Raw genomic sequence first — 72,089 nt, forward strand, 5'->3', positions numbered from 1 at the left:
TGAATTCCAGCATTCCACAAACTTCTCATATATTCATGTATTTCATGTTATGTAAAAAAGCCTTTATTGGTATTATATTCTTGTTAAAAAACAGTACATCAAAATGTAGCATTTAATTTGAACTTGAGGTTCCCTCGACAAGCAAGCACTTTGTCTAAATTCTGGATGAGTTCTAGTACGGAGGTGCCTACTACAAATTTACTGACGGATAAATGTCTACGCTGCCGCGGCGGAGCTACTCAGCACAGCAGCCATCTCCTCCACCGAGTTACGTGGCTCCCCTGGTGTTTTCTTTGTATTTACAAGTTTCCGTTTCATTCCAAGTTTTCCTTTTGTTGTTGTCGTGTTTTCAGCATCGTCGGGTTTTTAAAGTTTCTCTCACTGATCAAGAGAGAGACAGAAGAGATCTGTGGAATTAAAACACATCAACCAAAATGTTCAACACTTGTTGATTGATAGTTGAAATGGACTCTGATCTCTTATTATAGCGTTTAAAATGTGAGGATTTCCATGCTTTTCAGTATCCTTGTTGATGTAGGAATGGGGCGGGTGTGTTAATTGGATTGTCAATGAGGATGATGGATGCGTACCAGATGGTGGAGGAGCCGTTTACTGAGTTCTGGGGGGGTTATGGCCTTTGAATGACCTACTGTAATACAGGTGTGTTTGGATGTGTTTTAATGACCCTGGGGGGAGACGATGCACCCAGCAGGGTATGAGGGAGTGGTGTGAGGTCGGGAGGAGGAGGTAAACCGGTTGAATCTGTCCCCCCCGAAGAGCTTGTCAGCGTTGTCTGGTTCCCTCTGCGGAGCTGAAGGGTACCAGCAGTGAAGAGAATCTAACAACCCATGCTGCTCCATAAAGTTAAAAAGAATAAATGAAATGACACGACTGGATTCCAGCCGTCTCTCCGTCCTCTGGTCCTGCTCTGACCTGCCAGGAATAACGCTGCCTCTGTTTCATCCTGGCCTCTTCAGCATCAAACCAGCATCAAACCAGCAGCAGCAGGGATTTCAACCATGATCATATCTGACCCTGGAGGGAAGTCCAGACTTCTGGATATCGGCCATGAACAGTGACCCAACACTAGATGCTGTGTTGTCAGAGACCTGCGAGGTAGATGATGGTCCGACTGAAGGCTTCATCACAGCCGTGGAGCTCACTAGTTTGTAGTTTCCATCTATGGATCAAAGGCCAATGGAAATAACAGGAAGTTGGCAGTTTAAAGAGATTAAGGCCAAAACAGTAAAGATAATGTGCATTTTTCTTTTAAATGATAATGTCAGAGTTTGCGATACAAATTATATTTACCTTTTTTTAAATGTTTTATTCAAATGAAGCCTGTATGGCATGGTGCTGCCCTCAGATAACAAACCATATATCTGGACCTCACGCCACTCTGTTAACATTTTGGAGGGAATTTAAATGTTTAAATATCACTAGACATGTCTAGTTCATGTGCATTCTTAATTAATTTCTCTTCATTTTAGTGGACAGTGCCAGTTTAAGTGTTTTTGTCACTTCACGTTAATTCAACCTACTTTTTACATCACAGCAATTTATTTTTTCACTTTGTTGTATTTTTTATCCCGATTCTCCATTTGCAATTTTATATTTCTATTTTTAACATGACCATTTTCTTATTTTTAATACCTTTGTCTCTATTGCGTGAATGCTGCTGAGTCCCCAAATTTCCTCCAGGATCAATAAAGTACCTGCCTGTCTCGGGTTCAAGTCACTGACCAAATCCATTTTATTTGGGTTGGAGTTTCTGAGGTTAGAAATCCTGTAAATGATCATATTTAATGTGAGCATTTCTTTCCAGAGAACTCAGAACTGAATGTATGTTTGCAACCTGTAATGGTAAAGAGAAAGTGATGTTTTAAATGATCTGAGACATTTATAAAGTCTGAAAGAAAGTAATTTGAGGACTGTCTAAGTGCTTGTTGAAAAATAAAAATGTGAGTTTAAAAACACACAATAATCTGCAATGGAGTGTTGAATGTTTTAAATAACTTGGAGAAAAAATGAGTAAATATTAAAAGTCTCCATCTAGTGGGTCAGAAAATAAGTTGGACGAATAATTAAAATTTTAAATAAATGTCTCCCTCTAGTGGATACATAAATTACTACTTTAATATTTGTCTTGTCTCCCTCTAGGTGAGATATAAAATCACTGCGTTTAAAAATCGAATGTTTGGAAATTGTCGTGGTTTTTTATTAATCCCAAAGTGGGGAAATGTTCTTGGTACTACAGTACAGGACACAGTAGTACTACTACTGCAGTACAGGACATAGCTAGTACTACTACTACAGCCCAGGACAGAGCTAATACTACTACTACAGTACAGGACAGAGCTAGTACTACTACTACAGTACAGGACAGAGCTAGTACTACTACAACAGTACAGGACAGAGCTAGTACTACTATTGCAGTACAGGACAGAGCTAGTACTACTACTACAGTACAGGACAGTACAGGTGCTATGGTGAGATTCTACAGTGAGTTGTGGTTAAAAAACTGTGTTTGCTTCCCAACTAAGGCTCGGACTCCATTGCCCCAAAAACTTTTTCCACTTCACTTTGTTAGCGGGCACCACAGCCACAATTACCATGGGTGTGGCCAAGCTGTCACTCAGTGGCCAGACTGCCAAAACAAATCAATGGACTAGAATCAAAAATATGGGAAGTGGTGAAATCATAAATATTCATTTAATAAAAACATAAATGCTTTTTTGGCTCCTACAGGTACTACAACTGGTACTACTGGTAATAACTGGTCCTATAGCTGGAGAGCTCCATCAGCACCATGGAGAGCTCCATCAGCACCATGGAGAGATCCATCAGCACAATGGAGAGCTCCATCAGAACCATGGAGAGATCCATCAGAACCATAGAGAGATCCATCAGAACCATGGAGAGATCCATCAGAACCATGGAGAGCTCCATCAGAACCATGGAGAGATCCATCAGGTCCTTCCTCCCCGCTGCCGACTGAACAACCAGGCTGATCACCGTAGCAACGGACAATAATAATAACAACAATAACGTGAAATAATGTGCAATATCTTTCTGTCTACCTCACACATCCTACCTACTACAACTGGTACTACTGGTACTATAACTAGTACTATAACTGGTACTATAAGTGGTATTACAACTGGTACTACTGGTACTATAACTAGTACTACAACTAGTACTACTCGTACTATAACTGGTAATAACAGGTACTATAGCTGTTACTACAACTTGTACTACTGGTACTATAAATGGTACTATAACTGGTACTACAGGTACTTTAACTGGTACTAATGGTACTATAACTGGTACTATATCTGGTACTACAACTGGTGCTACTGGTACTAAAACTGGTGCCACTGGTAATTTAACTTGTACTACTAGTACTACAACTGGTACTACTGGTACTATAACTGGTACTATAACTAGTACTACTGGTACTATAACAGGTACTATAGCTGGTACTACAACGTGTACTACTGGCACTATAACGGGTACTACAACTGGTACTATAACTGGTACTACTGGTCATTTAACTTGTACTACTGGTACTATAACTGGTACTTTAACTGGTACTACTAGTACTATAACTGGTACTACTGGTACTTTAACTGGTACTAATGGTACTATAACTGGTAGTATATCTGGTACTATAACTGGTACTACTGGTACTACAAGTGGTAATACTGGTACTAAAACTGGTACTATAACTGGTACAATAACTAGAACTACAACTGGTAATACTTGTACTATAACTGGTACTACTGGTACTATAACTGGTACTACTGTTACTTTAACTAGTACTATAACTGGTACTAAAACTGGTACTACTGGTACTATAACTGGTACTACAACTGGTACTACTGGTACTATAACTGGTACTGTAACTGGTACTACTGGTACTATAACTAGTACTATAACTGGTACTACAACTGGTACTATTGGTACTATAACTGGTACTATAACTGGTACTACTGGTACTATAACGGGTACTACTGATACTATAAATGGTACTACAACTGGTACTATTGGTACTATAACTGGTACAACTGGTACTATAACTGGTACTACTGGTACTACAACTGGTACTACTGGTACTACTGGTACTATAACTAGTACTGTAACTGTTACTACTGGTACTATAACTAGTACTATAAGTGGTACTATAACTGGTAATACAACTGGTACTAATGGTACTATAACTCGTACTACTGGTACTATAACTGGTACTACCGGCACTACAAGTGTGTTGGACTACCGTCCATATGATTATGAATTCATGACATATGTGAGTGGGTGAACATTTCTTTTGGACCAGTAAAGGGCCAAAGCCAACCTAAAGTTTCATGTTCCCTGCCTCATGGTGAGTTTACGACACCTCCAGCGTGGTCTGGAGAACAACGGAAAAACCCCATGGACACCAGGATTTGCATATGTGACCCTCTTGGTGATAAGGCACCACACTTTGATTGGACAAGGAATTCAAGCTGCAGGAAGGAGTCAACTTCCTGTGCGCAGCTATAAAAGAGAAGGCCCCCCTCTCTCCGGCTCTTCTCTCCTTTTCTGCTTCTTCCTTCTCACCCACAGGTCTCTGCTGTAGCACCAGGGAGCCAGCCAAGGGCCGGCTTTCTCCTTCGTGAACATTTTGCAGCGCTGCACGAGCGACCCACGCAGTTCCGAGCCCAGAAAGCCGAACTAGGGACCCTGCATTGCCTCGAGGTGAACGCGACGCCGATCCGAAGTTGAAGGAAGCCAAGTGCTGTGCCCAGCTGCTATCCCATCATCCAGCTGCTATCCCATCATCCAGCCGCTATCCCCTCATCCGCAGCAAGAACACAGGAGGGAGTGATAGCCGCTTTATCAGGATCACCTGCTGAGCGTAAACACCCAGCTGTTCCCTGAGGAACGCTGACTGACCACCCTTTTTTTCTTCAAATGCAAAGATTCACGTAAGAGGCTGTTTTTGGTGTCTGGGCAGGGAAAACTTAGTAATACACTTTAAAAGTTAGTTTACGCTGTGAGCTGGACTGCTGATCCCGTCATAGTTGTGTTTATTAACTTAAGTGTTTTTGTTTATTTTCTCATTTGTCTACTGCTGCATCCACATTGCTGGATCGTTATGACATGCTTCTCGACAACCGAAAACAAGGCCCTTCTAAATTTCCCGGTTGAATGACCAGAGCGCACGTGTGAAGTTTAGTTTCACCGTGGGGCATTTCTGGGTGGGAAAGATCAGAAGGTCTTGGGTTTCTGGTAGTGAGAAGTTATTTAAGAGTGTCTATTATTTTACTTTTCTTTTGTATCTCTCTCTCTTCCTCTCGTACTAACCCCCCCCACACGCACACACACACACACACACACACACACACACACACACACACACACACACACACACACACACACACACACACACACACACACACACACACACACACAGACGCTCCCCTCGGTCATAAATTCCCGAGCCATTCTGAGATCACACACACACACACACACCAACACACACACACCCACATGCAGACACGCACACACACACACACACACACACACACACGCACACGCACACGCACACACACACACACACACACACACACACACACACACTAGTCACACCCCACACAGATGACTGGAACTTTTGCATTGTATAATTTCTGTCCCTGTTTACGTAGTGTGCCATCAGGATTTATTTGGGGTGTTGCGTTTATCATCTTTTGACACCTGTATGTAAATAAATTCTGATTGATTTTTAATGAGTGGTTTGTGTTGTTTCATGCAATTTTGGTTACAATTGATTTGTTTGACAGAGTCAGTGCTCGGATCTCACCCCTTCAAATCATATGATGCGTAAAAACTTTAATTTCTGAGACTGATCTGCTGGAAAGTTATCATTTCCCTGCTTAAGGAACAGGGTGGTGCCCCGAGGATTTTATTTATCATTTTGGTAATTCAATTTGATAAATAGTCGACTTTATTAATTATTAATAAGATTATTAATAACCTTCGATAACTGATCAGCTAAAGCTCCACTGAGTTGCACAACAACTGGTACTACTGGTACTACAACTGGTACTACTGGTACTACAACTGGTACTACAACTGGTACTACTGGTACTATTGGTACTATAACTGGTACTACTGGTACTATAGCTAATACTATAACTGGTACTATAACTGGTACTACAACAGGTACTACAACTGGTACTACTGGTACTACAACTGGTACTACTGGTACTACATCTGGTACTACTGGTACTACATCTGGTACTACTGGTACTATAACTGGTACTACTGGTAATTTCTTATTTTTTTTTACCTTGTCTGCACACATATTAATTGTTAATACCATGCTGGGAAAAACGTAAGGCATGTATATGTGCATTGTTACTATATTTAATATATACACATACGCATACATACTCATACACATACATATATATATACACATACAAACCCAGTTTTTTTTGTTTTTTTTTTGGAGGGGGGAGGGGGCTGAGCCCGGCCGGGTCCCACGGGCAAAGACCCGGCCACCAGGCGCTCGCCAGCGAGCCCCAACCCCACGCCTGGCTCCAGGGCGTGGCCCCCGTGACGCCGATCCGGGCGACGTAGCGGTCCTTGATTTATTCCTCCTCATGGTTGGCGTTTGTGAACCGCTCTTAGTCTGGCCCGTCACCCAGGACCAGTTTGCCATGGGAGTCCCTACCAGGGGCGTAACGCCCCCGGCAACATAGCTCCTAGGATCATTCAGGCACACACTTTAGAGTGCTTAGGTTCAATAATCCTGGCGGGAAGTTGTAGGTCCAATTGTTTAAGTTTATATTTTTTTATTTATTATGGCCTTAAGTTGTATTGTATTGTATATGTAATATTAATGCTTTTGAAACATTTATGATGTTTACTGCTTTGACTAATAAATGGTAACTCTGAGATTTCCAGATCATTGCAAAACACTTGCTCTGAGTCCAGCCATTGACTATCTAAAGAATGATTTTTCGACCATTTTAAAATATACTGTCATTTATTGACTATGAATTAATACTGGAAGTTAGGTAACTCCAAACCTACACCTTCTTTGGATTTTTGCAATGTCTTCGAACTAATACGTGGTGTGTTATTCTTCCACAGAAATGTTGACATATATCAATCCAATGACTTAAACCAAGAAGGAGGGGGTTTTGATGGTATCATTGAGAAAAAATAGTTTACTTTCGGTAAAACCATCCTTTTAATAGTGACTATTCTTCCCATGATTGAAATGGGAAGAGAGTTCCATCTGGAAAGATCATCTTCTATTTTCTTTAAAAGCTGAACATGATTTAATTGTATTAACTCTGACAGCCTAGGGGAAATATTTATGCCTAAATATCTAATGTTCCCTGATTCTAATTTACTACTGGCTATATTCCTAAAATTGCAATTAACACACAAAACTGTGAATTTAGACCAATTAATAGAATAATCAGACAGAGATGAAAATCCCTCTATAAGTGCAATTGTCTGTGATAGTGAGGTTTGTGAATTCTGGAGGAAGAGTAGTACGTCATCCGCATAAAGACTTATTTTGTGCTCTAATGTATTGCATTGTATACCTTTAATGTTTTGTCTAATAGATGCAGCTAAAGGTTCAATAAATATTGCAAATAGTGAGGGAGAAAGAGGGCAACCCTGTCTGGTCCATCTTTGCAAGTTAAAACTTGTAGAGATTTGATCATTTGTCCTTACACCTGCTTTGGGAGAGATCTATAATATCTTTATCCAGTCAATAAAAGATTCGCCAAATCCAAATTTATGTAAAGTTGGCAATAGAAATTTTCAATTTACCCGATCGAATGCTTTTTATGCGTCTAAAGATATAATAGTAGTTTCCTGTTTATTGATACTCGAATGATCTATAATATTAAGTAATCTACAAGTATTAGTGGAAGAATGTCTACCTTTAATGAAACCTGTTTGATCCGGATGTATAATAGAAGGGGTGACTCTTTTCAGATGTTTGGTAAGAGCCTTGCTGATTATTTTAAGATCTACATTTATGATATTGGGCTGTAGCTCGATGGGAGCAAAGGATCCTTATCTGGTTTTAATAAAAGACTAATATTAGCAGAATTCATATTTAAGGGTAAGCTTTTATTCTCCCTAACATTTAGGATCATTTTATAAAATGTTGGTGCTAATATGCTCCAGAATTCCTTATAGAATTCGGCTGGAAAGCCATCTGGGCCCGGAGCTTTATTATTAGGCATTGCTGAAGAGCTTCATGGAGTTCTCCTATTGAGAGCAGTGAATCTAAATTTGTAACCTGTTCCTGATGTAACTTCGGCAGATTAATTTCTCCAAGAAACTGATTGATGGATTGGTCACATGGTTCAATTTGTGATGAATATAGTTTGTAGGAAAAGTCTCTAAAAACTGAGTTTATTAAACAAACTGATTGGTCCTTGATAGATGTTATGGTTGTTTTTTCTTTGTTTATTTTTAATTGATTGGCTAAATATTTCCCTGATCTGTTAGCATGTGCAAAGTTTTCCAGGCGAAGCCTTTGTACTAGAAACTGCGTTTTTGCGTCAATTATTTAATTTAATTCTATTTTGGTTTTCCTTATTCTATTAAGGATATGTTCATCTGCAGAGGTCCGGAAAGCCTCCTCTAGCGTTTTTATTTCGCCTTCTAATTCTTTTGTTATTATCCCCTTTTTTAACACATTTATACAAACCCATGGCTGCTCTTCCCCTTCCGTACCACACCCCCTGGATTAATGCTTCCCCCTTTCCCTGTTTTCTCTCAGAATTTTTCGATAAAATGGATGGAAAATAAATTTTTGCTTGTTTAGTTCATTTTGGGTTCTTCTTCTTCCTGCTTGGGGTTCAAACCCTGGTCATTTGCATGGGAGACGACCGTTCTCCCACTGCACCATCATTTTCTCTTCAGCACAGTATGTGTGTGCACCCTATTTACACTTTTAAAAACCTAACCCCAACCCTAACCCTAACTCTCAGGGGGCTGCAATCACTAACCCTAACCCTTCTAAACCCTAACCCTAACCCCAACCCTGACCCCTAACCCTCCTAAAACCCTAACCCTCCTAACCCTAACCATCCTAACCCTAACCCCAACCCCTAACCCTAACCATGTACTTTAAAATCTCAAATACCTTATAAACTTTGAGTTTACTGTATTAACTTTAAATTCTTAAAAACCTTCTAAACTTCAGTTTTACTTTGTTTACTTTAAAATCTTAATACCTTCTAAACTTCGGTTTTACTTTATTTACTGTAAAATCTTAAAAACCTTGTAAACTTCGGCTTTACTTTATTTACTATAAAAATCTTAAATACCTTCTAAACATCGGTTTTACTTTATTTACTTTAAAATCTTATACACCTTCTATACTTCAGTTTTAATTTATTTACTTTAAAATCTTATACACCTTTCTGAACTTCAGTTTTACTTTACTTACTTTAAAATCTTAAGTCCAAGTCCATAAATTTCTATTAGGTACCATTATTAATATCTCACCCGGGCCTCCAGGAGGGATAATAATTAAGGTTACCCTAAACTAGGAATTAATACACTCAAAACTGACCTCCAAATAAACAGGGTCATCCCCTCAAAACCAAACCAAGAAAATGCCCAAACTACTCAACCACTGGGTTGAGGCTCTCCTCCCTATTTTTCAAAAACATCAAATAGACAACAACTACCAGGCAAACCCTAACATAGCACCAGAAATTTGTACTAAAATTCCTAAAAAACAAGTCAACTCCATCCTGGCCAGTATGACTCAGCAAGCACAAAAAAGAATACCCAAATTAAACAAAAAACCTTACAAACCAGTTGCGAAATTATCATCTACAAACAAACAGGACAAGACCCTAAACTCAACAGAATCACGAGTTCAACCGAAACAAAACGTAAAACATTAAACCAAAATTCAAACACACAACACCCAACACATAAAGCAAACTCAACACATCCACAAGGTGGCACCATGCCCCATCTACATTTAACTGACGCATTTCAAGGGGACACCGTGACCCATCTACACTTAACTGATGCATTTCAAGGGGACACCGTGCCCCAGCTACGCTTAACTGATGCATTTCAAAGGGACACCGTGCCCCATCTACGCTTAACTGACCCATTTCAATGGGACACCGTGCCCCATCTACGCTGTTTAACTGACGCATTTCAAGGGGAAACCGTGCCCCATCTACGCTTAACTGATGCATTTCAAGGGGACACCGTGCCCCATCTACGATTAATTGACGCATCTCAAGGGGACACCGAGCCCCATCTACGCTTAACTGACGCATTTCAAGGGGACACCGTGCCCCATCTACACTTAACTGACGCATCTCAAGGGGACACCGTGCCCCACGTACACTTAACTGACGCATTTCAAGGGGACACCGTGCCCCAGCTACGCTTAACTGATGCATTTCAAAGGGACACCGTGCCCCATCTACGCTTAACTGACCCATTTCAATGGGACACCGTGCCCCATCTACGCTTAACTGATTCATTTCAAGGGGACACCGTGACCCATCTACGCTGCTTAACTGACGCATTTCAAGGGGACACCATGCCCCATCTACGCTTAAGTGACGCATTTCAAGGAGACACCGTGCCCACTTACACTTAACTGACGCTTAACTGACGCATTTCAAGGGGACACCGTGCCCCATCTATGCTTAACTGATGCATTTCAAGGGGACATCGTGCCCCATCTACGCTTAACTGATGTATCTTAAGTGTCTTAAAGCCACCGCACCAAAGAAAAACAAATTACTACTATTGGAAGTATTAAAAACATCGTTAATACCAATAGCAACCAGAAAAAATCCCACTAACCCCAAAAGACACAACCAAACAAAACAAAACAATACACCCACATTTTGGCAACAAAATTAATATTTGGTCACTCCAACCCCAAAAACCAATCATCATAATGGGAGACTCAAACCTTAAAAGACTACCATCAATCACAAACCTGGAGATTCAGATAGATACCCAGGGGCCAAAATAGAAAATGCAATTAATATCCTCAAGAACTACCAGAAACGAAACATAGCGGAAATAAACAAACACATCCAACAAACAGACAAGGAACTCAAAGTCATTCCCAAAATACCAGCGACCCATTTCCAAACCACGAATGATAAAATCCACTGGACACAAAAAACAGCCAAGAAAATCCTACAGAATTGGTTTAAATATTTAAACTAATATCTTAAAACCTAATCCTAACCATAACCCTCACCCTAAATCCTAATCCTAACCCTCACCCTAAACCTAGCCTTAACCTAAACCCCAAATCCTAACCCTCACCCTAAACCTAGCCTTAACCTTAACCCCAAATCCTAACCCTAACCTTCACCCTAAAACCTGATCCTAACCCTAACCCTCACGCTAAACCTAACCTTAACCTATCCCCTCCCCCATCCCCCCATCCTAACCCTGACCCTTACCCTTATCCTAACCCTAACCCTTTACCCCCTTTCCCACTCCCCCGCCCTAACCCCAACCCTCTACTCCTACCTCTCCACCCTAACCCCGACCCTAACCCTAACCCCGACCCTTACCCTGATCCTAACGCTAACTTTCTACCCCCTTCTCCCCCTCTCCCTCCTAACCCTTACCCCCTCCAACTCATCTCATCCTGTTTGTTTCCACCTTCTCTCACCAAGTCACCCAATTACACAGGATTATCAAATGCAACTTTTTTATTACACAATCTCTCCACCCCATCCTCCACCACACCAGACCCATATCTGCATTTAAGAAAAACCGGAACCTTCAAGATATCTTAGTCCGATCACTGTTTTCCAACAATAAACCAAACCCTCCTCTCCCCAACAGTCACTTTTACAAACTAAGGAAATGTATATACAACCCCTACACAAATAAGAAATATCCCATTCTAGGTTCCCCTTCCCATCAGACCACCAACGCAGTTTATGCCATCACCTGCACACTATGCAATAAAATATACATTGGAGAGACAAAACATTCAATTCATACACGACTCACACAACATTTATACAACATTGGGAAGGGCCGTCTGAACACCCATCTGGTACAGCACTTTCAATCTCATCCCACAAACCACCTTTCAATAACCGGTCTGGAACAGAATGACCATTGGACGGACGGACAGAGGAGGAGGGCGGAGAGGATCTGGATCCATAGGCTGGGGACTGCTGCACCGGGGGGCTTAAATGATGAATAATCTACCTAAAAGCTCAACCCTGCCCCCTGGGGCGATTGCCCCCTACTGGTCTTCTGGGTCCGGGTCCCCTCCCCCTCCAATTATTATTATTTCTTTTTTTCCTTTCTTTGTCTTCCCTTGTAAATATACAACCTGGGGATGTCGCCTTTGGCGGAAAATCAACCGATAGTGTGAGTTTGATGTATCTTACTAACATGCCTGTCTTATTTATTGCAGCACTTTTTTACAGCACTTACCTTTTTTAGCATTTATTTCTATTCCCGTATTTTTAATATATTGTACTAATCCTTGGTTTTTTTCCCCTCTTGGTACCACCCCCCCGGTCCTAAAAGGAGCAAACACACGCCCATCCAAGATACAACTCCCTACTTTTTCTTTTTTTCCTTTTCTTTTTCTTTTTCTTTTCCTTTTTCCTTTTTTTCTCTTTTCTCTTCCCTCAACAAAAATTATTTTTCAATAAAAAGATACAATTTTTGCTTGTTTATATTTATTATCCATTTTTTTGGTTGGTTTTTGATCCTTTGCCATGGATCCCCTCTGCCCGTCCTTCTGGTCCTGCTTGGGGTTCGAACCCTCGGTACATGTGTGGAAGACGACCGTGCTCCCACTGCTCTATCCCTTTTCCTCAGTACAGTAGGCTCGTGCACCATAAACCGTAAACCACAAAAACCTAACCCCAACCCCAACCCCAAACCTAACCCCAACCCCAAACCTAACCCCAACCCCAACCCTAACCCCAACCCCCAACCCTAACCCCAACCCCAACCCCAACCCACCACCCTCTAGTGAAGAATCTAATGAAGAAATAAAAAATGTACAACATTTTTTTCAATAAAGAAAAATAATATATCATTTTCTATTTAATGCTTTTTAAACATGTATGGTAGCAGAAATAAAGACGGGACTTATTACAGATCTCAACCATCTGGCAGATGAGGAGTCCAGCTGTTGCACTGATGAAGTCTTGTGAAGCTGAATCACTTTTACACGACTGCTGTGAAATCGACTCACTGCTTCAAAGCATTTGATGCATGGCACACCACCTCTCCAGCTTTGGAGAAGACCAGCTCACTGATGTGGCTGACGTGAGATGCTGCTGTGCCATCCTGAAAAGGTTGCAATACAAGGTGGGACACGTTCCTCAGTATCTGAGCAGGTTTCCTCCTCTGGAGAGGTCGGCTCTGCCAGATATCTTTTCACCTCTACGTGGACATCTGTGCTGGTGCTCTGGGATCTCTGGGTTGCACCTGAAACAAACAAAGACATGACAACCGGCCAACTTTATTATAAATGAGTGCTAAACTGACATTATTACTAACCGACTTGGCTGCCCAGATGGTCCCACAGGTTGTCATGATCCACCGTGATAAGATAGTGGACTTTCTTCAAACCTCGACTGACAGTCCAACTGATCTATCGGTTTTTCGGATGCATGAACTGAAGTGACCAACGCCAATCAATTAGAACACTAGTTAACTGTCCGGCTGATCATGGCCCTCCCCCCAGTATAATTACCTCTGGAGTCTCTCACGGCGGCAACAGCACATCTCAGGTGAGGCTCAATCTGAGTCGCCATGGCAACGGACACACCCATCGCACAAAGTCCACAACTATAAACGAAGGAGAGAAAAAAATCTGTCTGTCAGGAGGGAGAACTTACTGATCAAGCAGGAAATAATCGGAAATACTTTTGTCCAGAATGAACCGTCCAACTGAAGCCGAGAGATGAAGAACATGAACAGAATCATCAGTTTTATGCTTTATGGTCTGTTTTTGTGCTCCTCGGTTTTCTCTAATGATGGTGAGTAAGCAGTTAGCGCCGATATTTTTTAAAGGCCAAACATATAAAAACGTCTAATATCCAACAATTGTCAGTTTGGATATAATATACGGGTAAACATCAGTTAAATCCATAAATGTGTCTACAGTGCAAGTAAGTTGAAACTTTAGTGACGGGATTCTTCAACCGTCGACAGCAGGAGGAAGAAGCGTCTCTGGACCTGAATCAAAGTCTAAAATAACCTACATAAATGACGTAGCAAGATGTTAAAAAGGAATGAAAATCCAAGGCACTCTTCTTCAAATATAAAAAGCCTTTATTTAAATTGGCTATTTCATGTGGAAAGATTAAAAAAGTGGATTACAGCCAGTAGCAAGATGTTGGTTGGTTATTTTAAACAATTTAGCAAAAACATTGGCATAAAACTCAACAATACAAATTACAAAAAAAAATCGTAGTAATAACAAGAATAATACTAAAATGTACATTTTTATGTATTTAACTATTTTTATCAGTGTTTTGATCAGAAGTCCTTCATGTTGTTTTACTGATGTAGTGTTTAGTTTTCACCACGAGGTGGCGGTGAAGACGTCAAAATGGAGCTTGTTTGTCAGGAGGTTTGAATGTAGATTTGTTTCCGTTTGGTCGGAAAAAATGAGTCATTATACCTTTACTGGAAAAATACGAATCCTGCTCATCGATTATTTATTGGCAAGTCCAAATTGGAAAAAAATGGGATGGGATGGAAAATGAAAAGTAATAATAATAAAAATTATAACTGTCAAGATAAACAATTACAGTAAAGTTGTAAAATTGTAGTTATTTCCCTTCAGAATTAATAATTAACTCTAACTGCCAGACTGCTGTCAAAGTCCTCTTCAGAAAACCTATGAGAGCAAAGTGTTGTGTTAATAATTAAAATATGGAAGGATTAAGTCTTTAAAGTCGGACCTCGGCTCATAAAGGTTTTATATGGAAGGAGAAAATGTTTATGATTTAAAAGAAAACCACCAAAGGGAAGATGGTTGATGAAATATGAAGTCTTCTGCTGATCATCACAACTCTGGCTGCAGTAGATCAGCTGGAGGCTGTTCAAAGTTATTTTAGGACAAACATTTATTAAGAACCTTTAAATAACAAATGTGTTTTTCTTTTTTTAAACGTGTCTTCAGTCACAAGAGACGTCTGAACTCACCGGCCTGAAGAGAAGGATCTTAACAGAAATCATTGATATTTTATGTTGAGTTCATGTTTGGTAGTCAGGACGATGTGCTCGGACGTTCTGTTGTCGTTTGAATGTTTTGGTCTCTTCATCTATGTGTGTAATGATGCTATTTTAAGTTCTGGATCACATTTGTTCCTGTGTGGCTCGTTTTTTACGTTACATATCTGGATATTCTGAATTGACAGTGAAAATATTTCACATGGAAGTCGTGTTTGTTCAGATTGGAAATATATTCTTACTGGCTGATGGATAAATTATTTCTCTCAGCGATGGATGGAAACAAACGTAGAAAGAAAAGCAGAATATTTGATTTGATCAGTTGGACAACTAGTTGTTATGTTTATAACTGCATGACAATATTTTATGTAGGTAAAATAAAACCTCCATTAAAGTTCATAATTATGACCGGTCATTTTTATTCTATCAGCTTTTTTATATGCAGATATTTAATGAAGACATAACACAACTGCATGTTCCTCAAAGTGGCTGAGTTTCCTGTTAATGTCTTCTTCTGAATCTTCATCTGATGTTTCTGCAGATACACAGGTCTCCTGTCAGGTCAGCAAGACTTGTATCTTACCCTGCAGTTTCACAGCTCATGATGACGTTGTCATTCACTGGATTCAAGAGACTCCACCAGAGTCCCGGGTTCACTCCTACCATCACAAACAAGACCAACTGGGAGAGCAGCACCAGAGGTTCAGAGGAAGAACATCTCTGTTTGAGGACCAGATCTCCAGAGGAAACGCTTCCCTGCTGCTGAGAGGAGTGAAGGTTCAGGACCAGGGCAGATTTCGGTGTGACATCAGCACCGTTACTGGAAATAAGAAGAACTTCATCAAGCTGAATGTGAACGGTATGTGGAGAATAAAAACCTCAGCAGATTCAGATGTTTGAATCCATTGTTCATGTTGGTATTTTGTAATACACAGAATAAAACAGATATTTACTGTTGCAGGAACAATAAAACACAGTTTAGCAGTTTTTCCTTATTAGCATATTGTAAAGGAACATCATTAACTCACTGAGTTTGTCTCTGACATAAAATAGCTGAGACAATGTTAAAATAGCTGCTAAAGTGCTTGTTAAACTCGTAACGCAGTACTTCCAGTTGTACGTTCTTGACACGTCTGTGACTCACATTCACTTCCTGTGTTTGTAACGTACTGGAAAGACCGGGCAGACCCAAACGGATTGTGAGGGTCTGTTGGGAACGTCTGGCCGAGCCCTCTGTCAGGGACATCTTCAACTCCCACCTCCGGGAGAACTTCTCTCAGATCCAGGGGGAGGCGGGGGACATCGAGTCCAAATGGACCATGTTCTCTGCCTCCATTGTCGACGCGGCGGTTCGAAGTTGTGGACGCAAGGTCTCCGGTGCCTGTCGTGGCGGCAATCCTAGAACCCGGTGGTGGACACCGGAAGTACAGGATGCCGTCAGACTGAAGAAGGAGTCCTACCGGGCTATGTTGGCCGGTGGGACTCCTGACGCAGTAGATAGGTACCGGCAGGCCAAGCGAGCCGCAGCTCGGGCGGTCCTGGAGGCAAAAACTCGGTCTGGGAGGAGTTCGGGGAGGCCATGGAGGAAGACTTTCGGTCGGCCTCGAGGAAATTCTGGAGGACCGTTCGGCGCCTCAGAAGGGGGAAGCAGTACTCTGCCGGCACCGTTTATGGTGCTGGTGGGGAGCTGTTGACCTCAACTGGGGACATTGTCGGACGGTGGAAGGAATACTTCGAGGATCTCCTCAACCCGACTGACATGCCTTCCATTGAGGAAGCAGAGAGTGAGGACTCGGGGATGTGCTCATCCATCACCCAAGCCGAGGTCACTGAGGTAGTTCGTAAGCTCCTCAGTGGCACCGGGGGTGTATGAGATTCGACCTGAGTACCTCAAGTCTCTGGATGTCGTAGGGCTGTCTTGGTTGACACGCCTCTGCGACATCGCATGGAGGAAGGGGACAGTACCGCTGGAGTGGCAAACCGGGGTGGTGGTCCCTCTGTTTAAAAAGGGGGACCGGAGAGTGTGCTCCAACTATAGGGGGATCACACTTCTCAGCGTCCCCGGGAAAGTCTACGCCAGGGTACTGGAGAGGAGAATACGGCCGATAGTTGAACCTCGGATTCAGGAGGAACAATGCGGTTTTCGTCCCGGTAGTGGAACACTGGACCAGCTCTATACCCTCCGCAGGGTGCTCGAGGGTTCATGGGAATTTGCCCAACCAGTCTACATGTGTTTTGTGGATCTGGAGAAGGCATTTGACCGTGTCCCTCGTGCCATTCTGTGGGGGGTCAGTGAGTATGGAGTCCGGGGCCCTCTACTAAGGGCTGTCCGGTCTCTGTATGATCGAAGCAGGAGTCTGGTTCACATTGCCGGCAGTAGATCAGACTTGTTCCCGGTGCATGTTGGACTCCGGCAAGGCTGCCCTTTGTCACCGGTCCTGTTCATAATTTTTATGGACAGGATTTCTAGGCGCAGCCAGGGGCCGGAGGGGATCCGGTTTGGGAACCTCAGGATTTCATCTCTGCTTTTTGCGGATAACGTTGTCCTGGGAGCTCATCGGACCGGGACCTCCAGCATGTGCTGGGGCAGTTTGAGGCCGAGTGCGTCGCGGCAGGGATGAGAATCAGCACCTCCAAAACCGAGGCCATGGTTCTCCACCGGGAAAGGGTGGTGTGCCTTCTCCGGGTGGGTGGAGAAGTCCTGCCTCAGGTGGAGGAGTTCAAGTATCTCAGGGTCTTGTTCACGAGTGAGGGAACGATGGAGCGTGAGATTGACAGACGGATCGGTGCAGCGTCCGCAGTTATGCGGTCGATATACCAGAACATCGTGGTGAAGAGGGAGCTGAGTTGAAAGGCGAAGCTCTCGATTTACCGGTCAATCTACGCACCCACCCTCACTTATGGTCATGAACTTTGGGTAGTGACCGAAAGGACGAGATCGCGGATACAAGCGGCCGAGATGAGTTTTCCTCCGCAGGGTGGCTGGACGCTCCCTTAGAGATAGGGTGAGGAGTTCAGTCACCCGGGAGGAGCTCGGAGTCGAGCCGCTGCTCCTTCACATTGAGAGGAGTCAGCTGAGGTGGTTTGGGCATCTGTACCGGATCCTCCTGGACGCCTCCCTAGGGAGGTGTTCCAGGCATGTCCCTCCTCCCTAGGGAGGTGTTCCAGGCATGTCCCACTGGGAGGAGACCCCAGAAAGTGTCTCTGTGACGGAGGTTTTGGAGAGCAGTGATCTGCAGCTCCTACCAGACGGGGGATGTTTGAAAAGTTTGCGTACCGGGTGTGAGGATCTGCAGAGATGTTCCTAGCTCTTTTCCTGACCCTGGACCGGTACAGGTCCTGGATGGAGGGAAGGTCGGCCCCGATCATTTACTTTGAAACTTGCTTCTTCCAGTTACGACTGTTGGCCAAAGTGAAGCCATATTTATGTTTATAATGATGTTGGAAGAGTCATACATGCTTTTATAGCTACACTTCTGGATAGCTGTAATTCCTGTATGCTGGTTTAGATCAGTTAATCCTTCAACTTCAGTAAATCCAGAATGCTGCAGCTCTAAACTGGAACCAGAAAATGTGAGCATATATCTCCGGTTCTGACATCCCTCCACTGACTTCCTGTCCCTTTTAGAATAGATTTTAAGATTTTATTGCTAGTTTTTAAGGTTTTAAATGCGCTGGTACTATTTTCATCTTTATATCTCAGGGCGCAACATCCATTCAGATAGTCCTTGCAGTTCCCAGACCAAAACTCAGAGGCGACCGGGTCTCTTTAGTAGATGGTCCCATTTCTGGAACAATTTCCCTTTTTGTGAATTAGAACAACTCAAACTGTTGTTGTATTTAAATCTCTTCTATAAAGCTCATTCCTACTCGCTGGCATTAAATTCAAGTTGAGTTTTAGACCTCTTCTCTTTATATATCATCTTTAGTTGTGCTTTAACTGATATAGTTTGAGGTGGATTATTTACAGGATATTGTTTTATTTTAGCTGTAAAAGCAGTTTGGTAAACCTTGGTTGTTTTTCAGTGACATGAACAACATTAACAACTGCATATTTGTCCTCCAGCTCCAGTCCAGCACATCAACATTGAAAAGGTACAAGATAAAATCACCTGCAGCTCAGAGGGGATCTATCCTAAACCTGGACTCACCTGGACCACCAGTCCTCCATCCAGCGTGAACCTGCAGAACCCACCAACAGTCCAGCAGACTCAACAGCAGCTCTACAGCATCAGCAGCTCTCTGATACTTTCAGACGGAGATACTGACCTGGTCTACATCTGCACCGTCAGCACTCCAGCGAACAGCAGGAGATCCACTTTGCTTCGACCAGGTAGAAATATACATTTAAATGTTTATGTGGTGGCTCTCAGTGCCACAAAGACCTTAATGAGATGTTCATGTCGTCTACGAAAGCGTTTGTCCTTTATAACTGATGTTTTGGGTTTCCATCATTCCATGTCATGTTTACTGTCATTTCAGCTGTTATAAGTGGATCAGACACTCAAAGAAAAATCTCCTGCTCAACCGCCAATTATCCAATAAGATATCTCATCTGGACATTTAACCACAAAGAGATCATCCTGACACAGAGCGGAGATGAAGGGGTCTACACACCTTCAGATGGGTGGAAGCAGCACGTGATGACTGTATCAGAGACAGGAAGTCTCACTCTGAAGGATTTATCTTCAGACCAGACAGGAACATACAAATGTGAACTCAGTGATGAAGAGGAAACATACGTGAAATACACCTTTCTTCACATACCAAAAGGTAAGACAGTTAAAAGTGTTAGAGGCAAAATGAAAATAAGTTATTAAGAGTTTAGTTTTGGTCATGTCTAATGTTTAATTTGAATATTTAAAAGGAAAGAGTGCTGCCTGTTTAGTTATGTTCATGTCAAAAGTTGAACTGATGGTACGAACACCTGCATGACATCAGTCTGCTGCAGCAGGAAGTTGTCGGTGACGTAGATCATCAGAGCAACAGTCGTTGACCGTGAATCCCACAACTGCATCAATCTCCTGCTATAGATGGAGACTTTTAATGTTGCTAAATTATTCTGAATTATTTGTTTTAGTAAATAGTGGAAACATTCAAAGAACTCTCGTGTCACTGCTCAAGAACTGGTCATAAATCAATAAAGCAGATTCAAGAAACTGCACCTACAAACAGTAACAGAGAGTTGTGAAGGTTCATGTGTGCTGTGATCTGTTGAGACTCGGGTTCAAATCACTGACATCAAAAACACAGAAACGGTCATTTTAATTCTTGTTGTGTTTTTCTGTTGCAGACTGGACTGGAGTTATTGTAGGAGTGGTGGTGGGTGTGCTGCTGCTGCTGGTGGTGTTCTTGGTTACTGGAGTCGTTGGTGACAAATACATGACAAGGAGGAGGAGGAATAAAAGAGATAAAGGTAAAAATATTGTTTCATGATTTGTGTGTGTAAATACGAAGGATGCAGGATATTGAATATTTGCTAATATCTGATATGCCGGTACATTGAATGAAGTTTTTCCAGACTGTTGATACTAGTGATATATGCAGCTAAACTTCTGGTGCGATACTTGATACTGACATTAAATCTGCGTAGTAGAATTGAGATGCTCTCACCATGTCAGCTGTATTTATTTTTAATCTCAAAGAGCACAAATAGTCCCCATTTCTAATAATTCATTCCAAGTTAGTGGGCTTCCTCTGATTCACACAGTCTTGCAGTAACTTATTGAAAGTGATTATTTCAAAACCCTGGAGTCCATCTATGTTATTACAGATGATAACTTGCAGGTAACGCCACGTCTGGAAACACCAACTGGGAATTGTGTTGTGAGGTTCAATCTAGTTCACAGATCTGTAAAACCCAACATCTGTAACAGCTGTAAAAGGCTGGTTGTCCAGAGCAATAAGTTCCAGATGTTTGTTAGTGATGTCGTTGGTCGCGCTCGTACTTCCTTGCCTTTGTTATAGGAGTGATGTGTAATATGAAGCCAGAATTAAATTCATACTCCAATAAAACGGGGGCAGTACAGCTGCACCAAGTGAGTTGATCTACCCTCACGAAAGAAATGAAGGAACGAATCACTTCTGTTGTCAACTCAACGCCAGATACGTGAATCAAACTCAAAATCTGAAAATAGAAAGCACAGAATTTGTAAATAAGAAATTAAAAATCTCTGACAAGGATACAATAATTTTTCTTAGTTAAACTTTTCTTTTCTCACCATTGTTTCTAAAACCATCTCTGTGTCTGAAGTGTCTTCCTCAGTTGGTCTTTTTTTTTCTGTGGTTCTGGGTCCAAATTTTGTACCAAGCCAAGCCTGGCAAAAAATTTGATATTTAATGGTTTGCATTAATGGCCGTGGCAAATTGGCTCAACAGCGCCCCCTAGAAACTTTGTGCCTCAATACGGTTTGACGTACATGCACGAAAATCTGTACACACCTGTATCATCTCGCAACTTAAAGTAAAGTCTCTTGGCGCCATGGCCGAAACCGAACAGGAAGTCAGCCATTTTGAATTAATCGTGTAATTTTGGCGCAATTTATGCCATTCCTTCGGCAGTTAATACGGCCCGAACCGAAACGTGCACCCAGGTGTGTTATACATCAAAATGTGCGTCTCCATCCTGCGACAACACGCATTACTTTTCTCTTTCAAAAGCGTTACCGTGGCGACGCTAGACGCCAAAAAGCGGACCCCCCCTTCATCTGATTGATCTGATATTTGATAGTTCCCCAAAAGTCACCAAATTTTGCAAAAAAAAAATGTGGGTGGTGTCATCGGACTCGGTATTGAGTCCTTGACCTTCATTGGCCCTAATTAGCCCCGCCCCTTCTTCTGATTGGTTGTCCCTATTTTTTGTTATAACTTTTGAATGGTTTGACATAGAGAGTCGTGGGTGGTGTCATCGGACTCGGTTTTGATTACTTGACCTTCATTGGTGCAAATTAGCCCCGCCTCTTATTCTGATTGGTCAATATTTCATAGTTACTATTTTCGGCCATAACTTTTGAATGGTTTGACATAAAGACTCGTGGGTGGTGTCATCGGACATGGTTTTGAATCCCTTGATCATAATTGGTGTGAATTAGCCCCGCCCCTTCTTCTGATTGGTCGATATTTGATATTTCCTATTTTCTGCCGTAACTTTTGAATGGTTTGATATAAAGAGTCGTGGGTTGTGTCATCTGACTTAATTTTGAGTCCTTGACCTTAATTGGTGCAAATTGCAAGGGCCCGTTCATCGCTGCTTGCAGCCTTAATTAGGGCCCGAGCACCTTCAGTGCGAAGGCCCTATTGTATCTGTAGGAATTTTTTTCTTTCTTTCTTTCTTTTTTCTTTCTTCTGACAAAAGGAGGGCCTTTTTCCCCCCCTCAACGTGCCTAAAAAGTCACCAAATTTTGCACCAAGCCAGGCCTGGCGAAAAATTTGATATTTCATGGTTTGCATTAATGGGCGTGGCCTAACGGCTCAACAGCGCCCCCTTGAAAACGTTGTGCCTCAAGCCCTACGATACGGTTTGACGTACATGCACGAAAATCGGTACACACCTGTATAATGGCGCAACTTAAAGAAAAGTCTCTTGGCGTCATGCCCGAAACCGAACAGGATGTTGGCCATTTTGAATTAATCGTGTCATTTTGGTGAAATTCATGCCATTCCTTCGGCAGTTAATACGGCCCCAACCGTAACGTGCACCCAGGTGTTATACATCAAAATGTGCGTCTCCATCCTCCGACACCACGCATTACTTTTCTCTTTTCAAAAGCGTTACCGTGGCGACGCTAGACGCCAGAAAAGCGCGCCAACCCTTCATCTGATTGGTTCAGACAGAAAAAACTTTGTGCCTCAAGCCCCAAAATACGGTTTGACGTACATGAACGGAAATCGGTACACACCTGTATCATGTCGCAACTTAAAGAAAAGTCTTTTGGCGCCATGGCCGAAATCGAACAGGAAGTCGGCCATTTTGAACATTATGATTTAATCACGTAATTTTGGAGCAATATATGCCATTCCTTCGAGAATTAATACGGCCCGAACCAAATCGTGAACCCAGATGTGTTATACATCAAAATGTGCGTCTCCCTCCTGCGACTACGCGCATTACTTTTCTCTTTCAAAAGTGTTACCGTGGCGACGCTAGACGCCAAAAAGCACTCCCCCCCTTCATCTGATTGGTCCATATTTGATAGTTCCCCAAAAGGCACCAAATTTGGCATGCAAGCCAGGCCTGGCGATAAATTTGATATTTAATGGTTTGCATTAATGGGCGTGGCAAAATGGCTAAACAGCGCCCCCCGGAAAACTTTGTGCCTCAAGCCCCACAATACGGTTTGACGTACATGCACGAAAATCGGTACACACCTGTATCATGGCGCAACTTAAAGAAAAGTCTCTTGGCGCCATGGCCGAAACCGAACAGGAAGTCGGCATGCAAGCCAGGCCTGGTGATAAATTTTATATTTCATGGTTTGCATTAATGGGCGTGGCCTAATGGCTCAACAGCGCCCCCTAGAATACTTTTCTCTGCCATAACTTTTGAATGGTTTGACATAAAGAGTCGTGGGTGGTGTCATGGGACTCGGTATTGAGTTCTTGACCATGATTGGTGAAAATTAGCCCCGCCCCTTCACTTCATTGGTTGTCCCTATTTCCTTCTATAACGTTTGAATGGTTCTACATAGAGAGTCGTGGGTGGTGTCATCAGACTATGTATGGAGTCCTTGACCTTCATTGGCTTGAATTAGCCCCGCCCCTTCTTCTTATTGGTTGTCCCTTTTTTCTGTTATAACTTTTGAATGGTTTGACATAGAGAGTCGTGGGTGGTGTCACCGGAATCGGTATTGAGTCCTTGAGCTTCCTTGGCGTGAATTAGCCCTGCCCCTTCTTCTGATTAGCTAAGTCAACCACATGTATGTTAGACCCCATCCCGACTCGACTATTCAAACATATTTTTTCTCTTATTGGGACGACAATACTGGACCAAATTAACCTATCCCTAAGTTTAGGATATGTACCACAGGTTTTCAAAGTGGCAGTAATTAAACCTTTAATTAAAAAACCTTCTCTTGACCCAGACACCTTAGCTAATTATAGACCAATTTCCAACCTTCCATTTGTATCTAAAATTCTGGAAAAGGCAGTTTCAAGCCAGCTATGTGACTATTTGTATAGAAATGATCTGTTTGAAGTCTTTCAGTCAGGGTTCAGAATGCATCATAGCACAGAGACAGCACTGGTTCGAGTCACGAATGACCTCCTTATGGCCTCAGATAAGGGATTAGTTTCCATATTGGTTCTACTGGACCTCAGTGCTGCTTTTGACACTATAGATCATGGCATTTTACTGCACAGGTTAGAGCATGTTGTTGGGATTAAAGGGACAGCTCTACGTTGGTTTAAATCATATCTATCTGACAGGTTCCAGTTTGTTCATGTACATGAGGTTTCTTCAGAACAGTCAAGGGTCTGTTATGGTGTTCCGCAGGGTTCAGTGCTAGGACCAATCTTGTTCAGTTTATACATGCAGCCATTGGGAAGTATAATCCAGAATCACGGCATACACTTTCATTGTTATGCTGATGATACGCACCTCTACTTGTCTATGAAGCCGGATGAAACAGAACCGTTAGTTAAACTTCAGGCATGTCTTAGGGACATCAAGGACTGGATGTCCAGAAATTTCTTGCTTCTAAATTTAGATAAAACAGAGGTTATCATTCTTGGTCCAGAGCATCTAAGGAAGGGATTAGATGGTGTTGCGATGGCTTCCAGTGCAACTGTGAGAAACCTTGGTGTTATTTTTGATCAGGATTTGTCGTTTAAACCATATGTCAATCAGGTTTGTAAAATAGCATTTTTCCATCTCCGTAATATTGCAAAGATTAGGAAAATCCTCTCGCAGAGTGATGCAGAAAAACTAGTTCATGCGTTTGTATCTTCTAGACTAGATTTCTGTAATGTGTTGTTAGCTGGATGTCCAAGTAATTTGCTGAATAGGCTCCAGCTGATCCAGAATGCAGCAGCACGAGTGCTGACAGGAATCAGCAGGAGAGACCTCGTCTCTCCAGTGTTAGCGTCGCTCCATTGGTTACCTGTAAAATTCAGAATCCAATTTAAAATTTTATTACTTGTGTATAAAGCCCAAAACGGCTTAGCTCCGCATTATTTGCAAGACCTGATAGTGCCTTATGTTCCTGGCAGAGCTCTCCGCTCTCAGAGTGCAGGTTTACTCGTAGTTCCTAGAGTATCCAAATGTAGATTTGGAGGGCGGGCGTTCTGCTATCAGGCACCACTACTATGGAACCAACTTCCAATCTGGGTTAAGGAGGCTGACACCACCTCCACCTTTAAAACTAAACTTAAAACATTTCTGTTTAGTAAAGCCTATAGTTAGTGTTTAGTAAACCTCTATCTGGTGTTGGTAAATCTCTAGGTAGTGTAAACTTTAGTGTGTCAGAGTCATTCCTGTAGTTTCTTGTGCTGGCCCCCCCTTCTCCTCCCTTTTCTCTCTTTTGTCCATGTTGCAGCATCCTTTGCCGGACACCGGAACCTGCAGCGTGGGAGTGAGAGGGGCAGGGTAACGGGCCGGGCAGGCGGGGGAGAGGTTTGTCCGTCGAGACTCCTCTCCCTGGCCCTGCCCCTTCTCAAACCTTTCCCCGACCCTGCACCCCAACCTGGGACTTGATGATTGGGCCGGAGCTTCGGGAGCTGCATGCTGGCCTGCGGTCCCCACCCCTGGTCATCCCGTTGCTGCTTCCACCAGCCTGCTGTGCTGCTGCCGTCCCTGACCCACCAGTCTGGCCCTCGGCAGGAGGGTCCCCCCTTATGAGCCTGGTCCTGCTCAAGGTTTCTTCCCTCCTAAAGGGGAGGTTTTCCTTGCCACTGTTTGGCTTAAGGTTTTTCTCCCACTGGGGGAGTTTTTGCCTGCCATTGTTTATGTAATAACTGCTCGGGGGTCATGTTCTGGGTATGGGTCTCTGGAAAGCGTCTAGAGACAACTTTTGTTGTATTAGACGCTATATAAATAAAATTGAATTGAAATTGAATTGATTGGTTCTCCCTATTTTCTGCTATAACTTTTGAATCGTTTGACATAGAGAGTCGTGGATGGTGTCATCAGACTCGGTATTGAGTCCTTGACCATAATTAGTTAAAATTAGCCCCGCCCCTTCTTCTGATTGGTTGTCCCTATTTTCTGCTATAACTTTTGAATGGTTTGACATAGAGAGTCATGGGTGGTGTCATCAGATTCTTTATAGAGTCCTTGACCTTCATTGGCCTGAATTAGCCCCGCCCCTTCTTCTGATTGGTTGTACCTTTTTTCTGCTATAACTTTTGAATGGTTTGACATAGGAAGTCGTGGGTGGTGTCGTTTCTGATATGCTTATGGGGGGCGGTGGCCATGAGTGCGAGGGCCTGTTCATCGCTGCTTGCAACTTTAATTTTTTTTATTGTTATTGTTGATTTATATTTTCAGAGGAGGTTCTGGATCAGTTGGGCATGGATGAGTACGACTCAACAGAAGGGGTTAAACAGAGAGAGAGAAAGAGACTGATGTCGGCTAGGAAGGAGTGCAGAGTTCGGTGAGTCCCAATGTGATCAATAACACAATCAGTCTGTGTAGATTAACAGTTTAGTTCCTTTAATATTGTTTTTTGTCGTCAAAATGAGAACTTTTATAGCCAGATGTGTTTGTTTATTCTGGGTCACCTCAACTCAACCAGAGGTTCATATTTCAAATACTTGTATAGTAAAGGCCCCAAAGTCATGTGAGGCGTCTCTTTGACAAGTGAGGCACTTAGGTGTGTATGTGTATATATATATATATATATATATATATATATATATATATATATATATATATATATATATATATATATATATATATATATATATATATATATATATACAGGGTGCGATTTGTGAAAAAACCAGAGGGGGGGATAATTTTGAGAAATATTTTTATTCAGAAAAATTACCACACAACAGCGGTCCAACAGTATAGGCTATATGAAAACTTGTTTCTTGTGTAAACCTTACACTTAAGCTACATAACGTACGCGGTAGGCCTATTTTGAACATGAACTGAACTGAACCACTGCATGGGAGCTGCAATCAGCAATGTCAGATCTTGTTTCATCTTCTGTCGCATTTTTTCTCAGAATTTTTGGTTGTGATCCTGTAAAATATGAGGATATGCTGCTCTGGATTCTTTCCATTTTTTCATTCATTTGACTGACTGTATCTTTTATTTTGGCGGACCTGAAGTCGGACTTTTGGAATACAAGAAAATCCGGTTGGTTTTCAAAATAAAACTGCTTTCTGTGGGCGCGATGCCTCTGACTCACTCCCGGTATCAAAACCACACACAAGCAGAATGAACACGGACTCTGTGTATTTTGGTTGTTATTACTTGTTAATAATTACGATGTAATGGTGAAAATACTTTGGGTGGGGGGGTAAATGTTGTCCCCACCGAGGATAAAAATAATTCAGCAGAGGGTAGGACGTGTAAACCAGAGGGGAAATCTCCACCGGCAAATCGCACCCTGTATATATATATATATATATATATATATATATATATATATATATATATATATATACACATAGGGTGATATGAAAAATACATTTTCCAGGCGCCTTTTTTGCAAGCTGCTATCCACTGTTGTCTGCTTTTGACGAGGGGTGCGCTCTCTGCATCGGTCGTGTGTTTGGCTGCTAGTGGTATTTGAGACTTGACGTACTTCAATTGTAATTCATTTCAAATCAACAGTACATGCAAATAACTGTAGTCTTGAACTTGCCGTTCAAAAGTTGCTTTTCATTCTCCATCTTTCCTTGCTTTTCAAAAAGTTCACGCAGTCGTCCACCATACTTTTTCTCAAGGTACGGGAAAGTTTTCTGTGGGGTTGTGGTATTTGTAGCTTCGAACCGTGCAAAGAAGCTGTTGAGGTCATTCAGCAGAGAGATGTCGTCGCAGGTCTGTGATGCAGGCTTGTAGTCCGTTATGGTCTGGATGCCCTGCCACAGGCTGTGCGTGTCTCTGCTGTCCTGGAAGTGGCTGGTGATCTTTTTATTATATTCCAGTTTTGCTTTCTTGATGCCACGGGACAGGTTGGCTCTCGCTGTTCTCAGGCCAGTTTTGTCCCCGGATTTGAAGGCTTGGTCTCTGGCCCTCAGCAGCCGATGGACAGCCCCTGTCAGCCATGGCTTTTTGTTATCCCGGGTGGAGATGGTCTTGGTGTGGGTCACATCGTCTGTGCATTTGCAGATGTAGGAGAGAACAGTGTCTGTAAGCTCCTCATTGTCTATGTGGTTGTTGTCATATGTAGCTGCTTGCTTGAACATGTCCCAGTCTGTTGTTGCAAGACAGTCCTGAAGAGCAGCCCTTGATCCCTCTGGCCACACTGTGATTTATTTCCGGACTGGTTTATCCACTTTCACTCTGGGCCTGTATGCTGGCATTAGCATAACAGTGATGTGGTCGGACAGTCGGATGTGGGGGAGGGGGGAGGCTTTGTATGCTCCTTTGTCTGAAGTGTATACCAAGTCCAAGGTGTTTTTCTCCCTTGTTGGGAAATCGACATGCTGATAGAGTTTTGGTAGGACAGACTTAAGGTCAGCATGATTAAAATCACCAGCGACGATGATAAATCCGTCTGGGTGTGCTGTCTGTTGTTCACTGATGGCCTGATAAAGTTCACAAAGTGCCGCATTTCTGTCACTGTTGCTGGAGGTTGGAGGGATGTATGATTCGACTAGCAAAACCACAGTAAATTCCCTCGGCAGATAGAAAGGACGGCACTTAATAATCATAAACTCCCTCAGTGGTGAACAGTGTCTGCATACTACCACAGCGTCCTGGCACCATGCATCACGTGTGTAAACACAGATCCCTCCTCCCCGTTGTTTACCTCCGTTAGCATGGGCTCTGTCTGCTCGGTAGCATGTTAGCTCCTCGAGTTCCACAGCGGAGTCGGGGATGTTGTCATTGAGCCATGTTTCAGTGAAAACAAGCACACAGCAGTTCCTCACTGTCCGATTCGCTGACCTCAGCAGTCGTATATGGTCCATTTTGTTGTCCGGTGATCGTACGTTGGCCAGAATGATGGATGGTATGGCTGGGCGGGTTGGGCTAGCCGCTAGCCTGGCTCGGATACCTACGCGCTTGCCCCTCTTCTGCTTCCTCGCACACCGTTTCCGACGTCTCTTTCCCGGGGCTGCGGTTGCAGACGGGTCCGGTGTAATCACGGGCTGGCGGAGTAATCCGAGCTCCCTGATGATTGTGGTATTCAGGTCGTAAATCTTGCTCTTGCCAATGTCTAGCAGAGCCTGTCGACTGTACTTGTGTTCCGACGTAGATAGACGGCACGAACACGACAAACTTTCGGACAAACACTTATTAAATAAACAAAACGCCGCATTGTCGGGAGAGCGAGTGGTCGGTGCGTCTGCAAGTAATAAAGCAGTAAATATATTTTAAAAGATCCTTTAGCTGAATACTTGAGGAAGGTTCAGCTCCACACTTGTTCATTTTCATTCAATATTGAAAGTTGAAGAGTTTTTTTTTCCTAAATCAGATGTTTTCATTTTGACTGGGGGATCAGATGACTGACATTATTGGAGCCTGAATGTAACGCTATGTTCCATCCTTCATCTGCAGATGTCCGCAGATGAGACCTCTGTCTGTTTTGTCAACAGTTTGTTTATAACAGATTTTATTAGAACTGACATCATATTTTCTCTCATCACAGATTCGTTGGTTGCAAACTCTCAAAGACTCACTATGAAGTTGTTGCGTCCGCTCTGAAGTCTAAAGACTCCCGTCTGACAGAACTGGACCTGAGTAAGAGCAGCCTGGAGGATTCAGGAGTGAAGCTTCTGTCTGATGGACTGGAGAGTCCAAACTGTAGACTGGAGAATCTCAGGTCAGTTCGTGGAGAAGTTTCTACATTCATCCAGTTGTAATTCTCCAAAGATGTAACTAAATAATTTTAATCACAAACATTAAAAAAAATAACATAAAAAATCTCTCATATTTAGTTTATTTTGTAAATATCCTGGCTGAACATCTGAAGAATTCATTTAAAACCCCTCAGAAAAATCATTTTATTAGGGCCCGAGCACCTTCAGTGCGAAGGCCCTATTGTATCTGTAGGAATTTTTTTTTCTTTCTTTTTCTTTCTTTTTTCTTCTGACGAAAGGAGGGCCTTTTTGCCCCACTAAACGTGCCCAAAAAGTCACCAAATTTTGCATGCAAGTCAGGCCTGGCGAAAAATTTGATATTTAATGGTTTACATTAATGGGCGTGGCAAAACGGCTCAACAGCGCCCCCCGGAAAACGTTGTGCCTCAAGCCCCACAATACGGTTTGACGTACATGCACGAAAATCGCTACACACCTGTATCAGTACACAACTTAAAGAAAAGTCTCTTGGCGACATGGCCGAAACCGAACAGGAAGTCAGCCATTCTGAATTAATCGCGTAATTTTGGAGCAATATGAGCCATTCCTTCGAGAATTAATACGGCCCGAACCGTAACGTGCACCCAGGTGTGTTATACATCAAAATGTGCGTCTCTATCCTGCGACTACGTGTATTACTTTTCTCTTTCAAAAGTGTTTCCGTGGCGACACTAGATGCCAAAAAGCGCACCCCCCTTCATCTGATTGGTCCATATTTGATAGTTCCCCAAAAGGCACCAAATTTGGCATGCAAGGCAGGCCTGGTGATAAATTTGATATTTCATGGTTTGCATTAATGGGCGTGGCAAAATGGCTCAACAGCGCCCCCCGGAAAACTTTGTGCCTCAAGCCCCACAATACGGTTTGACGTACATGCACGAAAATCGGTACACACCTGTATCATGTCGCAACTTAAAGAAAAGTCTCTTGGCGCCATGGCATGGCCCAAACTGAACAGGAAGTCGGCCATTTTGAATTAATTGTGTAATTTTGGCGCAATTTATGCCATTCTTTCTGCAATTAATACGGCCCGAACCGTAACGTGCACCCAGGTGTGTTATACATCAAAATGTGCGTCTTCATCTTGCAACTACGCGTATTACTTTTCTCAGTCAAAAGTGTTACCGTGGCGATGCTAGACGCCAAAAAGCGCACCCCCCCTTCATCTGATTGGTCCATATTTGATAGTTCTCCAAAAGTCACCAAATTTTGCATGCAAGCCAGGCCTGGCGATAAATTTGATATTTCATGGTTTGCATTAATGGGCGTGGCCTAACGGCTCAACAGCGCCCCCTAGAAAACTTATCTCTGCCATAACTTTTGAAAGGTTTGACATAAAGACTTGTGGGTGGTGTCATGGGACTCGGTATTGAGTCCTTGACCATAATTGGTGAAAATTAGCCCCGCCCCTTCTTCTGATTGGTTGTCCCGATTTTCTGCTCTAACTTTTTAATGGTTTGACATAGAGAGTCGTGGGTGGTGTCATCAGATTCTGTATGGAGTCCTTGACCTTCATTGGCCTGAATTAGCCCCGCCCCTTCTTCTAATTGGTTGTCCCTTTTTTCTGCTATAACTTTTGAATGGTTTGACATAGGAAGTCGTGGGTGGTGTCATTTCTGATATGCTTATGGGGGCGGTGGCCGTGAGTGCGAGGGCCCGTTCATCGCTGCTTGCAGCTTTAATTTTATTTGTTATGTTTTTGTTAGTTTTTTATCCAACTCTTCTCAGGTTGTAAACTGGAAGAGAAACCAGTTTAGATCAGACATGAAGATGAATCAGCTCAAATTTGATTTTCTAACATACTTTTCTGGCTTCTGAGAGATCTTCCATCAGTAGTTTCAACAGCTGGATCAGCTGGATCAGCTGCCCCCCTCCCTGCCTGAAACTCCAGAGAACTTCATCCAGAGGTGGAAGCTGCTGTATGTGACATTTACATGTCAGCTTCATGACGGGTCACCTGCTCCCTGATCACACGTATCTTTGCTCCTTTCTGCTCAGTTTTCTTCCCCTGAGTTTCAGACAGGGAGGTGATGAAAACCAACACTTGGAGCTCAGTGTCTTCAGTCATTAATCACCAACATGTTTGACCAGATGAAAACCTGCTTTAGTAAAACTGACTCTGGATGGAAAACGGCAGTGAGCTGCATGTTGAGACGATATCAATGAAATGTTGGGGTTTAAACTGTAAAACTGAAATCAGAATATCCTGCTGATCTGATGAATTTTAACTGATGAAAACATTTATCTGTCATTCATTATTAATCTGAAGCTTTTGACCAGAACTTTTGACCAGAACTCAGTCAGAACGTTTGATGCAAAAGAACAGAAAGTCGAATTGTTGTCTTAATCCGACCTATATCGAATTTTTAGCCGGGCTGTAGACGAACCGAACTGAAGCTCTTGAGATTGAGCTTTTGGTGCCAGATAATGTGTCCAAATCGAGTTCTTTTTCGGCATGTATACACAACCCACGCTTAGCCGAGCTACTGGCTCACCCTTAGGGAAGTGATGAGCCGCAGGAATAATAAGAGTCAGGCATCACAACAACACGGTAACAGAAGAAGAGGGAGGCTTTACTGGATCTTACCTGCAACACGGTCAGGCTTAGTATGTACGACATTTACAGAGCTGCTGCATCGTTAGCGTACATTTTTTTGCATGTTGTCCTCCTTCACGCTTGTTTACTAATTGTACCGGAAGAATGCCAACAAGAAAGTGTATGTAGCGCCACCTAGTGTCCCGGAGTCGAATGCACCTCACTCAATATTCGATTGTCTTCTCGTGCATTTATATTTTTTCTGAACCTCCAGTTTAATCTTTAGCTAGGTTGTTGCCAACAGCTGGATTCAGATGTGCATGTAACGGAACTGACTGTTGGATGAACGACTGAGCTGGTTTCAGCTGAGGGTTCATGTTCAACTGTTCAAGAGTGAAGAGGAAAAGCTGCTTAACACAGGAAGTTTACAAGCACCATCAGGACCTCCAGGAGCTCTGATTCTAGTTCAGCTTTTGTCGGTGCAGCTTCTGAAAGTCTGGCCGTGTTGAACTTGCTCCTAGTCCACTCCTCTGATCGATGGTACAGGTGTGTTTATCGTCTCAACTTCCTGCTGCTTCATCATCATTCAGTCACTTTTCATTTGGACACAAACCTGCTGTGATCCGAGTATCAGTCCGTTCTGTTAGAACATTCACACGGTCCTGACTGTCGGACAGAACCAGACAGATCTGAAAGAAGCTGCTGAGGTCAGACGAGGACGGAGACGTTCACACGAGGACGGAGACGTTCAGTCCAGGACAAAGAAGAGGACCTGGTTCAAGGACAACATGCCTTCATGAACTTTCATCTCTTTTCAGATTCCGATTCAGACTTTTTATTGTCATTATAGAGGGCACAACGAAATTAAAGGCAGGAAGTTTCTAGAACTTTATGTAGTTCACTGGATTTTCAGGAAGGATGGGACAATTTTCATAAACTGCTGACAAAGCATTAAAATTGATCAACATAAGTTCATTGATGACAAAGCAGATGGAATATGAGATGATGAATAAATGAGGTAACATCCAGTCAGCGGCTGGTAAATTAACCTAAATGTTGTAACGTCTCCGTCAGAAACCACATCTTCATGTCAGCTGAACTGATGTAAAGAAAAAAAACACATCTGATTAGATTTTTATTTCCCTGTTTCTTTATTCAGATTGAAGAGCTGCAGGTTGTCAGAGATCAGCTGTTCTTCTCTGGTCTCAGCTCTGAAGTCCAACCCCTCCCATCTGAAACATCTGGACCTGAGCTGGAACAAGAACCTGCAGGATTCAGGAGTGGAACATCTGTGTGGATTTCTGGAGAGTCCAGACTGCAGACTGGAGACTCTGAGGTCAGACACGTTTTAGTTGTGTGTTCAGATGAATCTGATGTGAAAGTTGTGTTGACACTAACCTGCAGACATCAGGCTGATCTTCTACTGATCCACACTGACCATCTGACTGCTCTTCTTATCTGCTTTAGTCCACCAACAATTTGTGTCTTTTTAAAGTTCCTCTTCGGATTTATGACATAAAATGTTTATTTTATTTTATACATATTTTATACGTATCTTTTGTATGTTTTATATATTTTTTATTTCTGACCTTTCAGTCCTTTTACCCCTCCCTTATATGTGTGTGCTGCAACAAATAAATAAGTTTCCCCACTGAGGGAGAAAATAAAGGATATTCTATTCTATTCTATTCTACTGATCCACACTGACCATCTGACTGCTCTGAGTTCTTCTTCTCTGCTTTAGTTTCATCTTAAAGTTCCTCTTCTGATTCATTACATAAAACTAAACATTTGAATGTGTCAGACAGGAACAAATGAAGAACCAGAGATGTGTCTGAACCTGGAATAAAACATCTTCAGAAATATTAATTAACTTAACAGCTAATACATTCAGAAATGTCATCCAGACGCTGTTAATAAACTTAGACAGTCTGACAGACAATAGTGGACATACTATCTATCTATCTAGCTATCTATCTATCTGCACGCAAAATACTAGAAGTACAAATACGTGAAAGTTGAGGCTATTGTGCTCTCTGCAGTTTTCATTAGGGACCAATCTGTGTGCTGAAATACGGAGAACACTGGAAACAGCTCCGCTCACTCAGACAAGTGCAAATTGCACTCAGCCGCAAAACCTTATGGGCGTGTTTGCTCCGGTATATCATTGGAGCAAAATCTTTTGTGAATAGGACCTTAAAGCGGGGCAAATTGCGGGCGCTAATGCAGCGCAATTCACAGCGCTATTTGCGGGCGCAATCTGTTCTTTGTGGATTTACCCCTAAGATTCTAACGTTTGTACTGACTGAGATATTCAAACACAACATGTTCCAGTAACAAGTTGTTCATCTGCTTGGTTAACACTTGAAACTAGTTTTGCTACATTAAATATTAAACATCAGTTCATCATGTTTTTGTGTCTCTGACATTCAAACAAATGCTTCACTTTCTCTTCATACAAATTAATGAGTTGACATTTGTCCCAGAATTCCTCCTGACATGTTTGTTTGTGTGGAAACTTGAATCATTTGGCTGCACAACATGAGTTTGTATGGGTGGATCCACTGGTGGAGCTGCAGAGCTGCAGAGCTGAAGTCACTACGTCTTTATTGGAGCAGCAGCATGATGTCATGAATATTGATGAAGATCTTTTTCACTGGTTCTGTTGGACTGTTGGAACCTGCATCCTGGTGGATCAGCTCATATATTTTATTCTTTATTCAGATTGGAGCGCTGCAGTTTGTCAGAGATCAGCTGTTCTTCTCTGGTCTCAGTTCTGAAGTCCAACCCCTCCCATCTGAAACATCTGGAACTGAGTATCAACAACCTGCAGGATTCAGGAGTGAAACATCTGTGTGGATTTCTGGAGAGTCAAGACTGCAGACTGGAGACTCTGAGGTCAGACATGTTTTAGTTGTGTGTTCAGATGAATCTGATGTGAACGTTGTGTTGACACTAACCTGCAGACATCAGGCTGATCTCCTGCTGATCCACACTGACCATCTTACTGCTCCGATTTCTTCTTCTCTGCTTTAGTTTCATCTTAAACTTCCTCTTCTGATTTATTACATAAAACTAAACATTTGAATGTGTCAGACAGGATGAAGAAGTCCTGCTTGTTATTCTGGTCCAGACCAGGTTAGCTGTACACCAGAAATCTCCATGGTAACGAGTCAAGACCTGCTTCTGTGCAAACACTAAGATTCTAACGTTTGTACTGACTGAGATATCCAAACACAACATGTTCCAGTAACAAGTTGTTCATCTGCTTGGTTAACACTTGAAACTAGTTTTACTACATGAAATATTAAACATCAGTCCATCATGTTTTTGTGTCTCTGATATTCAAACAAATGCTTCATTTTCTCTTCATACCAATGAATGAGTTGACATTTGTCCCAGGATTCCTCCTGACATGTTTGTTTGTGTGGTAACTTGAATCATTTGGCTGCACAACATGTGTTTGTATGGATGGACCCACTGGTGGAGCTGCAGAGCTGCAGAGCTGAAGTCACTACGTCTTTATTGGAGCAGCAGCATGATGTCATGAATATTGATGAAGATCTTTTTCACTGGTTCTGTTGGACTGTTGGAACCTGCATCCTGGTGGCTTCAGTTCACATCTTTTATTCTTTATTCAGGTTGTGGAGCTGCAGTTTGTCAGAGATTGGCTGTTCTTCTCTGGTCTCAGCTCTGAAGTTCAACCCCTTCCATCTCAAACTTCTGGACCTGAGTGGGAACCTCTACCTGGAGGATTCAGGAGTGAAACATCTGTGTGGATTTCTGGAGAGTCCAGACTGCAGACTGGAGACTCTGAGGTCAGACATGTTTTAGTTGTGTGTTCAGATGAATCTGATGTGAAAGTTGTGTTGACACTAACCTGCAGACATCAGGCTGATCTTCTACTGATCCACACTGACCATCTGACTGCTCTTCTTATCTGCTTTAGTCTACCAACAATTTGTGTCTTTTTAAAGTTCCTCTTCGGATTTATGACATAAAATGAAACATTTGAATGTGTCAGACAGGAACAAATGAAGAACCAGAGATGTGTCTGAACCTGGAATAAAACATCTTCAGAAACATTAATTAACTTAACAGCTAATATGTTCAAAAATGTCATCCAGACGCTGTTAATAAACTTAGAGAGTCTGACAGACAATAGTGGACATACTGAATGTGTAGTCGTCCAAAATTTCATTTCATTTCATTTCATTTATTCTTTATTTCATTCAAAAGAAACAAAACAATTCAATACAAATACAAATGTTCTTAAATTGTGAATGAAAAGGGAGCAGAAAGAAGAAGAATCTTATCTGATCTGCCCCTTTTTCCAAGAAATAACTTCACAAATGGTCGTGGCCGGTGGAGCCTCTCGGTGTGGACGGCCACCCATAGGTAGTGTTTTCCTCACCTGGATCGTTAGTGCTAAGCCATGTCACCAGTCCACTTATTGTGTGTGTGTGTGTGGGCGTGTGAGTGTATGCACATGTGTATGAGTGTGAGTGAGGGTGTGTGTATGCGTGGGGGGTGGGGTCGTATGGGATGTTTTAAATTGTACTTTTGATTGTTATTTTATCTCTGTATGTAAAGCACCATGAGTTGCACTTACACTGCATGAGTTGGTGCTATATAAATAAATAAAGTTTAAAGTTTAAAGTTTAAATAACATAATAAAAAAAACAACAACTAAGTGAATAAAAAACTAAAATAAAATAAAATTTCCGCCGTCTTTGGGTATGTCAATCAAACTTAACTAACATATTTCATTATATTTACTTAACATACAGGCTTTAATTGTTCTTTTGAATGCAATGTTTGATTTGGATTCTTTGTTTTCTTTATTCAGATTGTTCCATAAACTGATTCCTTTCACAGAAACGTTCCATCAATTTACTCCTGCATCTTGGTTTTTAAAAATCTCTGTTCCTTTTAAGTTATACTTGCTTTCTATTTCTTCAAATCTTTTCTGAATGTAGATTGGTAAAGTTTTTTTTATGAGCTTTAAACATAATTTGTAGAATACTATAGTCGACTAGTTAATAAAATTTCAACAATTTTAACTGAAGGAATAATGGATTTGTTGGATCTCTATATCGTTTTCTACTGATTATTCTTATGGCTCTTTTTTGCAGAATGAAAATTGATTGAATACAGTGCCTTGCGAAAGTATTTGCCCCCCTTGAACTTTGTGACCTTTTGCCACATTTCAGGCTTCAAACATAAAGATATAAAACTGTAATTTTTTGTGAAGAATCAACAAAAAGTGGAACACAATCATGAAGTGGAACGAAATTTATTGGATATTTCAACATTTTTTAACAAAAAAAAAACTGAAAAATTGGGTTTGCAAAATTATTCACCCCCCTTAAGTTAATACTTTGTAGTGCCACCTTTTGCTGCGATTACAGCTGTAAGTCGCTTGAGGTTTGTCTCTATCAGTTTTGCACATCGAGAGACTGAACTTTTTGCCCATTCCTCCTTGCAAAACAGCTGGAGCTCAGTGAGGTTGGATAGAGAGCGTTTGTGAACAGCAGTTTTCAGTTCTTTCCACAAATTCTCGATTGGATTCAGGTCTGGACTTTGACTTGGCCATTCTAACACCTGGATATGTTTTTTGTGAACCATTCCATTGTAGATTTTGCTTTATGTTTTGGATCATTGTCTTGTTGGAAGACACATCTCCGTCCCAGTCTCAGGTCTTTTGCAGACTCCATCAGGTTTTTCTTCCAGAATGGTCTTGTATTTGGCTCCATCCATCTTCCGATCAATTTTAACCATCTTCCCTGTCCCTGCTGAAGAAAAGCAGGCCCAAACCATGATGCTGCCACCACCATGTTTGACAGTGGGGATAGTGTGTTGAGGATGATGAGCTGTGTTGCTTTTACGCCAAACATAACGTCTTGCATTGTTGCCAAAAAGTTCGATTTTGGTCTCATCTGACCAGAGCACCTTCTTCCACATGTTTGGTGTGTTTCCCAGGTGGCTTGTGGCAAACTTTAAACGACACTTTGTATGGATATCTTTAAGAAATGACTTTCTTCTTGCCACTCTTCCATAAAGGCCAGAATTGTGCAGTATACGACTGATTGTTGTCGTATGGACAGAGTCTCCCACCTCAGCTGTAGAGCTCTGCAGTTCATCCAGAGTGATCATGACCTCTGACCTCTGCAGCTCATCCAGAGTGATCATGGGCCTCTTGGCTGCATCTCTGATCAATCTTCTCCTTGTATGAGCTGAAAGTGTAGAGGGACGGCCAGGTCTTGGTAGATTTGCAGTGGTCTGATACTCCTTCCATTTCAATATTATTGCTTGCAAAGTGCTCCTTGGGATGTTTAAAAGCTTGGGAAATATTTCGTATCCAAATCCAGCTTTAAACTTCTCCACAACAGTATCTCTGACCTGCCTGGTGTGTTCCTTGTTCTTCATGATGCTCTCTGCGCTTTAAACGGACCTCTGAGACGATCACGGTGCAGGTGCATTTAGACAGAGACGTGATTACACACTGGTGGATTCCATTTATCATCATTAGTAATTTAGATCAACACTGGATCGTTCAGAGATCCTCACTGAACTTCTGGACAGAGTTTGCTGCACTGAAAGTAAAGGGGGTGAATAATTTTGCACGGCCACTTTTTCAGTTTTTTATTTGTTAAAAAAGTTTGAAATATCCAATACATTTCATTCCACTTCATGATTGTATCCCACTTGTTGTTGATTCTTCACAACAAATTGCAGTTTTATATCTTTATGTTTGAAGCCTAAAATGTGGCAAAAAGGTCACAAAGTTCAAGTGGGCCAAATACTTTCGCAAGGCACTGTATATGTTTTACAGGCATTTCCCCAAACTTCAACACAGTAGGTCAGATATGGAACAATCAGAGTGTTATATAAAATGTACAATGCTTTGTTGTCCAATGAATCCTTTACTTTGTGTAACAGAGCAATTGTTTTTGATATTTTTATCTTTGTATAATGTGATTTCCAATTCAAATTCTCATCCAGCATGACACCCAAAAACTTGGTTTCGTTGTATCGTTGTATGCCACCTGTAGCTTTTTCATTTTAGCACCGGTATAATGGCACCAAAGGTGAGCGGTGTATAGCGGAGTGCAATATGTTTTAAACAGTGCTGTTTTAACATTATCTGTACACACGTGAAACTTACGTGCCATCATATTGGCTTGGCCATATAGTTTACAGCAGTGACGCTGCAAATCATCATCGTCACTGAAATCATCCCTGATTATGTGGCCCAGGTATTTAAACTTCTTTACAACCTCTAATACTTCTCCTGCCAAAGGAAAAAAGAGGGAAAGGTAATCTTCTGATCGTCCTTTGTTTTGCAGATCATGACAACACTCTTTAGAATTGAACAATATATCAAATGAAAACCCATTCAGTACAGATCCTTAGTAGCTGCTGTAGGCCAGCCCTGTACGGAGACAATACAACTAGATCATCTGCGTAGATCATATGATTGATATGGTTGTCCCCCACCTGCAAACACTCATTGAGCTGTCTAGATAAATCATCCATGTATGAATTAAATAATAAAGGCTATAAAATCCCCCCCCTGGCGCACGCCATTGGACACCAGCAAGGGTGTGGATGTTCTCCTTCCCCACCTGCATAGTTTGGTGAGAATACCAAAACGATACGATCAAAGTCACGTGAGGCATCCAGAAAACACATAAATATTGTACTATTTTGACTTCTGTACTGGCTGACAATTTCCTTAAGTGTATAAATACATAGGTCTGTGCCATTTTTCTTGAAACCGAATTGGTTGTCGTGGTTGCTGTATACTCTTTGAGCCTGTCCATAAGAATACCCTCTAGTACCTTAGACATAATGCTCGCTAGTGCAATTGGTCTGTAGTTGTCTATGCTGTCTAGGCTTTCCTGCTAATACCCAACATGTAAAAGCTTCTTTAGCCTCTGCATGTTGTTCTTTGACATATATATTCCAACCTGGTCTCATGTTATCTCGTCTACTCGTCTACTTTTTTTTCTTGTAAGTGGATTGCCTCCCATAACCAAACAATTTACTATATCATCATACATTTTACACGGGTCATTATAATGGCCACCGTCCTTACAATTAATGTTCCCGCATGAAATGGCATTAATATATTATCTCATTTTCACTGGTTCTGTTGGACTGTTGGTACCTGCATCCTGGAGGCTTCAGCTCACATCTTTTATTCTTTATACAGGTTGTGGAGCTGCACTTTGACAGAGATCAGCTGTTCTTCTCTGGTCTCAGCTCTGAAGTCCAACCCCTCCCATCTGGAACATGTGGACCTGAGAGGGAACTACCTGCTGGTTTCCGATATGAAGCAGCTTTCTGATCTGGTGAAGAGTCCAGACTACAAGCTGCAGACTCTCAGGTCAGTGGAGGTTGGACTCGGTTCTGCTGCTTCCAGCAGTTTTCTACTAAAACCTTTTGGTATCAAAACAAAGATCATTGTTTCCAGTAAAGCTGCAGCTTCTCAGCAGCTGCTTTCCCCAGTAAAGCTGTGAGAGGAGGATGATGACAGGCTGCAGGATTGGACAGAAAGACAGAGACAGCAGTCAGCCAATCAGATGGTCCACATGTTGGCTGTAGACCAGTGTTGTGCTGGTGTTCACGTGTCCAGAAATAAAGGTGTATTCCAGCTGACTGCCTTCCAGGATGTACATACTAGGGGTGTAACGATACACTAATCTCACGATACGGTACGATACACGATATTGAGGTCACGATAACGATACGATATTATAGCAGTATTTTTTTTAACAACCTTGAATGAGGAACATATGACTGAAAAAAATGTCTTTTATTTGAAAGACACAAAATACAAAACAATACTGTACGTTTGCCCTATTTTTTACAGTTTGTAATGCTTTATAACTGTTTAAGTTTTAAAGAGAAAGCCAGGCCAACCATTTTCCACAAACTGAACTAAAAGTAAATGTCAGGTTTGCATTATGATCTTCAGTTTCATACAATAAAAATATTTTGCCACAAACTGAATAGTTTCTCTCATGTATGATTTGACTTTTTTCTTTTCCAGAAAATGAACAACTTAAATTAAATAAATAAATAAAAGTAAATAAATACATACAATTTTACATCATAAAAAAGATTGATTCATGCTCACCTTATAAGTATAAGAGAAGATTTATTTTTGTTAAGAAGGTTATTTTGGTAATTCAGGGTTCATAATTTTATAAATATATTATTTATATTCTGTAAATCAGGGACTATAATGACACTAGTCAGTTTATCTGTAGTTGTTAATATGTTTTAGCGGAGTGATACAGCACTAGGTGCTGTGTTGGTACTCTAAAATCCTACACTGTTGAGCGGACATTAAAGGGATTGTGACATGAAAAACACATTTTTCTTGATTTTTTGTGTTTTGTTGGGTGTCTTGACATCAATTACACCCAAAAAACAACGAACTTTTAACATTCAGTGTATTGTGTGCTTTCTGGGATTTTCCGCATAACAATGCAAAAACGGCGCATGTGGTTTGGTGGCGGATCGTTACGTAACGATCCGCTAAATCACCGCCCCCTCCACCCAGCTCCCTGCCTCCGCTCCTCTCCAGCGCACCATAAAGGCTGATTTATGGTTCCGCGTTACACCGACGCAGAGCCTACGGCGTAGGGTTACGCGGCGACGCGCACCATACGCTGAACCCTACGGCGTATGCTCTGCGTCGATTTAACGCGGAACCATAAATGAGGCTTAACACGGAGCTGTTTAGTTAGAGCCTCTTTTGTTCTAATCACCGGAGGAAAACTGCTAAGAAGACCCGCGGCCACTGACTGGACTTAAGATAAGGGGACAGTGCTGCTTGCATGCCTTTATTTTTATGATTGTTTGCTGTGGTTCGCCCTCCTGCTTTTCCGTGCATGCTTCGCCTGTCGCTCTCCGACGCCGCTGTGAGCGTATGGCTGGAGGAGGAGGAGGTTTGGAGGAGGAGCGGAGCAATGATTGACAGGAAAGGGGGGAAAGGAAGCATTTTTCACGGCGCAAAAAAACACTGTAATAAAAAGCCAGGAAAAGAGTACTAGAGTGAAGTTTTTCTTGTTACACTCTTTTAGACACATTTGAGGGATGTTGGCCAAGACTTTTAATAGTGTTAAAAGCATGTTAAAAATGATGTCACAATACCTTTAAAGTACACTGGAACTTAGCAGAAGTTGCCCACGTGTTTATCCTACTCACGACCCGAAAAAGGTTTAATTTAATAAGGTAAGGCTTAACTCTACACCAGCCTTATATAAGTAAAAGTTCAGAGCTCAAAACGGGACCGGAAAACGGGACTAGTTTCTTCTGAGCGTAATAAGATTTTGGTCCGCGGGTCGAGGCGCGGCCGCGGCCGCGGTCGGAACTAGTCAACACAATAGATTAATATTAATAACCCAATATCGCGATACACTTTGTCACCTCCACAACACGTATCGTGGCGTTTTTTGTATCGCGAGATTTCGTGGCACGATATATTGTTACATCCCTAGTACAGACACACAGCTGCTCCACTGCAGCTCTGAACACTCTGAAGTCCTGGATGTGCTGCATCCCTGACTGATAGCTGAAGGAGGGATCTCTTCAAACACTCCTTTATCTGCTCTCTTCTTTCTTCTTCCCTCTACAGGTGGGATTGGTATGACTGGCCAGGAGGGTGTTTGTGATGAGAGGATGAGTCGTGTCCTGATGGTCCTCAGAGGTTGAAGCAGAACCAGTTTGTGTGGACAGACTCGGACTGGATCGTGATGATGATGAAGCTGAAGATGAACGTAGTTTCTGAATTCCAGCGTTCTACAAACTTCTCATATATTCATGTATTTCATGTTAAGTAAAAAAGCCTTTATTAGGGCCCGAGCACTTACAGTGCGAAGGCCCTATTGTATCTGTAGGAATTTTTTCTTTAGGCCACGTCCGGTGATCATGTGAACTCTTATGAAGGTTTATGAACATTTGGTGAATATGTGTATTCGACTTTGAAGCCGGCTCAACCCCAGCCTGAAATCAGCTTTAATGTGCTTCCTAAAATGGCGGCCTTGTCAGTGACTACAAGGACCAGTGTGCCTTGTGGGGAGGCAATGCCTGAATGCGCGTCCAATCACTGGCCCGGCCCTCATGACGTCATACAACATGCGGAGCGCAAATCTCTGTTCCTCCCAGCTCTCGCACTCTTTCCCTCAGCCCAGCGGACAGGACAGACCTCCTGCCAACCGGTTTAGCCGAGACCACGTCTCCCCATTTTTCCTGAGAGCTGGGAGGGGGGGATTGTCCGGCGGAGCGTAAGATCCGTTACCACGGAGCGCCTTGCGCTCCCGATTTTCTCTCCCTCTAATTTCTCTCTCCGCTCTGAGTCTCTCTTGCAAAGGGGGACCTCATCCTCCGGTCAGCATGCCCAGATCAGCCCGAGAAGCATCCCGCCATCTGAGTCCGTGACGCCCACGCGCTCATCAGCCAAGACGGGAGCCCGCACGTCCGACAAGTGGACCAGACCCGCGGACACCGAGACGACGTGACAGGCTCCGTTGACCCGGCTGCTGCACACTGCACCCCCGTCCTTTTCATTTCAGAGGCGGAAGGAGAAGAGAGCCGGGAGACCGTTTTTTATTTTGTGGTGCCATTTTCCGCCAGTTATTCACAGTTTAAATGCCGTGCTGGTCATCCGGTCTGATTGCACGTGGCGTGACGAGGGCGCCACCATCTTTAAATACCACAGGGCCACATGCAACCACGTTGTTTTGAACAATAGATGATTGTTTGTATCACGTGTTTATTGTTTTGATTTCTTTTTCCATTCATGCAGTTAATGTTTCATTTTTATTGTTGTTTTTTTTCTTGGTAGTTGAGGGTTTTATGTTTTAACGTAGTGTGGCATCAGAATGTATTCAATGGTGTCGCTTTTCCATCTGCTTGACACCTGGATGCGAATAAATGCTGATTGATTTTAATGAGAAGTTGTTTGTGTTTTATACAAATTCTGGTCACAATGGCTGTTTGACAGAGCTAGAGCCGAACTGTAATGCCTTCAACATTATTCACCAGTAATAACAGCCCTTACTGTTCTGGTGGATTAATCCCTAATCTCTGAGACTGATTTCTGCTGTTAAAAGCTATCATTTTTCCTGGAAAACCAGGTGGTGCCCCACGAGGATTAAATCATTTTGATAATTCAATTAGATAAATAGTCTACTTTATTAATTATTAATAATTGTTGAATAAAATGATTAATAACTCTGGATAACTGGAACAGCGCCCCCTACTTGTTGCACAACACCTCCCATCTGGAACACAACAACACGGTAACAGAAGAAGAGGGAGGCTTTACTGGATCTTACCTGCAACACGGTCAGGCTTAGTATGTACGACATTTACAGAGCTGCTGCATCGTTAGCGTACATTTTTTTGCATGTTGTCCTCCTTCACGCTTGTTTACTAATTGTACCGGAAGAATGCCAACAAGAAAGTGTATGTAGCGCCACCTAGTGTCCCGGAGTCGAATGCACCTCACTCAATATTCGATTGTCTTCTCGTGCATTTATATTTTTTCTGAACCTCCAGTTTAATCTTTAGCTAGGTTGTTGCCAACAGCTGGATTCAGATGTGCATGTAACGGAACTGACTGTTGGATGAACGACTGAGCTGGTTTCAGCTGAGGGTTCATGTTCAACTGTTCAAGAGTGAAGAGGAAAAGCTGCTTAACACAGGAAGTTTACAAGCACCATCAGGACCTCCAGGAGCTCTGATTCTAGTTCAGCTTTTGTCGGTGCAGCTTCTGAAAGTCTGGCCGTGTTGAACTTGCTCCTAGTCCACTCCTCTGATCGATGGTACAGGTGTGTTTATCGTCTCAACTTCCTGCTGCTTCATCATCATTCAGTCACTTTTCATTTGGACACAAACCTGCTGTGATCCGAGTATCAGTCCGTTCTGTTAGAACATTCACACGGTCCTGACTGTCGGACAGAACCAGACAGATCTGAAAGAAGCTGCTGAGGTCAGACGAGGACGGAGACGTTCACACGAGGACGGAGACGTTCAGTCCAGGACAAAGAAGAGGACCTGGTTCAAGGACAACATGCCTTCATGAACTTTCATCTCTTTTCAGATTCCGATTCAGACTTTTTATTGTCATTATAGAGGGCACAACGAAATTAAAGGCAGGAAGTTTCTAGAACTTTATGTAGTTCACTGGATTTTCAGGAAGGATGGGACAATTTTCATAAACTGCTGACAAAGCATTAAAATTGATCAACATAAGTTCATTGATGACAAAGCAGATGGAATATGAGATGATGAATAAATGAGGTAACATCCAGTCAGCGGCTGGTAAATTAACCTAAATGTTGTAACGTCTCCGTCAGAAACCACATCTTCATGTCAGCTGAACTGATGTAAAGAAAAAAAACACATCTGATTAGATTTTTATTTCCCTGTTTCTTTATTCAGATTGAAGAGCTGCAGGTTGTCAGAGATGAGCTGTTCTTCTCTGGTCTCAGCTCTGAAGTCCAACCCCTCCCATCTGAAACATCTGGACCTGAGCTGGAACAAGAACCTGCAGGATTCAGGAGTGGAACATCTGTGTGGATTTCTGGAGAGTCCAGACTGCAGACTGGAGACTCTGAGGTCAGACACGTTTTAGTTGTGTGTTCAGATGAATCTGATGTGAAAGTTGTGTTGACACTAACCTGCAGACATCAGGCTGATCTTCTACTGATCCACACTGACCATCTGACTGCTCTTCTTATCTGCTTTAGTCCACCAACAATTTGTGTCTTTTTAAAGTTCCTCTTCGGATTTATGACATAAAATGTTTATTTTATTTTATACATATTTTATACGTATCTTTTGTATGTTTTATATATTTTTTATTTCTGACCTTTCAGTCCTTTTACCCCTCCCTTATATGTGTGTGCTGCAACAAATAAATAAGTTTCCCCACTGAGGGAGAAAATAAAGGATATTCTATTCTATTCTATTCTACTGATCCACACTGACCATCTGACTGCTCTGAGTTCTTCTTCTCTGCTTTAGTTTCATCTTAAAGTTCCTCTTCTGATTCATTACATAAAACTAAACATTTGAATGTGTCAGACAGGAACAAATGAAGAACCAGAGATGTGTCTGAACCTGGAATAAAACATCTTCAGAAATATTAATTAACTTAACAGCTAATACATTCAGAAATGTCATCCAGACGCTGTTAATAAACTTAGACAGTCTGACAGACAATAGTGGACATACTATCTATCTATCTAGCTATCTATCTATCTGCACGCAAAATACTAGAAGTACAAATACGTGAAAGTTGAGGCTATTGTGCTCTCTGCAGTTTTCATTAGGGACCAATCTGTGTGCTGAAATACGGAGAACACTGGAAACAGCTCCGCTCACTCAGACAAGTGCAAATTGCACTCAGCCGCAAAACCTTATGGGCGTGTTTGCTCCGGTATATCATTGGAGCAAAATCTTTTGTGAATAGGACCTTAAAGCGGGGCAAATTGCGGGCGCTAATGCAGCGCAATTCACAGCGCTATTTGCGGGCGCAATCTGTTCTTTGTGGATTTACCCCTAAGATTCTAACGTTTGTACTGACTGAGATATTCAAACACAACATGTTCCAGTAACAAGTTGTTCATCTGCTTGGTTAACACTTGAAACTAGTTTTGCTACATTAAATATTAAACATCAGTTCATCATGTTTTTGTGTCTCTGACATTCAAACAAATGCTTCACTTTCTCTTCATACAAATTAATGAGTTGACATTTGTCCCAGAATTCCTCCTGACATGTTTGTTTGTGTGGAAACTTGAATCATTTGGCTGCACAACATGAGTTTGTATGGGTGGATCCACTGGTGGAGCTGCAGAGCTGCAGAGCTGAAGTCACTACGTCTTTATTGGAGCAGCAGCATGATGTCATGAATATTGATGAAGATCTTTTTCACTGGTTCTGTTGGACTGTTGGAACCTGCATCCTGGTGGATCAGCTCATATATTTTATTCTTTATTCAGATTGGAGCGCTGCAGTTTGTCAGAGATCAGCTGTTCTTCTCTGGTCTCAGTTCTGAAGTCCAACCCCTCCCATCTGAAACATCTGGAACTGAGTATCAACAACCTGCAGGATTCAGGAGTGAAACATCTGTGTGGATTTCTGGAGAGTCAAGACTGCAGACTGGAGACTCTGAGGTCAGACATGTTTTAGTTGTGTGTTCAGATGAATCTGATGTGAACGTTGTGTTGACACTAACCTGCAGACATCAGGCTGATCTCCTGCTGATCCACACTGACCATCTTACTGCTCCGATTTCTTCTTCTCTGCTTTAGTTTCATCTTAAACTTCCTCTTCTGATTTATTACATAAAACTAAACATTTGAATGTGTCAGACAGGATGAAGAAGTCCTGCTTGTTATTCTGGTCCAGACCAGGTTAGCTGTACACCAGAAATCTCCATGGTAACGAGTCAAGACCTGCTTCTGTGCAAACACTAAGATTCTAACGTTTGTACTGACTGAGATATCCAAACACAACATGTTCCAGTAACAAGTTGTTCATCTGCTTGGTTAACACTTGAAACTAGTTTTACTACATGAAATATTAAACATCAGTCCATCATGTTTTTGTGTCTCTGATATTCAAACAAATGCTTCATTTTCTCTTCATACCAATGAATGAGTTGACATTTGTCCCAGGATTCCTCCTGACATGTTTGTTTGTGTGGTAACTTGAATCATTTGGCTGCACAACATGTGTTTGTATGGATGGACCCACTGGTGGAGCTGCAGAGCTGCAGAGCTGAAGTCACTACGTCTTTATTGGAGCAGCAGCATGATGTCATGAATATTGATGAAGATCTTTTTCACTGGTTCTGTTGGACTGTTGGAACCTGCATCCTGGTGGCTTCAGTTCACATCTTTTATTCTTTATTCAGGTTGTGGAGCTGCAGTTTGTCAGAGATTGGCTGTTCTTCTCTGGTCTCAGCTCTGAAGTTCAACCCCTTCCATCTCAAACTTCTGGACCTGAGTGGGAACCTCTACCTGGAGGATTCAGGAGTGAAACATCTGTGTGGATTTCTGGAGAGTCCAGACTGCAGACTGGAGACTCTGAGGTCAGACATGTTTTAGTTGTGTGTTCAGATGAATCTGATGTGAAAGTTGTGTTGACACTAACCTGCAGACATCAGGCTGATCTTCTACTGATCCACACTGACCATCTGACTGCTCTTCTTATCTGCTTTAGTCTACCAACAATTTGTGTCTTTTTAAAGTTCCTCTTCGGATTTATGACATAAAATGAAACATTTGAATGTGTCAGACAGGAACAAATGAAGAACCAGAGATGTGTCTGAACCTGGAATAAAACATCTTCAGAAACATTAATTAACTTAACAGCTAATATGTTCAAAAATGTCATCCAGACGCTGTTAATAAACTTAGAGAGTCTGACAGACAATAGTGGACATACTGAATGTGTAGTCGTCCAAAATTTCATTTCATTTCATTTCATTTATTCTTTATTTCATTCAAAAGAAACAAAACAATTCAATACAAATACAAATGTTCTTAAATTGTGAATGAAAAGGGAGCAGAAAGAAGAAGAATCTTATCTGATCTGCCCCTTTTTCCAAGAAATAACTTCACAAATGGTCGTGGCCGGTGGAGCCTCTCGGTGTGGACGGCCACCCATAGGTAGTGTTTTCCTCACCTGGATCGTTAGTGCTAAGCCATGTCACCAGTCCACTTATTGTGTGTGTGTGTGTGGGCGTGTGAGTGTATGCACATGTGTATGAGTGTGAGTGAGGGTGTGTGTATGCGTGGGGGGTGGGGTCGTATGGGATGTTTTAAATTGTACTTTTGATTGTTATTTTATCTCTGTATGTAAAGCACCATGAGTTGCACTTACACTGCATGAGTTGGTGCTATATAAATAAATAAAGTTTAAAGTTTAAATAACATAATAAAAAAAACAACAACTAAGTGAATAAAAAACTAAAATAAAATAAAATTTCCGCCGTCTTTGGGTATGTCAATCAAACTTAACTAACATATTTCATTATATTTACTTAACATACAGGCTTTAATTGTTCTTTTGAATGCAATGTTTGATTTGGATTCTTTGTTTTCTTTATTCAGATTGTTCCATAAACTGATTCCTTTCACAGAAACGTTCCATCAATTTACTCCTGCATCTTGGTTTTTAAAAATCTCTGTTCCTTTTAAGTTATACTTGCTTTCTATTTCTTCAAATCTTTTCTGAATGTAGATTGGTAAAGTTTTTTTTATGAGCTTTAAACATAATTTGTAGAATACTATAGTCGACTAGTTAATAAAATTTCAACAATTTTAACTGAAGGAATAATGGATTTGTTGGATCTCTATATCGTTTTCTACTGATTATTCTTATGGCTCTTTTTTGCAGAATGAAAATTGATTGAATACAGTGCCTTGCGAAAGTATTTGCCCCCCTTGAACTTTGTGACCTTTTGCCACATTTCAGGCTTCAAACATAAAGATATAAAACTGTAATTTTTTGTGAAGAATCAACAAAAAGTGGAACACAATCATGAAGTGGAACGAAATTTATTGGATATTTCAACATTTTTTAACAAAAAAAAAACTGAAAAATTGGGTTTGCAAAATTATTCACCCCCCTTAAGTTAATACTTTGTAGTGCCACCTTTTGCTGCGATTACAGCTGTAAGTCGCTTGAGGTTTGTCTCTATCAGTTTTGCACATCGAGAGACTGAACTTTTTGCCCATTCCTCCTTGCAAAACAGCTGGAGCTCAGTGAGGTTGGATAGAGAGCGTTTGTGAACAGCAGTTTTCAGTTCTTTCCACAAATTCTCGATTGGATTCAGGTCTGGACTTTGACTTGGCCATTCTAACACCTGGATATGTTTTTTGTGAACCATTCCATTGTAGATTTTGCTTTATGTTTTGGATCATTGTCTTGTTGGAAGACACATCTCCGTCCCAGTCTCAGGTCTTTTGCAGACTCCATCAGGTTTTTCTTCCAGAATGGTCTTGTATTTGGCTCCATCCATCTTCCGATCAATTTTAACCATCTTCCCTGTCCCTGCTGAAGAAAAGCAGGCCCAAACCATGATGCTGCCACCACCATGTTTGACAGTGGGGATAGTGTGTTGAGGATGATGAGCTGTGTTGCTTTTACGCCAAACATAACGTCTTGCATTGTTGCCAAAAAGTTCGATTTTGGTCTCATCTGACCAGAGCACCTTCTTCCACATGTTTGGTGTGTTTCCCAGGTGGCTTGTGGCAAACTTTAAACGACACTTTGTATGGATATCTTTAAGAAATGACTTTCTTCTTGCCACTCTTCCATAAAGGCCAGAATTGTGCAGTATACGACTGATTGTTGTCGTATGGACAGAGTCTCCCACCTCAGCTGTAGAGCTCTGCAGTTCATCCAGAGTGATCATGACCTCTGACCTCTGCAGCTCATCCAGAGTGATCATGGGCCTCTTGGCTGCATCTCTGATCAATCTTCTCCTTGTATGAGCTGAAAGTGTAGAGGGACGGCCAGGTCTTGGTAGATTTGCAGTGGTCTGATACTCCTTCCATTTCAATATTATTGCTTGCAAAGTGCTCCTTGGGATGTTTAAAAGCTTGGGAAATATTTCGTATCCAAATCCAGCTTTAAACTTCTCCACAACAGTATCTCTGACCTGCCTGGTGTGTTCCTTGTTCTTCATGATGCTCTCTGCGCTTTAAACGGACCTCTGAGACGATCACGGTGCAGGTGCATTTAGACAGAGACGTGATTACACACTGGTGGATTCCATTTATCATCATTAGTAATTTAGATCAACACTGGATCGTTCAGAGATCCTCACTGAACTTCTGGACAGAGTTTGCTGCACTGAAAGTAAAGGGGGTGAATAATTTTGCACGGCCACTTTTTCAGTTTTTTATTTGTTAAAAAAGTTTGAAATATCCAATACATTTCATTCCACTTCATGATTGTATCCCACTTGTTGTTGATTCTTCACAACAAATTGCAGTTTTATATCTTTATGTTTGAAGCCTAAAATGTGGCAAAAAGGTCACAAAGTTCAAGTGGGCCAAATACTTTCGCAAGGCACTGTATATGTTTTACAGGCATTTCCCCAAACTTCAACACAGTAGGTCAGATATGGAACAATCAGAGTGTTATATAAAATGTACAATGCTTTGTTGTCCAATGAATCCTTTACTTTGTGTAACAGAGCAATTGTTTTTGATATTTTTATCTTTGTATAATGTGATTTCCAATTCAAATTCTCATCCAGCATGACACCCAAAAACTTGGTTTCGTTGTATCGTTGTATGCCACCTGTAGCTTTTTCATTTTAGCACCGGTATAATGGCACCAAAGGTGAGCGGTGTATAGCGGAGTGCAATATGTTTTAAACAGTGCTGTTTTAACATTATCTGTACACACGTGAAACTTACGTGCCATCATATTGGCTTGGCCATATAGTTTACAGCAGTGACGCTGCAAATCATCATCGTCACTGAAATCATCCCTGATTATGTGGCCCAGGTATTTAAACTTCTTTACAACCTCTAATACTTCTCCTGCCAAAGGAAAAAAGAGGGAAAGGTAATCTTCTGATCGTCCTTTGTTTTGCAGATCATGACAACACTCTTTAGAATTGAACAATATATCAAATGAAAACCCATTCAGTACAGATCCTTAGTAGCTGCTGTAGGCCAGCCCTGTACGGAGACAATACAACTAGATCATCTGCGTAGATCATATGATTGATATGGTTGTCCCCCACCTGCAAACACTCATTGAGCTGTCTAGATAAATCATCCATGTATGAATTAAATAATAAAGGCTATAAAATCCCCCCCCTGGCGCACGCCATTGGACACCAGCAAGGGTGTGGATGTTCTCCTTCCCCACCTGCATAGTTTGGTGAGAATACCAAAACGATACGATCAAAGTCACGTGAGGCATCCAGAAAACACATAAATATTGTACTATTTTGACTTCTGTACTGGCTGACAATTTCCTTAAGTGTATAAATACATAGGTCTGTGCCATTTTTCTTGAAACCGAATTGGTTGTCGTGGTTGCTGTATACTCTTTGAGCCTGTCCATAAGAATACCCTCTAGTACCTTAGACATAATGCTCGCTAGTGCAATTGGTCTGTAGTTGTCTATGCTGTCTAGGCTTTCCTGCTAATACCCAACATGTAAAAGCTTCTTTAGCCTCTGCATGTTGTTCTTTGACATATATATTCCAACCTGGTCTCATGTTATCTCGTCTACTCGTCTACTTTTTTTTCTTGTAAGTGGATTGCCTCCCATAACCAAACAATTTACTATATCATCATACATTTTACACGGGTCATTATAATGGCCACCGTCCTTACAATTAATGTTCCCGCATGAAATGGCATTAATATATTATCTCATTTTCACTGGTTCTGTTGGACTGTTGGTACCTGCATCCTGGAGGCTTCAGCTCACATCTTTTATTCTTTATACAGGTTGTGGAGCTGCACTTTGACAGAGATCAGCTGTTCTTCTCTGGTCTCAGCTCTGAAGTCCAACCCCTCCCATCTGGAACATGTGGACCTGAGAGGGAACTACCTGCTGGTTTCCGATATGAAGCAGCTTTCTGATCTGGTGAAGAGTCCAGACTACAAGCTGCAGACTCTCAGGTCAGTGGAGGTTGGACTCGGTTCTGCTGCTTCCAGCAGTTTTCTACTAAAACCTTTTGGTATCAAAACAAAGATCATTGTTTCCAGTAAAGCTGCAGCTTCTCAGCAGCTGCTTTCCCCAGTAAAGCTGTGAGAGGAGGATGATGACAGGCTGCAGGATTGGACAGAAAGACAGAGACAGCAGTCAGCCAATCAGATGGTCCACATGTTGGCTGTAGACCAGTGTTGTGCTGGTGTTCACGTGTCCAGAAATAAAGGTGTATTCCAGCTGACTGCCTTCCAGGATGTACATACTAGGGGTGTAACGATACACTAATCTCACGATACGGTACGATACACGATATTGAGGTCACGATAACGATACGATATTATAGCAGTATTTTTTTTAACAACCTTGAATGAGGAACATATGACTGAAAAAAATGTCTTTTATTTGAAAGACACAAAATACAAAACAATACTGTACGTTTGCCCTATTTTTTACAGTTTGTAATGCTTTATAACTGTTTAAGTTTTAAAGAGAAAGCCAGGCCAACCATTTTCCACAAACTGAACTAAAAGTAAATGTCAGGTTTGCATTATGATCTTCAGTTTCATACAATAAAAATATTTTGCCACAAACTGAATAGTTTCTCTCATGTATGATTTGACTTTTTTCTTTTCCAGAAAATGAACAACTTAAATTAAATAAATAAATAAAAGTAAATAAATACATACAATTTTACATCATAAAAAAGATTGATTCATGCTCACCTTATAAGTATAAGAGAAGATTTATTTTTGTTAAGAAGGTTATTTTGGTAATTCAGGGTTCATAATTTTATAAATATATTATTTATATTCTGTAAATCAGGGACTATAATGACACTAGTCAGTTTATCTGTAGTTGTTAATATGTTTTAGCGGAGTGATACAGCACTAGGTGCTGTGTTGGTACTCTAAAATCCTACACTGTTGAGCGGACATTAAAGGGATTGTGACATGAAAAACACATTTTTCTTGATTTTTTGTGTTTTGTTGGGTGTCTTGACATCAATTACACCCAAAAAACAACGAACTTTTAACATTCAGTGTATTGTGTGCTTTCTGGGATTTTCCGCATAACAATGCAAAAACGGCGCATGTGGTTTGGTGGCGGATCGTTACGTAACGATCCGCTAAATCACCGCCCCCTCCACCCAGCTCCCTGCCTCCGCTCCTCTCCAGCGCACCATAAAGGCTGATTTATGGTTCCGCGTTACACCGACGCAGAGCCTACGGCGTAGGGTTACGCGGCGACGCGCACCATACGCTGAACCCTACGGCGTATGCTCTGCGTCGATTTAACGCGGAACCATAAATGAGGCTTAACACGGAGCTGTTTAGTTAGAGCCTCTTTTGTTCTAATCACCGGAGGAAAACTGCTAAGAAGACCCGCGGCCACTGACTGGACTTAAGATAAGGGGACAGTGCTGCTTGCATGCCTTTATTTTTATGATTGTTTGCTGTGGTTCGCCCTCCTGCTTTTCCGTGCATGCTTCGCCTGTCGCTCTCCGACGCCGCTGTGAGCGTATGGCTGGAGGAGGAGGAGGTTTGGAGGAGGAGCGGAGCAATGATTGACAGGAAAGGGGGGAAAGGAAGCATTTTTCACGGCGCAAAAAAACACTGTAATAAAAAGCCAGGAAAAGAGTACTAGAGTGAAGTTTTTCTTGTTACACTCTTTTAGACACATTTGAGGGATGTTGGCCAAGACTTTTAATAGTGTTAAAAGCATGTTAAAAATGATGTCACAATACCTTTAAAGTACACTGGAACTTAGCAGAAGTTGCCCACGTGTTTATCCTACTCACGACCCGAAAAAGGTTTAATTTAATAAGGTAAGGCTTAACTCTACACCAGCCTTATATAAGTAAAAGTTCAGAGCTCAAAACGGGACCGGAAAACGGGACTAGTTTCTTCTGAGCGTAATAAGATTTTGGTCCGCGGGTCGAGGCGCGGCCGCGGCCGCGGTCGGAACTAGTCAACACAATAGATTAATATTAATAACCCAATATCGCGATACACTTTGTCACCTCCACAACACGTATCGTGGCGTTTTTTGTATCGCGAGATTTCGTGGCACGATATATTGTTACATCCCTAGTACAGACACACAGCTGCTCCACTGCAGCTCTGAACACTCTGAAGTCCTGGATGTGCTGCATCCCTGACTGATAGCTGAAGGAGGGATCTCTTCAAACACTCCTTTATCTGCTCTCTTCTTTCTTCTTCCCTCTACAGGTGGGATTGGTATGACTGGCCAGGAGGGTGTTTGTGATGAGAGGATGAGTCGTGTCCTGATGGTCCTCAGAGGTTGAAGCAGAACCAGTTTGTGTGGACAGACTCGGACTGGATCGTGATGATGATGAAGCTGAAGATGAACGTAGTTTCTGAATTCCAGCGTTCTACAAACTTCTCATATATTCATGTATTTCATGTTAAGTAAAAAAGCCTTTATTAGGGCCCGAGCACTTACAGTGCGAAGGCCCTATTGTATCTGTAGGAATTTTTTCTTTAGGCCACGTCCGGTGATCATGTGAACTCTTATGAAGGTTTATGAACATTTGGTGAATATGTGTATTCGACTTTGAAGCCGGCTCAACCCCAGCCTGAAATCAGCTTTAATGTGCTTCCTAAAATGGCGGCCTTGTCAGTGACTACAAGGACCAGTGTGCCTTGTGGGGAGGCAATGCCTGAATGCGCGTCCAATCACTGGCCCGGCCCTCATGACGTCATACAACATGCGGAGCGCAAATCTCTGTTCCTCCCAGCTCTCGCACTCTTTCCCTCAGCCCAGCGGACAGGACAGACCTCCTGCCAACCGGTTTAGCCGAGACCACGTCTCCCCATTTTTCCTGAGAGCTGGGAGGGGGGGATTGTCCGGCGGAGCGTAAGATCCGTTACCACGGAGCGCCTTGCGCTCCCGATTTTCTCTCCCTCTAATTTCTCTCTCCGCTCTGAGTCTCTCTTGCAAAGGGGGACCTCATCCTCCGGTCAGCATGCCCAGATCAGCCCGAGAAGCATCCCGCCATCTGAGTCCGTGACGCCCACGCGCTCATCAGCCAAGACGGGAGCCTGCACGTCCGACAAGTGGACCAGACCCGCGGACACCGAGACGACGTGACAGGCTCCGTTGACCCGGCTGCTGCACACTGCACCCCCGTCCTTTTCATTTCAGAGGCGGAAGGAGAAGAGAGCCGGGAGACCGTTTTTTATTTTGTGGTGCCATTTTCCGCCAGTTATTCACAGTTTAAATGCCGTGCTGGTCATCCGGTCTGATTGCACGTGGCGTGACGAGGGCGCCACCATCTTTAAATACCACAGGGCCACATGCAACCACGTTGTTTTGAACAATAGATGATTGTTTGTATCACGTGTTTATTGTTTTGATTTCTTTTTCCATTCATGCAGTTAATGTTTCATTTTTATTGTTGTTTTTTTTCTTGGTAGTTGAGGGTTTTATGTTTTAACGTAGTGTGGCATCAGAATGTATTCAATGGTGTCGCTTTTCCATCTGCTTGACACCTGGATGCGAATAAATGCTGATTGATTTTAATGAGAAGTTGTTTGTGTTTTATACAAATTCTGGTCACAATGGCTGTTTGACAGAGCTAGAGCCGAACTGTAATGCCTTCAACATTATTCACCAGTAATAACAGCCCTTACTGTTCTGGTGGATTAATCCCTAATCTCTGAGACTGATTTCTGCTGTTAAAAGCTATCATTTTTCCTGGAAAACCAGGTGGTGCCCCACGAGGATTAAATCATTTTGATAATTCAATTAGATAAATAGTCTACTTTATTAATTATTAATAATTGTTGAATAAAATGATTAATAACTCTGGATAACTGGAACAGCGCCCCCTACTTGTTGCACAACACCTCCCATCTGGAACATCTGGACCTGACCGGGAACTACCTGCTGGTTTCAGATATGAAGCAGCTGTTTGATCTGGTGGAGAGTCCAGACTACAAGCTGTGAACTCTCATGTCAGTGGAGGTTGGACTCGGTTCTGCTGCTTCCAGTAGTTTTCTACTAAAACCTTTTGATATCAAAACAAAGCAATGGACAAAACAAAACAAAAATCAGTGTTTCCAGTAAAGCTGCAGCTTCTCAGCAGCTGTTTTCCTCATGAAGCTGTGAGAGGAGGATGATGAAAGGCTGCAGGATTGGACAGAAAGACAGAGACAGCAGTCGGCCAATCAGATGGTCTACATGTTGGCTGTAGACCAGTGTTGTGCTAGTGTTCACGTGTCCAGAAATAAAGGTGTATTCCAGTTGACGGCCTTCCAGGATGTTCAGACACACAGCTGATCCACTGCAGCTCTGAACACTCTGAAGTCCTGGATGTGCTGCATCCCTGACTGACAGCTGATGGAGGGATCTCTGCAAACACTCCTTTATCTGCTCTCTTATTTCTTCTTCCTCTACAGCTGATGGAGGGATCTCTGCAAACACTCCTTTATCTCCTCTCTTCTTTCTTATTCCCTCTACAGGGGGGAATAGTATGACTGACCAGGAAGGTGTTTGTGATGAGAGGATGAGTCGTGTCCTGGGGCCTGTACTACGAAGCGGGATTTGGGGTTAGCGAGGTAACTTCAGGTTTAACCCTGGGTTTTCAGGACTACGACGGTGGTTCACTTCTTAGCGGGGCACATCGCCATGGTAACTTATGCTGAACCGCTAACCTGCTCCGGAGCAGGTTATGTTCGAGATACAGATCGCCGGGTGTAAAAGCACCGCCCACTGACCAATCAGCTCTCTTGGAAAATGACATGCCCTTTCGAAGAGAATCCAAGTGGAGCTTGGTGCGCGGATCGTGAGAGGATCCCTCCGAAGAGAACGCGTATTCAGGGACCACCAAAACCCCTTTGCTTTCCCTGATGAGTACCTGTATGAACGATCCAAAAAAAAAGGAAAAAAAGAAAAAAGAGGTGGAGGAGAAAATAAAAAATAAATCAATCAATGAATAAATAAAACAAATCATCACCCAAAATCCGATGTACAGTCAATCCAAAACTAATACCAATTAAATAAATAAATCAAGAAGAAATCAAAAAGAAGATGCATTTGTAAGGGGATAGCAAAAAAGGGATTTTCAATTTCGTCCCTCGAACATTCTGAGAAGTCACTTTAAAATACTAAATACCCCCCTCCTGAAAAAATAAAAAATTAAATAAAATAAATAAAAAAACCCAATTCTTTGGTACAGCATCAGCACAAGTTATCGGTCAACAACAATAGTTATAGAACCAATATATACAGACTGTCTCAGAAAATTAGAATATTGTGATTTTCTGTAATGCAAACACAAAAACAAAAAAAATGTCATACATTCTGGATTCATTACAAATCAACTGAAATATTGCAAGCCTTTTATTATTTTAATATTGCTGATCATGGTTTACAGTTTAAGATTAAGATTCCCAGAATATTCAAATATATGTTTATATCCCTATGAATTTACACATTTATACAGTCAGCGATCTTTTGCCAGCTGTCTTTCCTGCATTTTGCAGCTGCAACTGTGTTGCTTTTTGCCTGTATTATATGCCTATACTCATCATATTTCCGTAAAATTATTGTTTGCTCTTCGCTACTGAAATAAGCGGCTCTGACAGCGGACTTCTCCATGCTTGCGATTGGTCATGCGCTGAAAACACTGCCCCTTTTATGTGCACGCGCTCATATCCAGATTGGAGAAACCTGGGTTGATCTACCGAGTTGATAACCACCGTCGTGTGACCGCTTAGCGTGATTGCAATTGTCCCGCTTAGTGAATCTGGATAAGGAAAAGATATCCTGGATATGTTGAACTTGCTTCGTAGTACAGGCCCCTGATGGTCCTCAGAGGTTGAAACAGAACCAGTTTGTGTGGACAGACTCGGACTGGATCGTGATGATGATGAAGATGAAGATGAACATCGTTTCTGAATTCCAGCGTTCTACAAACTTCTCATATATTCATGTATTTCATGTTAAGTAAAAAAGCCTTTATTAGGGCCCGCGCACTGAAGGTGCGAGGACCCTATTGTATTTGTGGTGTTTATTATTATTATTATTATTATTATTATTATTATTATTATTATTATTATTATTATTATTATTATTATTATTATTATTATTATTATATTCTTCTTAAGTTACACAGGAAGTCCAGCATTTTGAACAGAAAATGTCATTTTTCATGAATTCTGGTCATTTCCAGGCCTCGTATTTTAACAAACTCCTCCTAGAGATTTCATTGGATTGGCTCACAACTTGGTTTGTACAATCTAGACACATGGTGGATGCTAAATTGCAAAGCTTTTAAGTTTTTACCAGAGGGCGTGACCGTAGTGAGCCGGCGAAGTTTGAGGTCATTTTTAAGGTTCGCCATGAAACACCAATTGGCTGTAATTCAGCAATACATGATTTGATGTGGTCGAAAACGTATGTGCACGATTGTAGACTGAGCCTGAAGACATCTATGGTGGAATATTCTGTATCGGTTGTAGCGCCATCTGTTGGCACCAGGAATTGTCATGTCTTCTAGTATCCATCTGTGCTCCAAGCGAGATGAGTGTATTGATCTCAAAGCTGGTCACATAATAGGTAAGACATTGATGATGACTGAAATCTGTACATTTAATCTGGCTTCCATTCTGAACAAGTGGATATGACAATCTTGGATGAATTCCATAGCGCCACCTTTTGGTCAGGTATATATTTTTCATCAAATTATTTGCTGTAATTCCTGTTTCGTTCATCCAATCACAATGAAATCCACACATATTATTGTCATAAGTGTCCTTATTGACTGCTTCACATATCGTGGTCATAACTTGAACGAAATTGCCATTCTACGTCACTCTGGATTTCTGGTAAAATAATCATTAAAAATCACTGGTTTGGGGGTTGGATGACGTCACTGAGCTGAGAGGTTAGGCTGGCACTGAGCTCCCGCTCCCATCGACCGTAATTTGCATTTTGACCCACCTCAGACTGGTATTTTTTTTATATTTTTCTGGCCCTGTGTTGCTTCCTAATGATGTCAGCCAAGGAAAGTGGCTCGGTTCCGACCGAAAAAACGAGTAAAGGTCAAAGAAATCTGAGAAGCAAACACGACAGCGAGGTGCAAGATGGCGGCCCGGGTCCTGGTGGCTGCTCCTCACAGCTAATTCAGGAGGTTACCGAGAGCGTAGGCAAGGTTTTAGAGGAGAAGCTGGCCAAATTCACGAACACGCTAGAAGCTATCACAACTCGAGTGGAAGGCAACAGTAAAAGGCTGGACGAAGCCGAGGGCCGAGTGTCCACGCTGGAGGAGCTGCTGTCTATCACCGAAAACAAGCTCCGGGAGGTTGAGGCGAAGTCACAAACACTCACTGATAAAGCGGACGACATGGAGAACAGATCGAGGCGGGACAATATCAGAGTTGTGGGTTTAAAGGAAGGAGCTGAAGGTGAGCAACCTGTTGCTTTTTTTGAACGCTGGCTGCCGAAAATATTGAACCTGGACACTAAACGGGGCATAATTAAAATCGACCGGGCGCACAGAGGACTCGGACCGGCCCGCGGCGACCGCCTCAGACCCGTCCTCATCAAGCTGCACAACTCCGGGGATAAACAGCGGATCGTGACCGCACTGAGGGAGAGACGACAGCTGACGCATGAGGGGCAGAGGCTGTACATCCAGCAGGACTTCTCCGCTGCGGTGAAGGAAAAGCGGCGCGGCTTCAACAAGGTGCGTGAGCGTCTGATCGGACTGAACATCCGCTTCATCATGCGGTTCCCCGCTGTCCTCAGCTTCATGTACAACGGAGAAAAAGTGTCAGTGTCAGGATGCCACTCAGTGGTCTGAGTCGGAACTGCTGCTGTATGTGGCACTTAAAAACGGTGGCTACACTGAGCCCTCTTTTCTGTTTATCTTAGTTAAACTTTATTTCATCTTTTGTAATACAGCAGTGCACATCAATCCTGAAATGTTAAGTAATACTCTGTTAATATACCCACACTGCACTAATATTATAAGTTGGGGCTCTACCGGCTGTGATGTGGACTCACAAAATTAAAAGTTAAATTTAGTTTGGGTTGGGTTACTACTCTTAGGCTCTAAAGGGACGTGAACCTGTCTGGGTCATGGGAGCGGGGGCTCCTTGAAGAGATTGATGTTGTTTCTCTTCATCTGTGTTTCTTTCGCTCTCAGGGTCATGCAACCCTCTGTAACTGTTACACAAACCTGGTTATTATGGTTGTGTGTTTTGTTGTGTCTTAGGCCAGTTGAGGCCTGTTTTAGTGTTCGATGCCCGCTGTTCAGGGGCAGATTTTCTGTTTACAGTGCTCTGGAATGTAAAACTACCTCCTTACCACCATTGAACCCTGCTGAATATATATTTTTTTTTTCTTATTTTTTCTTATTTTCATCCTCGCTAACATTAGGGAAGGTACAGCTATCATGTCAGCATTGCTTGCGACCCTCTCACTTTATCCAACCTGTTTATTACAGACGCATCCTATTCCCATATAACAACCATGAGTGATGTTAAGATTATCTCTTTAAATGTCAAGGGGCTCGGCCATGTTGTAAAAAGGCAGACGGTAATTTCTTTATTGAAGAGAGAGAATGCACATATCGCCCTCCTTCAGGAAACTCATTTGACAGATGCGGAACACATTAAATTAAGGAGGAACTGGGTAGGCCAGGTGTTCTATTCGTCCTTCAATTCAGATAGTAGGGGAGTAGCCATCCTTGTTCATAAGAAATTGCCATTTACTCTGGATGAGGTCATTAAGGATGATGAGGGACGATTTGTTATTATTACAGGTTTCCTATATGGGGAGCGTATCCTCATTGGCTCCGTCTACGGCCCTAACACGTTCGAGCCCTCTTTCTTTTCTAAGCTACTCGCAGCAACATCTTCACGTCTAACTCCTTTCACCGTAGTTGGAGGGGACTTTAACTGTGTTCAGGATGCTATTGACCAATCTCCCGCTAAACCTGCTTTTATCTCAAAAAAGACTGCAAGGCTGAGGGAGTTGGGTGCGGAGTTGGGTCTCCTTGATGTTTGGAGGATTGTAAATCCAGGGGCGAAAGATTACACCTGCTAGAGGTTTACTAAACACTAACTATAGGCTTTACTAAACAGAAAGGTTTTAAGTTTAGTTTTAAAGGTGGAGGTGGTGTCAGCCTCCTTAACCTAACTTCTCTAACACAATATTGCCTACTGCCCCTTAAACTTAAATAGCCTCAACAAACTAGGCTGTACACGATGAGTATAAAATAAAAGCACTTCAGGCTGTTCATGAGTTCAATTTTGTCCTAGCTCGTGATTTTCAAAATAAAACATGAAAATAAACTAAAAATTGATTCAGCCAGCAACATCAACAGACGGGAAGAAAAAAAGAAAAAAAAAACGTAGATCAGTCCAAGGCCAAAAGGAGACAAACCAAGTAATTGTCCAGTCATTTACTCACACACATCAGATTGCTCACATCAGCAGGTCTAACCCCACGGGCCCCAATGAGTATTCTGGGCGGGGCGGGCGCGCTCTCCTCCAGCCCATGGATGAACTTTGTAGCTTCCGTCACGGACGTTAACCACCTCTTCTTGCCGCTCGGGAGCGTGATGCGCAGCTTCGCTGCAAAGAAGGAGGCCGGAGACCCCTTTTATAAAGTTCAGCCATAACGTCCTTGTAAACAACCCGCTGCTTCATGACATCCGCGCTGTAGTCCTCGTAGAATCTGAGTTTATGACCGTGGTATTCCAGCTCACCTCGTTTGCGCGCCTCTCTCATTACCAAGTCCTTAATCTGGAATCGATGGAAGCGGATGATAACGGAACGCGGTCCCCAGGGCCAGGTTTGGGAGCGAGGCTGCAGTGAGCTCTGTCCAGCTCCGGGGGTAAAGGGAGGACTTGATCGCCGAGGACATCCACGAGGAGCTGGGAGAAAAAGGCGGTGGGGCGCGCGCCCTCAGCTGACTCCGGTAAGCCCACAATGCGAATGTTCTGTCTTCTGCTGCGTCCCTCTAGGTCCGAGAGTTTAATTCTCAGCTCCTTGTTGTCTACCTTCAACACGGAGCATGTAGCCTCGAGCTGCTGCAAACGTGTGCTGATATCCTCCGCGTTAGACTCCAGGGGCCTCATCTATAAAGCTTGCTTGCGCAGAAAAAGCGGCTGAAAGTTGCGGAAGCCACCTTCTACGCAAAGCCTCAGATCTAAAAAGAAAAAACTAACCGAAAAATCTGCTTATCTTTACGGCAACTCGGACCTCCCGTAAGAATTTACTTAAGACACGGGGAACTGGCGACGCAGGCTGTGAGGTGGTGAAATGAAGCCAGATTCATGTCATACTCTTAATAATGTCATCACATATCACAACATATATCAGACTTAAAATAATAAAATAATAAAATAAAATAGCGCTGATCGTGTTCCTCTGTGTGTGAAGCTCAGTCAGTCAGGACTCTGGTGCTGCTGGAGCTGCAGCCTCTTCTTCACCCGCTTTAGGACAGAACAAATGAGGGGCTGCGTTTAGGGAGCCCCACGGAGCCCCTAAAGGGACTCAGATTTTTTTTCATATGAGTTTTGCGCGCGCGTGAAACCTTTACGTGCGGGTGTATGGTGCCTAAATTAGGGTCCCGCGTTAAAACGACGCAGAGCCTACGGCGTAGGGTACGCGGCGACGCGCACCTACGTCGTAGGCTCTGCGTTGGTGACGCAGAACCATAAACCCGCCCTGAGCAGCTCTGAGGGGAGATGGGGGAGGAGGAGGGGGAGCGGGGGGTGAAGCGGGGCTGCGGGGCCGTTTTCGTATCGCTTTCATACAGTGTCTTGATAATTTGCAATTTAAGGCTGAGCCTACCGTTAGTTTTTAAACTGTAAAAAGTAAGGGGAAAAAAAACATGATTTTGAAAAGACGGGGGGACGTGTGTCCCCCTGTTGCGCCGGGGAACTCACGGAGTTTAGCGCAGCAACGGCGTGCTGCCACTCACTCGCTTTATTTTATTGTATACTATTTATATAGTTATTCTAACTTTTACTGTGACCACCAAATAATGTGGTTTTCCTGTCCTCCACATCATCTACAACATCTAGGTCTCCGTGAAAGTCAGTGTCACGGTGGCTGTTACTTCTAATTCATTCTGACGCACAAACAGGCTGCAGGAAGCCACTGCGCATGCTCAGTAGGCTCATCCATATGCATTTATGGGCGTGTACAGGGCGGGGATTCAGCTACGCAGCCTTCCAGCTGGACTGTGATTCATAAAGGAACGTTGCGTGCAAATCTGCGTGCACATGGTTTTATTGATCCGGATTTTTTTTTGCGCCCGGCATTTTCGGCTTTTGAGCGTACGTGCACTTTTAGTATGACTCCTACGCAGTCCATTTTAAATGAGGCCCCTGATCAGTTATGCGCTGACCATGACCTGAAACTTCAACTTGAATCTTGTCCAGCTTGGAGTCCAAACTGGCAAACGATGACGTGAAGTCGGCAGCCAAAGACGCCCTGTGCGCCTCGAGCAGCTCCGAAATGCCGGCTATGCTGCTACTGCTAGTCGCAGAACACTCCGCCGACGAGTATTTTTTTTGTTGTCTCCCCGATTTTGACATTTTCCCTGCAGTGGCAGTAGTGCCGATAGTGGTTGCAGTTAGTCAGTCGACGTTAAAACGAATAGATACGGGTTTGAAATGTTGGATAAAAAGTTTTTAGCAGGAGCTTGAAATGTGCGCTCCTACTCCATGCGCTGCACCGGAAGTCACTGGGCCATGTCTTTATTTTTACCGTTTCTAACCTCCTTCTCTATGAGGGGCGGGGGAGGCTATGATAATGAGGCTCTGTGCTGATTGGCTGCCTGAATGACGTGTAGCAGGGGAGGGCACAAAGCCTTGCTCCGGGCAGAAGAGCCGGCTGCGTACACTATTAAAACATGTCCCATGCGATGCGAGCAAGCGTCAGCGACAAAGTCAATTCCATTGCCAATTTTTTTATTGGACTGTCTGTTTTTGTATTGGACTGTCCTAACTGGCAGCAAATTTAACGGTTTCAGTGTGGAGCTCAACGTTATAGTCGGACGCTCGAATGCAGTTATGACATGGTGCAAACAACTCCCTGGGAACTTAAAGCTTGAATTACGGTTCTGGGTCAATGACGTATAAGGCCTTTGAGTGGCTTATTTTTAAAATACTTAAAATAAAGATATATTTGGCCATTTTCCAAACATTTGGAATGTAGTGTGCACATACATGTATATGAAAACTTCAAACAAAGGTATTTAAGTGTTTTTAAACCTACATTAATAGAGCAACGACCTTAAAAAAGTAATTTGGGGCGACGGTAATTTATCTCAAAATTAATAGATTTCCTTTACAAAATTTATATTTTAATAAGTATCAGTAATTAAATTAACTGTTCAAGAAAGATATACTTGAAAACCATTTTTAAATACATTTTATCTATAATGGAAGTGTCTCCCTCATAAAGCCATTACATATATTCTTTTTACTCTAAAATTCTAAAAATTACTAAAAAATTCTAAAATTACTTCTAAAATGATTTATATTTGAACCAAAACTGATAGACATTAAATTTTGAATTTGGTACAAAATTGCCATGCGTTGGTTGCCCCACATGACGGGTGGTCGCCCCAAATGATGAGAAACAGCAGACAGTTAAGATTTGAGACAAATTTAAAGAGATTTTATTAAAAAATCAGCATAACTATGTCATTGCATGTTCCTATGTTTTTCACAATAGGTCCCCTTTAAAGAGGGATAATAACCTTCCTTTATAGTTAGAAGGAGAACCATGAACATTTTCAATATGTTTTGCAAGACGTGGACCCACATTTATAAAGAAATAATTTAATTTATTAGCAATTTGTGTATGCTCTGTTATCTTATGCACCATCCTGAAATGTAGACTGGGCTGGAATAGATGATTTTTTTTTCTTGTTGAGTAATTCTTTTAATATTTTCCATAGATTATTTTTTTTTGTCTTTGTCTAAATTCTGGATGAGTTCTAGTACAGAGGTGCCTACTACTAATGTACTGATCTACGCTGGCGCGGCGGAGCTGCTCAGCACATCAGCCATCTCCTCCACCGAGTCACATGACTCCCCTGGTGTTTTCTTTTTATTTACATGTTTCCGTTTCCTTCCAAGTTTTCCTTTTGTTGTTGTCGTGTTTTCAGCTTCGTCAGGTTTTTAAAGTTTCTCTCCGCGTCACTGATGAAGAAAGAGACTGAAGAGATCTGTGGAAATAGCAGCGTTTGTTCATGAAACACGAAACACAAATGAACTTGACTTGGTCAATGAATGTTCCTCAGAGTTTGTTCCAGTAAATATTGTAAATGTTTTCTGGATATTAAGATGATTTTTAACACTTCAAAGAAAGTCAAAATTCTTCAGTAAAGCTTAGGTCTTTTCTCTTGTTCAGTTTACTGTGGTTAATAAGTGTTTGTCTGTGATTAGTCTCAGTACCAGGAGCAGCACCGACCATCACAAGGCATTTTTTATTCTCTTGTTCACCATCAGCACAAAGCTGCCTTTTATTCCATGAGAGAGATCATTTCACACTCTCTCTCTTTTATTTATTGTAATACTGACATAGATTACACTCTCATTTTTACACAAACTGCACAAAACACTTGAATATGCGTCAGATATGAAGAAAGAACCCAAATAGTTTAAGCCAACATAGATGAACTGGATTGAATTTAAACACATCAACACAAATGTTCAACACTTGTTGATCGATAGTTGAAATGGACTCTGATCTCTTATTGTATCGTTTAAAATGTGAGGATTTCCATGTTTTTCAGGGTTGTTGCTGATGGAGGAATTGGGGGGGGGCTGTTAATTTGATTGTCAATGAGGATGATGGATGCGTACCAGATGGTGGAGGAGCCGTTTACTGATTGGTCTGGGGGGGTTATGACCTTTGAATGACCTAAAACAGGTGTGTTTTCATGTGTTTTTAATGACCCTGGGGGGAGACGATGCACCCAGCAGGGTATGAGGGAGTGGTGTGAGGTCGGGGGGAGGATGGAAACCGTTTGAATCTGTCCCCCCCGAAGAGCCTGTCAGCGTTGTCTGGTTCCCTCTGCAGAGCAGAAGGGTACCAGCCGTGAAGAGAATCTATAATTCAACCTACTTTTTACATCACAACAATTTATTTTTTCACTTTGTTGTATTTTTGATCCTGATTCTCCATTTGCAATTTTATATTTCTATTTTTAACATGACCCTTTTCTTATTTTTAATACCTTTGTCTCTTTATTGCGTGAGTGCTGCTGAGTCCCCAAATTTCCTCCAGGATCAATAAAGTACCTGCCTGTCTCGGGTTCGAGTCACAGACCAAATCCATTTTATTTGGGTTGGAGGTTCTGAGGTTAGAAATCCTGTAAATGCTAATATTTAATGTGAGCATTTCTTTCCAGAGAACTCAGAACTGAATGTATGTTTGCAACCTGTAACGGTAAAGAGAAAGTGATGTTTTAAATTATCTGAGAAATGTATAAAGTCTGAAAGAAAGTAAGTTGAGGACTGTCTAAGTGCTTGTTGAAAAATAAAAAGTAAGTTTAAAAACACACAATAATCTGCAATGGAGTGTTTTAAATAACTTGGAGTAAAAATGAGTAAATATTAAAAGTCTCCATCTAGTGGGTCAGAAAATAAGTTGGACGAATAATTACAAATTTAAATAAATGTCTCCCTATAGTGGATACATAAATTACTACTTAAATATTTGTCTTGTCTCCCTCTAGTGCAGATATAAAATAACTGCGTTTAAAAATCGAATGTCTGGAAATTGTCATGGTTTTTTATTAATCCCAAAGTGGGGAAATGTTCTTGGTACGGCACAAAAGTAATAACATAGACCAAAGTGAATTTAAGAATATATGAAAAATTTAAACAAGTATAAAGGAACAACATACATATAAAATAAAAAAACTAAATAAATTAAAGCTGCAAGCAGTGTTGATCAGGCCATCGCACTCCAATCACATTGTTAAGATAAGATAAGATAAGATAAGATAAACTCACTTTGTTCAGCAGCAGTACACTTAACACACAGGTGAGGGGTAAAAAAGTAAAAAGTAAAAAAATATATATAATTACGAAATATAGACAGTATATACTGTTATAAATTCCCATATGAGTAAGCTGTTAATTTGTTAAATATAAGCTGCTAATCTGATAAAGATAATTAATATTTATGTTTGATGTAAACAGGTTAATATTTTCATTCAGGTACGTTCAGTTCAGTCTGTTTGAGTCAGGCAATTATCGGGCAGCTAAGTTTAGGTTTGGGGTCCTCAGAACCTCGTGTGTGTGTGCTAGAGTGAAATGTGTGTAACTCCCGACCGGCTGCAGAAAACTTTATATAAAGGAAAGTCAAACGGCAAAACCGTGTCTTTATTCCCTAACCGGAGTACGTCCACAGGTGAAGAGTCCCAGCACATCAGTTTCATCTTATAGTTCTCCAATATATACATTGCAATGGAAATAAAAGTAGTGTGAAAGAAAAAAAAACAGTGTAAAAAAAGAGGTAGAATGTGTGTGAGGTAGACAGACAGATATTGCACATATGGTTATTGCACATCTTGTTATTGTTATTGCACGTATTATTGTCCATTAACTACTGTGATCAGCCTGGTTGTGGAGTCTGATGGCAGCGGGGAGGAAGGACCTGACGGAGCTCTCCATGGTTCTGATGGAGCCGATGAAGCTCTCCAGGGTCCTGACGGAGCTCTCCACGGTCCTGATGGAGCTCTCCAGGGTTCTGACGGAGCTCTCCATGGTTCTGACAATCTCATGAAAGGGGGGGGGGGGGGGGGACATTGTCCATGATGGATGACAGCTTAGTCACAATCCTAATAGTACTACTACTACAGTACAGTACAGAGCTAGTACTACTACTACAGCCTAGGACAGAGCTAGTACTACTACTACAGCCTAGGACAGAGCTAGTGTTCTGGCTATTTTGTTCTATATAGCCACAGCCCCAGCCTTAGAAAAGTGGTTTTTAACCCTAACTCTAACACCTTGGTTGTAGATCCAGATCCAGTCACCATGCAGCCAGTCATTGTGTGACAATAAACTCAAAATATCCTACAAAACTTCATAAGCCAGCACAAAGTGTATGTTCTAGTTTATGTGAACAAAAGAAAATGTATGGGAATGCTATGGTGATATTCTACGGTGAGTTGTGGTTAAAAAACTGCGTTTGCTTCCCAACTAAGACTCGGACTCCATTGTTCCCACAAACTTTTTCCACTTCCCTTTGTTAGCGGGCACCACACCCACAATTACCATGGGTGTGGCCAAGCTGTCACTCAGTGGCCAGACTGCCAATCAGTGGCCAAACTGCCAAAACAAATCAATGGACTAAAACCAAAAATATGGGAAGTGGTGAAATCATAAATATTCCTTTAATAAAAACATAAATGCTGTTGTGGCTCCTACAGGTACTACAACTGGTACTACTGGTAATAACTGGTACTATAGCTGGAGAGCTCCATCAGAACCATGGAGAGCTCCATCAGCACCATGGAGAGATCCATCAGAACCATGGAGAGCTCCATCAGCACCATGGAGAGATCCATCAGAACCATGGAGAGCTCCATCAGAACCATGGAGAGATCCATCAGCACCATGGAGAGATCCATCAGCACCATGGAGAGCTCCATCAGCACCATGGAGATATCCATCAGCACCATGGGGAGATCCATCAGCACCATGGAGATATCCATCAGAACCATGGAGAGCTCCATCAGAACCATGGAGAGATCCATCAGGATCTTCCTCCCCGCTGCCGACTGAACAACCAGGCTGATCACCGTAGCAACGGACAATAATAATAACAACAATAACATGAAATAACAACATGTGAAATATCTGTCTGTCTACCTCACACATCCTACCTACTACAACTGGTACTACTGGTACTATAACTAGTACTATGACAGGTACTATAACTGGTACTACAACTGGTACTATTGGTACTATAACTGGTACTACAACTGGTACTACTGGTACCATAACTGGTACAACTGGTACTACTGGTACTACAACTGGTATTACTGGTACCAAACTAGTACTATGACTGGTATTACAACTGGTACCATAACTTCTATTATAAATGGTACTACTAGTACTATAACTGGTACTACAACTGGTACTACAACTAGTACTAATTTTACTACAACTGGTACTACTGGTACTATAACTGGAGAGATCCATCAGAACCATGGAGAGATCCATCAGAACCATGGAGAGATCCATCAGAACCATGGAGAGCTCCATCAGCACCCAGGAGAGCTCCATCAGCACCATGGAGAGCTCCATCAGGTCCTTCCTCCCCGCACGAGGACTGTGTCCTCAGTATATGAGCCGCTGCTTAACCCACTTCGCCACCGAGCAGCCGTTGAGTTCCATATTTAAGCTCTGATCAGCCCAAGAACGGGACGCTTCGGTGATTCGGTCATTACAGTCCTAAGATATAATCCATGGTGGCATGTTGGTTTATAAAGACCCGCGCTGGACAGGGACCAGGAGTGGGTGGATGACCTGAACCGGTTCTTCAACCGGTTTGAACAACCAGACACCCCTCCCACCACCCACCCAGCCCTGCTGCAACTTCCCCCGACTGGAGCCTCTTCTGCTCCAAGGACTCTCACCTCAACCCCCCTCCCTGCTACTCCCCCTCCACAACCCCCCAGCCCACTCTCAACTCCACCGAACCTACCAACCCCCCTCCCTGCAACCCCGCCCAGCCCACTCACCACCCCCCCGCCCAGCCCACCCACCACCCCCCCGCCCAGCCCACCCACCACCCCCCCGCCCAGCCCACTCACCACCCCCCGCCCAGCCCACTCACCACCCCCCCACCCAGCGTGGTGCTCTCCACAGCCCAGGTGGAGAGAGGACTGGCCAGGCTCAAGGCGAGGAAAGCAACGGGTCCGGATGGCATCACCTCCAGGCTGCTCAGATCCTGCTCCAGGCAACTGTGCAGGATCGTGGAGCACATCTTCAACATGAGCCTGAGGCTGCACAAGGTACCACAGCTGTGGAAGACGTCCTGCGTGGTACCGGTGCCCAAGTCGTCTCGACCCAGCGACTTCAGCCACTACCGGCCGGTGGCCCTAACATCCCACCTGGCGAAGACTCTGGAGAGGCTGGTCCTCCACCACCTGCGCCCCCTGGTGAGCTCCACCGCCGACCCCCTGCAGTTCGCCTACCGGCCGAGCATCGGAGTTGAGGACGCCGTCATCTTCCTGATGCAGAGGTCCCTGGCCCACCTGGAGCGGGCTGGAAGCACTGTGAGGATCATGTTTTATGATTTCTCCAGTGCCTTCAACACCATCCAGCCAGAACTGCTGGGGGACAAACTACACCATGCTGGAGTCTGCCAGCGGCTGACATCATGGGTCCTGGACTTCCTCACTAACAGACCACAGTTTGTGAGGACAGGAGGCCGTGTGTCTGACACGGTGGTCTGCAGCACTGGAGCTCCACAGGGGACCGTCCTGGCCCCCCTCCTCTTCACCGTGTACACAGCTGACTTCACCCACCACACACCAACCTGCCACCTCCAGAAGTTCTCGGATGACTCCGCCATCGTCGGTCTCATCAACAACGGAGACG

The 72,089-nt window shown here is 42.5% G+C and overlaps 1 protein-coding gene across 1 annotated transcript; it reads left to right on the forward strand.

The window, feature by feature from the left end:
* Positions 1–13,275: 13,275 nt before the first annotated feature.
* LOC133445652 (uncharacterized) lies at positions 13,276–56,181 on the forward strand. Its single transcript, XM_061722976.1, has 14 exons — positions 13,276–13,418; positions 15,837–16,105; positions 19,313–19,579; positions 19,729–20,019; positions 20,540–20,662; positions 26,729–26,834; positions 30,009–30,182; positions 33,915–34,091; positions 35,480–35,653; positions 36,397–36,573; positions 47,782–47,955; positions 48,699–48,875; positions 53,269–53,442; positions 55,702–56,181. The coding sequence occupies exons 1-14, from the start codon at positions 13,276–13,278 to the stop codon at positions 55,736–55,738; spliced, it is 2,463 nt and encodes an 820-aa protein (XP_061578960.1). The 3' UTR covers positions 55,739–56,181.
* The last annotated feature ends 15,908 nt before the right edge of the window (positions 56,182–72,089 follow it).

This window comes from Cololabis saira, chromosome 6 (genome assembly GCF_033807715.1).
Source record: "Cololabis saira isolate AMF1-May2022 chromosome 6, fColSai1.1, whole genome shotgun sequence".
Taxonomy (NCBI): domain Eukaryota; kingdom Metazoa; phylum Chordata; class Actinopteri; order Beloniformes; family Belonidae; genus Cololabis; species Cololabis saira.

Bases quoted from the DNA above. Each gene is read 5' to 3' on its own strand.
- LOC133445652 (XM_061722976.1), top strand. From the start codon at position 13,276: ATGGCACACCACCTCTCCAGCTTTGGAGAAGACCAGCTCACTGATGTG. The intron at 13,419-15,836 runs GTCGGCTCTGCC...CTTACCCTGCAG, and splicing joins AGGTTTCCTCCTCTGGAGAG to TTTCACAGCTCATGATGACG. The intron at 20,020-20,539 runs GTAAGACAGTTA...TTTCTGTTGCAG, and splicing joins CTTTCTTCACATACCAAAAG to ACTGGACTGGAGTTATTGTA.